Below are 60,948 nucleotides of genomic sequence, written 5' to 3' on the forward strand. Positions count from 1 at the left end.
AATTTATCTGAAGCTATAGACACTCTGCATGCCTTGTTCACCCAAATCCTTTACATTGATTAATAAATCAAACTGTAGCAATGTCTCCAATTCACGTACCTCATGACATGTAACATATCAAAACTCAACATGCTCAATATTCAACCTTGACAACCTTGTATTTACCAAGAAATATCCAGGGAAAATATAAAAGCTAAAATTGTATTTACCTTGCAAAAAAACTTTTTTATCCCCTCACAACAAAGTTGAAAGATATAGTAAGACGCTTGTGTATGTATGGGTGAGTGAGTCCGTGCGTGCGTAACGGAAGTTTTGCAAGTAATAATTGATTATAATTCATATGGATATACTCTTTTGCGAGATGATGCTCTGCTTTGCGGTGCCCTTGTTTTTCAACAAAATTACTGAAACATTTCTACCTAATCACCGATACATTTTATTTATGCATAAAATTATCTTTTCACTCTGGTGACCGACATCAAAAATTCTGTTACAATCCTAGTTCAATGTTCAAACGTCGGTGTATAAACAAAAGTTACATCATTTGGAAAGAAATTCTTCGTCAATAAATTTAACTTCGATAGAAACAGTAAAGATATCGTTTCAATTTGTCAATATTCTTATCGTGTAGTTATACAAAATGTGTGAAACGGCATTTCCAGATTGATAACGTCATTAAGAGCCATATTTACCCTAAATAAAGCACGACAAAACAACCCAATAACACAGATCATGTAGGATTAAACCTGGACCATACATAATATTTGTATGTGATATTATTAGTGATTGTGAAAATGTGATTCCAGGCAACTGATTTATAACCTGTCCCATTGATGACACAGCTACACTCCTTTACAAGTCGGCTCAATTTTTATTATTGCTTATAAATTGAAAAAGTACCAGTATTTAAAAAAAGTTTTTTTTAGGGGGGGGGGGGGGTATTTGAATAAGCTAAATTAGTTTGTGGTGAACTGATTTAAAATTTAAAAAAAAAAAAAATCCAATTTTAACAAATGTTTTCAAAGTGAGGGGATTGAAAGAGGTCTTTTCATTCTTCCCTGTAGAACGAAGAGATTGACCAGAAGTAAAACCCTGTAGAGTGAAGAGATTGATTGGAGGTAAAACCCTGTAGAGTGAAGAGATTGATTGGAGGTAAAACCCTGTAGAGTGAAGAGATTGACCGGAGGTAAAACCCTGTAGAACGAAGAGATTGACCGGAAGTAAAACCCTGTAGAGTAAAGAGATTGATTGGAGGTAAAACCCTGTAGAGTGAAGAGATTGACCGGAGGTAAAACCCTGTAGAACGAAGAGATTGACCAGAAGTAAAACCCTGTAGAGTGAAGAGATTGATTGGAGGTAAAACCCTGTGGAGTGAAGAGATTGATTGGAGGTAAAACCCTGTAGAGTGAAGAGATTGACCGGAGGTAAAACCCTGTAGAACGAAGAGATTGACCGGAAGTAAAAACCTGTAGAGTAAAGAGATTGATTGGAGGCAAATTATATGGAACGCCATAGCTGCCTGAAGGTCATTTTCATATTATATGAGGTGGTATAACCTTTATGTGAAGTGGTGAAGTCATTATATATATAGTAGTAAAATCATTATATTCAATGAAAGCTTTATTATATGCAGTGGTTTTATCATTATATACAGTGATAAAATCATTATATTCATTGAAAACTTTATTATATGCAGTGGTTTTATCATAATATACAGTGATAAAATCATTATTTTCATTGATAACTTTATTGTATGCAGTGGTTTTATCATTATATTCAGTGGCAATGTCATTATATGTAGTGGTTAAATAATGTAATGAAGTGATAATATCGATACATTATGTTGTAAAATCATTATATGCAGTGGTTTTTCCATTTTATACATTGCTGATATCTTTCTGTGATGTGATGAATTCAATATATATACAGTACAAACATAATTTGTGTGATAAAGCAATCATTACATTGTATGAAACCCGCTGCATGTGGAGTGCCAAGTTAATTTCATTCAGTGCGAAACCTTTACATGAAGTGATAAATCTATTATGTGCAGTACTAACATCATTATATTATATAGTAAAATTATTATATATATTCCTTAAATCATGCTTTGCAGTGGTAATATCTTTATATGAGGTGGTTAATTAATTATATGATGTTGTTAATTTGTTATATGATGTGGTCAAATCTTTATATGCATTAGTCGTTTCATGTTATGTAGTGGTAACTTCTTTATCATCATCTAAACTGGTCCTTTTATTTAAAAAAATGCGCGGAGTTCCAGTTTAAAGAGTGTTTGAAAATAGGAAAACCGGGCCGTGGCAAATTAAAAGCCGGGACTATTCGAGATTTTTCTAATTTCTGATTCTATTATACAGCTTCCTGATTTTATCAACTGTGCTGAAAAGACTCATTTTTATAGGTTAATGTGTATTCGCTGTAAAAATTGCATTTAATTTTAAAATACTTAGTAATTTAGATTTTCTTGGCGATTGTTGATTTCCAAGTTCAGTGGTGGATCCAGGAATCTTGAAAAGGGGAGCCCGACAAGTTTTTGGTCAGGGTAGGAAGCCCACAGCCAAACCAAAAAACAATTGATTTATTAAATCTTATGTATATTTTGGACAAAAGGGGGGGGGGTCCCATAGGCCCTCTCTGAATCCGCCCGTCAGGTTGGTAAATCGGGTAGGCAATCAAGTAGACATTTTGCGTGTTTTGTTTGTTTTTTGTTTGTTTGTTTTTTTTTGTTGCCATATTTGACAGAAAGCTAATAAACTTTTAAATTATTCTGATGTTAAAAATTATTCATTCTTTGAAAGGCATTTTTGAGTGAAATGACACGTTTAAGAAAAACCGGTTCACATAGGCGTCGGAACCGGGGGGGGGGGGGGGCTATTGCCCCCCCTTTTTTTTTACAAAGGTAGACATAATATAGGCATTGAAAATTCGGGCGTAGGTCTAGCCTCCCCCCCCCTCCCCACTTTCTACAGACACGATTCATTGTAGTGAAAGAAGGGTAATTGGTAGTGTTTAAAAGAATTTGGTACTGAAAGATGTTCGACCCCCCCCCCCCCCCACTCCCGAAATAGGATTTCCGGGTTTTGAGAAAGAACAATTTTCCTTTTTTTTTTTTTTTTGCTTGTCAAGTTTTTTTCAGGTTTGATTTTTTTTCCTAGTTCAATTAGCCACCCCACTTTCAATGTCCTTCCGACGCCAATGGTTCATTAAAATCGGATTTGATCTCCCGGAAAAACATAAATAATCCGAAATACTTGTTCATTATCTTCATGTCATTTGATAAAATATAAATTAATTAAAGAATTATCACATATACATGTAATTATTGGACTATTAATGCAAAGCCTTGTGTCAACTTTAATCACACGTAAGTTGCTTGGTTTAAGGATATCCTATCCTCAGCCTTGAAGGATAACTCTTAATTTTATCATTTTATTCAGAAAGGCTAAAATGATTTTAATTTGGTTGTTTGTTTGCTGTTTAACGTCCCTCTCGAGAATTTTTCACTCATATGGAGACGCCACAATTTGCCAGTGGAGAGCTGCAAATTCTGCCCTATACTCGGCACTTACGGCCATTGAGCAGTGAGGGGTTTTTTTCGTGCCAACACGTACTGTGGCACGGGACCTCGGTTTATGGCTTTATGCGGTCTCTTACGAAGGATCGGTCTCAACGTCCCACTGTCGGATTCGAACCCGTGACGTAAGGATTGACTCCTTATTCCGCGTCTCTTAGAACAGACACTCTAATCACCGTGCCACGTTGGCGACGGCAAAGATGAAACTTGAAAATTAAATGAAATGTTTTCTTGCAGCAATTTTTATTTTACGCATTTCAGTGTGATTTAAGGTTTTCTGAAGTCTTAGAAACAGTCTTATAAATAGTTGATATTAGTAATTTAACATCTCCCCCCAGAAAAAAGTATTAAACAAATTACATATTTAACGTAATCCAGTTTCCTTCCATCTTCTAGCATATAGATACATGTACCAGTGCACATTTGCATATTATGAAATTAGAAATGAGTTATGGTGTTTTGCACCAGGTTCTTCCCGGATGATCGGATCTGGTTTAATAATCCTTTTTTTTTTAATGAAAATGTGTATTTTGCATAAAAATAGCATTTTCAAATAAAGAAATAACTATCAAAAAGAAATAGTTTTTTTTAGTTAAAATACAGAATAATTTTTAAGGTTATTAGATTTTTATCAAATATGTCAAAAAACACACACACATAAAATATCGCCAACCCAGTCTACCCATTTTACCAACATGGAAATCAACAATAGCCAAAAAAAAATCTAAAATACTAAGTTCTTATAGCACAATAGATAAAATATTAAATCAGAAAATTGAAACTGCCTACCATTTTACTTGAAACCAAAAATCGTCAAGAAAATCTAAAATACCAAGTATTTAAATACAATTTTTACAGCGAAAACACATTAGCCTAAAAAAAGAGTCTGAAAATTTTAAATCAGAAATTTGAAAAATCTCGAATAGTCCCGGCTTTTAAATTGCCACGGCCCGGGTTTCCTATTTTCAAACACTCTTTAAAATGGAACTCCGCGCATTTTTTAAAAATGTTTTTGCAAGAGGACCAGTTTAGATGATGATAAAGAAGTTACCACTGCATAACACGAAACGACTAATGCATATAAAGATTTGACCACATCATATAACAAATTAACAACATCATATAATTAATTAACCACCTCATATAAAGATGTTACCACTGCAAAGTATGATTTTAGGAATATATATAATAATTTTACTATATAATATAATGATGTTAGTACTGCACATAAAAGATTGTTCACTTCATGTAAAGGTGTCGCACTGAATGAAATTAACTTGGCACTCCACATGCAGCGGGTTTCATACAATGTAATGATTGCTTTATCACACAAATTATGTTTGTACTGTATATATTGAATTCATCACATCACAGAAAGATTTCAGTAATGTATAAAATGGAAAAACCACTGCATATATAGAGGATATTCAATGTTTTGTAGATGAATATGGAATTTATTTCACGAGTGGGACAGGATTTTTTGATATTTTCACGAGTGCGAAGCACGAGTGAAAATATAAAAAAAATCCTGTCTCACGAGTGAAATAAATTTCATATTCATCTACAAAACATTGAATTTTCTGTTTATTACATTTTCTTTGATTTTCCCTTTGCCTCTGTCTTTTCTTAACACTGTCATAGGCTTGACGTCATAGTTGAGCGGTTGAGACGTCATAGCTTAGCGATGCAGTTATGTGATTGAAAACATTACATAGCATGGATTTTAGCAACATATTTGGGAAGAAATTTGCAGTTTTAGCTCTATCAAGATGCTTAGTTAATATCTCTATCTTATGACAGGCCAGAGATTACTTATTTTTTACTTACTTTGATTTCCTTTCACACTGTGAGAGAGTATCACTTTGGTATCCTTTCACACTGTGAGAGAATATCACTTTTATTCAATAAATAAATCACAGTATTTCACTGTTGAGAATGTAATAAAATGATTTTACAACATAATGTATCGATATTATCACTTCATTACATTATTTAACCACTACATATAATGACATTGCCACTGAATATAATGATAAAACCACTGCATATAATAAAGTTATCAATGAATATAATGATTTTATCACTGTATATAATGATTTTATCACTGTATATAAAGATAAAACCACTGCATATAATAAAGTTTTCATTGAATATAATGATTTTACCACTATATATAATGACTTCACCACTTCACATAAAGGTTATACCACCTGATATAAAATAAAAATTACCTTCAGGCAGCTATGGCGTTCCATAAAAATAGATTCTCAAAAGGACTAGTTTATATTACTTATGCACAAAAAATCCACGCAGATAAATATACTTGTATACACATAAATAGTTTTTATATCAATAGGAGGAACAGCTAAGATCTGGGCCCTGGCTCTGTCTATTTAAATTGTAAATAAAAATATTTAACATGGCCGTAAGAAGGGGGGGGGGGCGTGCCCCCCACCCAATAATTTTGCCGATGTATAGAATACTATAGAAAACATAGCTACTATATGCTTGTGCCCCCTCAATAAAAACTTTTTTTTTGGCTTGTCAAGGAATTTTTGATAGTTCATAGTGTCCCTCCAACTGGAAATGTTTGGTTTTGCCCCCCCCCCCCCCCAACACACACACACTGATATTGTTTCCTACGGGCCTGTTTAACTAATAAAACAAAAAATAATAATTTATCCCGCGACTAACTGAAGTTTACTCAAAGCATGCCTCTAAAATATATTTACGAGCATATCCCTATTTTGAAGACAAACAGATGCATCCCCCTGTCTGCAATTATATCTTAATTATCACATACAATCTTCGCTTGTCCCAAAATTTAAAAAAATACCATGTTTAACAACATACAAGGATCTGACTATGTTTCGATCATGCAACTGTTAAATCTTGACAAGATATTATTATTACATATACTTCAACATCTCATTATCCAGTCACCTTAAGCTATTGGTATACAACTTCTCGTCATAGTCAAGGCACAGTTTTAGATTATCAGACAACGTCTTACTGATATCTGAATCCGTTGCAATCAAGAACTCAAAAGCTCTGACCCGAGTCCGTTTGAGGTAACCTGTTGGAAATATAATTTGTTGAGAGAAAAAAAAATCGAATAAGATGTAGTTTTTTTTGTTTTATTAAGAGACTCATCTTGATTCGTACTGAATGAATGATTTTTTTTTCTAAAATCAAGTTTTAGGATCGTATTAAACTCTCAATTTAGATGTGAGGCAAACGCAGAAAATTGTCAGATAATGTGCTCTAATTAAGAAAAATGTAAATGTGGGTGAGGTTGAAATCATTTTTCGTTTAGATTTACCACATTAAGCCGAAAATGACAAGATAATCATCTCTTTCTGTAATAAAAAACGGCTTTTAAATGCGTTCTGTGTGAGATGAAATGTAGTTTTATATTGTGTACTTTACATAATTTTAAAAAAAAAACCATTTTAAGAAATATCTTTATGACTAATACCTTTTAGACGTTGAGAATCGTTTATAAACCACTTGCAATAAACAGAAAGGTATGAACATGGCAATATTGATATATCAGTATATATCGGTATATAAACAATTAGTCAAGATAAATGTTCCAACTTACATTATAGAATTAGTTTTGTGCAGTAAATTTCTCTTCAATTAACGGTTTGAAGCTTTTTCATCTGTTAATTTAAAAAGATCCTTTCAGTGGCTTTCAGTTGTTGTAGAAGAGCTGAATTGAATTTAAAAGATTCATAAATACAAGACAAATGGAATTTCGAGAGGAACAAAATGCACAATCCCAGCAAAAGATAAAAATTTAAGATTTTTCCATTTAAAAATATGGCACGCCGGTGTCAGAAGGGGTCACGCTAATGACCCGCCTTAACACCATCAAGGAGAATTAAACTGTCATTATTAGATGGAAAGAGACTACACAGCGGATTATAAGATCACCCGGTGTCTGATCTTCAGAGTTCAAGTATGGACTTCGTGACATACCCACAAGAGCAGCTTCAGGATGTGGAATTGACAATAATTGATGAGAGAGAGAGAGAGAGAGAGGGGGAAAAAATTATGCAATAGGCATGAATTTGATTGTGTATCAATTCCGTTATTTGTATTTATAGAGAAATGTAACTAACAACTGATGAGAGAGATAGTCATTTATCTTGTCTATGCATGATTATAACATTTTCAACAGTGAAATATTGTGATTTATTTATTGAATAAAAGAGATATTCTCTCACAGTGTGAAAGGATACCAAAGTGATATTCTCTCACAGTGAAAGGATATCAAAGTAAGTAAAAAATAATTTCTGTCATAAGATAGAGCGACACTAACTAAACCGTCTTAGACTAAAACTGCCAATTTCTTCCCAACTTTGTTGCTAAATTCCATGTACATGTAACAATGTTTTCATTCTCACAATTGCTAAGCTATGACGTCTCAACCACTCACTTTGACATAACAGCCTATGACACTGTTACAAAAAGACAGAGGCAAAGGGGAAATCAAAAAAAATGTAATGAATAGAAAATTGTACGTTTTGTAATTGGATATGGAATTTATTTCACTCGTGAGACAGGATTTTCTTATATTTTCGCTCGTGCTTCGCACTCGTGAAAATATCAAAAAATCCTGTCCCACTCGTGAAATAAATTCCATATCCAACTACAAAACATTGAATATCCTCTATTTATTTTATCATGGAAAGGGAGGATACTTCTTCAAGTACCAGATTTGGAAAAGAGTTACCTTTCCTAGCTCTTTGTGCATTTTTTTTTATGGAAAGATAACTCTATTATTCTTAATTCTGAATCTAAGATATTTATTAATATTTGATTTATCTTCCAAAGGATTTGAGAAAAGCTTTATGTAAATTTAGATGTATGAATCACAGATTTCCAATTGAGAAAGGTCACTTTTGGGTTGTTGAAAGAGATGATCGTATTTGTGATCTTTGTTCCTCTAACAATTTAGGAGACGAATTCCACTATCTTTTAGAATGTGCTATTTTCAAAGGAGAACGAGAAAACTTTCCCCAAATATTTTTATGCTAACCCTAATGTATCAAATTTCATGACCTGTTAAATTGTAAGAACGCTAAAGTCATTTTTGGACTTGCCAAATTTTGCAAAATTTTATTGTCATTAATAAATTAATAATAACAAAACTACTGTTTAAAAAATGTTGCAATACATATAGATTTATTTAATACTAGCAGAGGCCTTCTATACTTTGATGTTTTGAACTATACTTGTATATAGTAATTAACATTAGTGCCACTCATTCATGCTTGTATGCTATTTTGTTGTATCTTGTGTATTCATATAATCCAGTTGGGGTCTTTGTCTTAAATAAAAACTTGAAACTTGTTAATTCTTCAAAATGTGTACGTTGAGAATACCTCTGATCTTAGATTCTATTTGCGCAATTTCGATGCGTAAGATTGAGTAATAACCTGCCAATTATAGTATTGATTGATGATGGTGATGAATTAATTTATTTATTTAAGTGTCCCTTTTTTAAAGAATGAAAGACAGAAATTCATTCCTAGCAATATTTATGTTATACACAATATTTGTTTGTGATTTAATAAATACTTCTTATGTGTATGAACTTACAGCCTAAGCAAAGTTATATATATATATATAATTATATATATATATGGGACAGCATGAAAGATTGTGCTTCTTGAAATTTCTGATCGCTTTAAATATTGTATATTTAATAATATTTAAACACTTCATAGTTTACATTATAGACAAAATGTTTTATAGAGTTTTAATAATATGATGCGGTGTTCATAAATCAATTTATCATGTCCGTCCCACCAGTGCAGCTGTTTACTCATAATTGCTATGTACTGACAGAACCCGTGGAAATCTTTATCTTATGATCAGTTCAAGTTTATTAGATCTTTACTATATTTTACCTCGTGTACCCAGAATAAGCAACAACCAACTGAGGATAAATACGGCGTAAAGTCTGACTACATATACTGTAAGTGAAAGAAATCTCCATTGCATTTCCTTGAAAAAAAGCTTGATATTCAAACGATCATTTTTAAATGAACAGTGAAAAAAAAATATGTACCAGCTTCAATAATGCAGATGTATACAGTTTCTCTGTTGAAGGTAACAGTAACGTTAACGTTTTTATTGGATGTTCCTTTCAACATCTTGACTAGATCCGTCCGACCTATTCGTAAAATATTATAGAAAAGCGACAGATCATATTTCCTTTTATCTTTTTTTCAAGTTTTTAAAAGTTACAACGACCGTTATTGCCATTTACTTGTATTTTAAATTACTTAAAAATGAAAAAAATGATACAAGAATTGACCATTCCCCACCCCCTAACCCCACTCCAAAATATGAAGAAAAAAATTAGAAACCATTGTAAATATTCATAAGGTATAAAATAGATATACAATCTATATATTGTCAGACAAATATACTATGTGTATGGCAGTAATCTACTACAATAGATAGAATATAAATGAAGAAAAAAAAAAGATGTTATGGAAGATTAAAATATTCATTTCTTTCAAGCCAAGGACAAAACTATTTAGAATAAGATTTAAAAGTTCCAGTTCCACCTATATTACACTATGAAAAAATCTATACATGTTTTGTTTGGCGCAGGAAATCATCGCCGGATTCCATCACATCAGGGGAAAAAAATGATCCTTCGCATTCAAATTAAGACCCATCTGCAATTCTCGTGTCCAGTAGCATCAAGTGACGTATAACTTGTATCAATGTCTGGATCAGCTCGACGTTTTTGTGCTCTTAATTGCATTGGATCAGTCATTAATATCCTAATAAGATATCCTGATGAATGTAAACATGTGCTGTATAGGTTTTTCCATTGACCCGTGTTACTCAACATCTGCTCGTTACAGGTCGTACTCGAATACTGTTTTTCTTTGTTACGAACCGAACAGACAAGATAATGCAAGAGGAGAGTATCGCGGTAATTACTTGTATTCACGTCAATATGGCGGCATTTTTTTGGCTTTTGTTCACTAAGCATCCTTCAGTTGGTAAATTATGTCTACTTATGTGAAATATAAACATACAAGTTTATAATGAAGAGGTGACTATTTCATGTGTGAATCAAGTAATTCTCCAAGAACTCATTGTTTGGTATTCTATATAACCCGCAAGTGTTCCTTCACTTGATTAGAAATCCCCGCCTCCTTTTGAATTTCAAATTGCTATAAATAGTGTGTATTACAAATACACTGGATTCAATGCATTTTGGTATATGAATCACCCGTTAAAAATGATAACTTCCTGTATATTAAATTTTTTAATAATATTTTTATTAATACTTTAGAGCTTTTATATTTATTTATATACGAAATAAGGTTAACAGAGAAAAGAAGAATTTTGCTTGGAACTATATGATGCAGATGAGTAAAATTTGATTACTTAGATTATCATTTTGAAAATCGTATCTTTCCTATTATTGTTCACTTTTCTTAATTTTTGATACTTGGTTTGATTATTTTGATTATATATATATATATATATATGACATATGGCTTTAGGAGACCAAGGAGGATATATTTTCTGGCTTAGGGAGACCACTGGATTAAGGCGACCTTTTTCGGTCTCCCTATTATTTTGACCTCATCAGTATTGCAAATGTCTTTTTATAGATAAATAAACAGTCTGCCATTAAATATTATTAATCTTTAACTCTGTTATTTAACATTCAAAAGTTGTCTAATTTCTATCATCTTCCCTAAAAAAGAAAAGAATTTATAACCTACGTATAATTTCAAAGGATAATTTTTCTGCATTTTGGAGACCATGAAAAACATGCAATTAAACAAAAAATCTAGCGTATATATTTTTTCCGCTTTTGATTTGTTCAAATGAGTGTTTCTTTAACTTAGTTTTCCATGTTTTATGTTAAAAACCTAAAAAGGAAAAATATTGTAAATTTATGAACCATGTTTTGAATTCTTAGCAAGTGCTTTCCGTCATTTGTTCCGAATGCCATCGGAATGCCCCTTCAGTTTTCAGAAAATGACCTCTGAACACCATGGATGTTGAGAAATTTGGGTAAGTAACTAAAATGATACAGTAATAAGTTGTAATTAAGAATACACAAGACAAACATTCGTTTGGTTTTTTGTTTTTTTTTTTTTTTTTTTTTTTTTTTTTTTTTTTTTTTGCCTAGTAATTTAGCTTTCAAGAGAAAAAGTATGATTTTAAATAATCGTTAGACTATAGTTCGGTATATAAAATCCTGAAGGAAATTCGAAATAAAGTTAAATGATACATGATAGGCCCCTATATTTTTTTAATTTTTTTATGCAAGTCCACAAACAAATTAAATATTTAAAGATTAGGCCGAACGTTGAAAAAATAGTCTCGCAAGTTGACGCAGCTATTTCGAGCTTAAAAATTTAAATTAAACTTTCTGTAAACATCATGCAGGACATGTTCATCATGATATAGTATAAATGAAACAGACCCTGTAAGAAAAAAATAGCTGTAATTTAATAATTGTTTATTAATATAATGTGGTCCTCTGCTAATAGAATATATATGCTGTAAAAAAATCTGAATCAGGGTGAAGCAGATTTGATACAATGCATGGCTGAAGGAACGGGGGGGGGGGGGGGCAGGCCCCCTGTAATTTTGTTGAAATTTAGGTATACTATAGAAAACATTGCTCCTTTATGCTTGGGCCCCCTCAATAATAACCTTTGATAATGTATTTTTCTTTTGCTTATTAAAAATTTTTTTGGTTTGTAGCCTCCCCCAACCTGAAACTGAAAAATGTTGTTTGGTTGTGCTCACCCCCCCCCCCCTCCAACTAAATTACGTACGGGCCTATTCTCCATCCCTGAGTTTTTCTTTCACCAAAGAAAGATGAATTGGTAACAGTTCAGATATATATAGCAATATTTACGGAAGGGAATATTCTCGTTAAATTATGAAGATGTGACAGTAACTCAGTCAAAGCCACAGTGAGTGTAACATTTATTTAATATTATTGTTAATGTTTACAAATAGTGAAATACTGATACTGTGAAATTTTAATGGATATATAGAAAATATAAAAGTACAACCATTTATTGTAAATCACATACATGAAAAGCTTCTTTTTTTTAAGCAATTGGAAATTCTTCATTTTTTCATGAAATTATTTTATTTCGTATGTATGATAATTTATTTCGTATTTTAATTCTGTCAACAAATCATTGTCGCAGCCTTGTTCCCTTCATTATTTTCAGCAGTTCAGTGACAGAGATAAAATAATCATTTGAGGTTTATATCCCCCCCCCTCCCCACCAAATGAAACTGAAAAATGTTTGGTTTTGGTCCCCTTCAACTGAAATTGATTCCTACTTACCATGCTTACAGGCTTAACTATGAAGATGTGACAGGGAGTGTAATAACAATAATTGTTCAGACGGATACATATTAAGCTGATATACGTATCAAATTTTAATGGATAGATAGAAATTAATAAACAATCACAACCCTTTATTATAAACTACATAAAGATAATTTTTCAAGCAATTTGAAATTCTTCGTTTTTTATGATAATATTTTATTTCGTATATATGTTTATAGGTTTATGCGTATCAACAAATCTGTGTACGAGTTAATAACGCAGCCTGGTTCCCTGCATTTTCAGTGAACCTCAGAGAACCAGAATAAGATTGTAGGGAAATAAGCCTTGTTACAAGGTTTGAGGTTTGTTTATTTTATATTTTAATTTACACTTTTAAAAATTATTATTATTATGCAAAAATCTGTGTGCAGATGAATATTTAATGTTATAAGTCGTTTTGTGGTTCATATTTGCGGTGACTGTCCCACGTGTGTTTACCTGTTTACATTCACCTACTGACCTAGAGTCTTCAAAATATACCTTCTGTAATCATGACTGTTGTAATCTTGTTTTTATGTTAGTTTACCATATGTAACTTGACTGTTGTATAGATTTATAGCGATCACTGCAAGCTTTTAATATTTAGGTGAAGAGAAATTTCAGACTATCAATCACAGGCACTTGTTTCATATACGGTGCACCCCTACTTATTTTTACCACAAGGTATCTAACTCAATTTCAGGCACCCCCGCTTCAAGCTCGTATTTTGTTCATGTATCATTATCAATCATTAACCTACTTTAAAATGACATCGTTCGCTTCAAGAGACTTTTTTCTTGTCAAATAAATCGTTTCAGACATCTCTGGTCGAGTCTCTTTATTGTAAAGCACTCATTTATTCCACGAAAATTACCTCGATACATTTTAAGACTTTAGATGGGATACAACTTCCAGTTGGGGGTAGAATAAAACCAGAGACTAATCCGAGTATTCCATTCCGAGGTCTCTGGTTTTATCTTTCATTTATAACCTCAACCACAAATTTGTATCGAAAATTACCTTGATACATTTTAAGACTTTAGATGGGATACAAATTTCATTTTTTTCACAGGTCACGAGGTTTCAACTTAAAAAATAAAAATTCTCACCGTTAAGATATGTTGGAAATTTTCGCTTGATGTGTTGATAATTTGCCAAATTATTATGTAATAAAGGGGACTTTATATGATCACCCGGCGCTGTCGCTTTAGTTCAGTCTTCACAACAATTCTTTTTCAGCACATGCCCTTCGGGCATGTAGACCTATCATTTTTACCCAGCCCATTCAAATTTGTACATGTCCTACTCAAAATTCTTACATTTACCAGTATTGTGCAACAAAAAAAACCCGTTAGGTATAAAGGTTTTATATTAATTTTTTCAGCGTCGTAAACCAACCATGGCCTGTGATTGCCATTTTCTAAAGCGTTTTTGTTCATAAATAACTTTTGAGTTGCATGCTGGTCATTTGTTGGCCGGTTTAGCTGAACTGAATTTCAGAAATGGGATCATGACTGTAGTGCCACAGTATGTGGCATTGATGAACATCTTGTAATTTAGCAAGCAACTTCGAGAAAACAAATAGGTTAAACTAAACACTTCAATGATTAGATTGACAATCATTTGACAGGTCGTATCGAGAATGTAGACAGGCAATCCATCGACATTACATATAGCAACGTTTAAGCGAATAATGGGGGTAGGACAGAGTAAATGGCAAGTAAAGATCGTACAATGAAAGAAGATTCAGATATGCCCTCTTCGGACATGTAATTTGGCAATTTTTACATGCCCGGCTGCAAATTTAACAGGTCCCTGGCATTGGACTCCCGGGTTATTTGGAAGACTGTTAGTTTAGTTTCATGAGGCCCGACAACATTGATTCTCAATGTCTGCTCCCTCTACCCCATACACTTATCTGATAAAATTACATAAATTATATTATTAATTATATAAATTGATATAAATTATATAAACCGGTCTTGTTTATATAATTTTACAATGTCATAAACAGCTGCTTAAGTGCATATAATATTGTACTAAATGGATTTATATATAGGATTAGGGAAAGATCCTCACTTGATTATGGCAGCATATTTAGCCCGTAGGAGTTTATTATCTACCACACATGATCAATGTCACTTTTGGACGTGAATGACTTTTGACACCCTAACTTCAGTTCAAATCAACGTTAACTTTATGTGACGTCTCTCTGAATCTTTTTTGGCATGTAACTTGGGTAAAAACAATTAAGTACTCTTGATGCATTTGATTTCTCTTAGCCCGTTTAAACATTTCCAAGGTCTACACCAGTTTTTGCAGGGGCGAAACTATGTAGAAGTTGGAAAAGAAACCCATCCCCTTTTTGACGTATTTGGTTTTCGAGGGGTGAAAATTTTCAATATTACACTCAACTACATGCAATATTTATTATATTATACTGAATGTTTTATACAAATACAGATAATAGTGAACCTTGAGCGCATAAATCTGCGCAGTCACTATTTTTTGGAATATCACCCGTCGTCAAGCAATGTTGACTGTTGCGACACTGGGCGTGGCTTCATTATTCAGCGGATAATAGTGCTTTTTAACAAATGTTTCTTGACGAATCAGATTAATTCATCTAATATACCTGAAAGTACAATATTAATTAATTGTCATCATTTTCCTATACATGTATTAGCATTTTTACTGGTAATGGTTTTGAAATGATAGGAACATGCACTGTTCAAAAAGTCTTAAAATGTTGTTTTGGCTCAATTTCTTTGTTAGATTACTGTGTTGAACTAAGGCAGGTCAATTAAAGTAACATGATCCTATAGATTCCATGTACATTTAGTACTGTAAAGTAGACAAATTTATTGTTCTCACAAGTAGTTCTCAAACATTGATTTAAGTTGGTCTCCTGAAGGATGTAATAATGCAATTGGTCTGCTTAAGGTACAGTGTATAATATAGACATGCATATTTTATTTTGAATTTGTATTATGTCAATCATTAGAAATATATGGATCTTAATTAAAAAACATTGTTTTCATTAGAATTTAAGATATGTATAATAGGCATATATTCTTCATGCTTTTCCATAGTTAAGTCCTTTTTTACAGGGTCTCTGCTAGAATCATGTGGACCCCAGTGTAACAAATCTATGGAAAGAGAGAAAATCTCAGCTCAAGGGTCAACATGTCTTTATTCCAAGAAAGGTAAATTGATAATTTTTTCTGCTAAAATACTCTTTTATAAAATTATAATATCAATGCAAAAGAGTGAACAAACAATGTACCTAGCAACATTTTGAAAATGAAAGTGCAATAACAGTTAGTAATTATGATCAATCGAATGAATGTTAATAATCCAATCAAAGTCCTTGTTGTATATCATTTTTGCTAGGGCTGTGTATTGAGCAAAAAAAAAAAAAAAAAAAAAAAGACATTTTTTAATGTGATATGCAATATATTGAATTCTTTAACAATTCTATCAAAAAAGTCTTATAAATCATTATGCATGAATTTTATAAAAATAATAATTTTTTTTTCTCATTTTTTATTTTTTGTCTCACCGTCTTTAAAAATTACACTTCAAATTCAAACTTTTCTTGACTGTAAAATCAACATGTTAAGTAAAGTTGTCTATGTATTTTTATGATTTTGTAATAATCATTTAAGATGTGCTACCTCCTTAATGATTATATCATTTTTGATCAGTTTTAATTCAAAACAATTACCGGTAAATATAATCTTTGGTGATTGAAATTCCCAAGTTTTTCACAGAATTACATAAAAAAAACTGCCTGCCCAAAATGTATTGGAATTAAGTTATTTTTAGCTCACCTGAGCCAAAGGCTCAAGTGAGCTTTTCTGATCAAAATTTGTCCGTTGTCTGTCGTCGTTGTCGTAAACTTTTCACATTTTCATCTTCTTCTCAAGAACCACTGGGCCAATTTCAACCAAACTTGTCACAAAGCATCCTTGGGTAAAGGGGATTCAAGTTTGTTCAAATGAAGGGCCACACCCTCTTTCAAGGGGAGATAATTAAGAATTAGTGAAAATTTAGTGGTATCTTTTAAAAATCTTCTTCTCAAGAACCACTGGGCTGTAAAAGTTGAAACTTAGGTGAGACCTTCATTACATAGTGTAGATTCAAGTTTGTTCAAATCATGACCCCCTGGGGTAGGGTGGAGCCACAATGGGGGATCAAAGTTTTACATAGGAATATATAGGAATAAATCTTTAAAAATCTTCTCCTCAAGAACAACAAAGCCACGATTAGTCATATTGATATGGAATCATCCTCAGGTAGTGTAGATTCAAGTTTGTTCAAATCATGACCCCCAGGGGTAGGATGGGGCCACAAGGGGGGATCAAAGTTTTACATAGGAATATATAGAAAAAATCTTAAAAAATCTTTTTCTCAAGAACAACAAAGCCACAATTAGGCATATTGATATGGAATTATCCTCAGGTAGTGCAGATTCAAGTTTGTTCAAATCATGACCCCCAGGGGTAGGGTGGGGCCACAATGGGGGATCAAAGTTTTACATAGAAATATGTAGGACAAATCTTGAAATTGTTTTTCTTAAAAACAACAAAGCCACAATTAGTCATAATTTATATGGAAGCATCCTCAGGTAGTGTAGATTCAAGTTTGTACAAAATCATGACCCCCGGGCGGGGGGGGGGGGGGCACAATGGGGGATCAAAATTTTACATAGGAATTTATAGAAAAAAAATCTTTAAAAACCTTTCTCTCAAGAACAACAAAGCCACAATTAGTCATTTTGATATGGAATCATTCTCAGGTAGTGTAGATTAAATTTTGTACAAATCATGACCCCAGGGGTAGGGTGGGGCCACAATGGGGGATCACAATTTTACATAGAAATATGTAGAAAAAAATCTTGAAAAATCTTCTTCTCAAGAACAACAAAGTCACAATTAGTCATATTGATGTGGATTAATTCATCCTCAGGTAGTGAAGATTCAAGTTTGTATCAAATCATGACCCCTCGGGGTAGGGTGGGGCCACAAGGGGCGATCAAAGTTTTACATAGGAATATACAGAAAAAAAAATTGAAAAATCTTCTTCTCAAGAACAGCAAAGCCTTGTTAAGTCATATTGATATGGAAGCATTCTCAGATAGTGTAGATTTAACTTTGTTCAAATCATGACCCCAGGGTTAGGGTGGTGCCACAATTGAGGATCAAAGTTTTACATAGGAATACATAGGAAAAAACTTCAAAAATCTTCTTCTTAAGAACAGCAAAGCCATGTTTTGTCATATTGATATGGAAGCTTCCCCAGGTAGTGTAGATTCAAGTTTGTTCAAATCATGACCCCTGGGGGTAGGGTGGGACCACAATGGGGGATCATAGTTTTCCATAGGAATACATAGGAAAAAACTTCAAAAATCTTCTTCTCAAGAACAGCAAAGTCATGTTTTGTCATACTGATATGGAAGCATCTTCTGGTAGTGTAGATTCAAGTTTGTTCAAATCATAAACCCCAGGGGTAGGGTGGGGCCACAATGTGGGATCAAATTTTTACATAGGAATATATAGGAAAAAATCTTTTCATCAACAGAAAAGCCATGTTTAGTCATATTGATATGAAAGCATCCTCAGGTAGTGTAGATTCAAGTTTGTTCAAATGATGGAGGGGGGGGGGGGGTTAGGGAGGGTCCACAATGGGGGATCAAATTTTTAACAAGGGAATATATAGGAAAAAAATCTTTAAAAATCTTCTGCTCAAGAACAGTAAAGCCATTTGTTATATTGATATGGAAGCATCCTCAGGTAGTTCAAAATCCAAGCCCCCTCCCCTTTAAACTTTTCAGTACTGAAGTGATTTGTGCTTTTTCCTAGCCAATGTGCTCAGGTGAGCGTTGTGGCCCATGGGCCTCTTGTTTTGATACGATATATTCATTAATCTAGATATGTATCGATATACAGGTAAACTTCGGTATCTCGAACACCGGTATGTCGAATACCACGGATATCTTGAAGTGAATCAACGGTCCCAGCCGTTTTTGTTATATTTATGATTTTTAAAAACCCCGGTATCTCGAACAGGGAAATCTCGAATACCTCGCTTATCTCGAAGTAGATTTATGGTCCCAAGTGCTATAAACACATGTGTTATCTCGAAGTCCAACAAATTCTTGCTCCACTGAATTCACACCTTAGTACACAATAATCCCATTATGCTAATTTTACGGTCTGTTGAACGTTTCCGTTAGGTCTAGCACAGGCTTCATGGGACCATTGCTGATAATCACACCTTATTAGTCCCAAGCTGTTGTTTTTGGTAGTTAAATTTAATTACGCAGGCCAGGTGATTTGGAGGTGTTAACAAAATGCACTCTCAGAGATACTATGACACGATAATGAAACAGCAGCTTGGGGACGATTACTGTACTAGAAATTTAAATTATCGAAAATACACGCTTATACACATCATTACATATCAAAGTAAACACTGAACACATCAAAGTGATATTGGCCTCAAGAAATTAAACAATTAAAGACATTATTTTGAGTATAAAAGTCAGTACCAAAAATCAAATCTTCAGTAAATTTCATGTCCGATAAGGCAGTCTAACGAAGGACCCGGTAGCCAACCAGGGGGGATAGTTAGATTATCTGACCGTAGTGGAAAAAGAAAACTTAAAGTTCATACAATCGAAACAAAGTTTGCTTTTGTTTATTCATATTGGCAATTTCAATAAATTATTGTAGAACGATAATTCCTGTTGTTACATTTAGGCATGTGGGTATATGTACATATCCTGTTAAAGTCTTTGCAGTGATTTTTCTACATTTTTAAAAGGGGCCCGGGCCTTTACAATTGGGAAAAATTATTGACATTTGTATCAACTTGGGAAAAATCAATAACAAGATTGAAATTAACCTTAATTGACAGGTAAAATAAAATTTATAAGTAATGTATATAATGTAACATCTTTTATTCAAAATATTTACTACAAAATAACAAATAAGACACAGTTGTACATTTTTAACTTTTTTTTATCTTTGAAAGTTGTCATTAATTGAGACCTTCCTAAATTTCCATTCCTTTTTTTGCCGTAATGGTAAACATAAGAGAAAATCCTACTGACATAATAGCCATTGAAGATGATATAACCTGACATGATTATAACAAATCATTTTTTCTACTAGTTATTAATGCTTTTTAGACGGGGTCACGTGACCACGTCAATTAGTTTACCGTCAGTTGACACCTCAAAATGGAAGCCGTGCGAAGAACATATGAATTAAATCTATGCTAAATGAAAGAGTGCAGAAATTGTTTTGATTAAAACACAAACACGCTGAATCAAACTAAAGAGAGTGATATGAAGATTTTCTTACTCAAATTAAAGAAGGCTTAGCGTTCTGAAAATTATAAACGTGAAAAACATAATACTGAACCACTCTAGATAAATTATCCTAATCATATTGCTGCAGTTACCCTGCAATATTAGTTGCATCTGCCGGGTGCAGAAACAGTTTGATTTTCATGGTATCAGGCTTGTTGTAGAACTATTAGTACTTGGATTTACAAATAAAGCTATGTTTTGCCGGTTCACATGCATCTCACAATTTCTTAGGTATTTAGTTTGACATTTGACATGATCCATGTGTTTTTCTATGTCTTGTGACATGCAAAATAATCAGCTATTCTTCACTATTATTTTGAGAGTTTTAATGACCGAGAACAATAGTGTTCTATTTTAGATATGTCGTACTTAAAAAAATATTCAATATAACAAAAACAAGAACAGTTTTTTGGGGGGAAAAAGTGACTGAAATTGGGAAAAAAATTGGTTATTTTTGCTAGGGGAAAGGGCTGATATTCGGACCTAAATTGGGTGTAGAAAAATCATTGCTTTGTGTATCACATTATATCATGATATACTTCAGACAAATTAGTACACCCGTAGTTTTGAATACAATTCATACATTGATTTCATTTACCACAATGCATGGTCTCTTTAATATTGCAATAATGCATTTGGTCTTCCTAATGCATGTATAATGCAGGTACTGTATATAAATCTATGTCCAGCTTATAGGTGAGTCATAAAAAGATTAGTATTTTGAAACCAGGTTAAAACATCAGAGCATTGATTTGAAATTGTCAATTGATTCTGGCAAAAAGTTGTACTAATTTATAAGCGGGTCAATAGCAAATCCCTCCAAAATAACCTCAAAAAATACAACTGACTTATAGGTGGACCACCTTATAGGCAAGTATATATATGGTATAGTTTTTGTTGAATTTTGCTAACAGCAAAACACTATGAATAATGAATTTTGGAAAAAAAAGATTATTAAGTTTAATGATGCATGTATGTAGTATAGAAATATTGTTCATATGCCTGTACATGGTACAAATGTGCATTTTACAGAGTGTACATATGCCAGAATCATATGGACCGCAGACTGGCCCTGGTGATTCCGTTAAGAAAAAAGAGGAAAAATCAGTGCTTGTGCTCATTGGTCATTGGACAAAGGTAACTAGATTTATTTCATGAAACTAAACATGTAAATTACTAGGATATTAAAATATCACAATTAAAATACATGTACTGATTTATATATATATATGGTTATCAGTTGGTCTCCTTGATGGAGTTAAATGCATTTGTTATCCCTTTTAAGTGGATCATTTAAATATTATGCAGTTTATTTAGAAGCTCTTTATTATCTGCACTGTTCACTTTTACAGGGTGAATGCCAGAATATTTTCAAGAACAGTCTGAATCTGACATGGAAAAAATGAAGAAAAACAGCCTTCCTGTTTATAAATCTACATTCTGACAAAGGGTAATTTTGTTTAGTTCAATTAGAAGTGCACATTTAATTTCAGTTGCTTTCCTTAATGATATATTATAGCATTTTTATTCCCTTATGAACAATATGTATACTTGTAAAGCATGTATCACAAAATCTTCTGCAAACAAAGTTTTGGGTGTAGAGTGTTTGTTGTTTAACGTCCCTCTTGAGAATTTTTCACTCATATGGAGACGCCACCACTTGTCAGTGGAGAGCTGCAAATTTTTGTCCTATACTCAGCACTTACGGCCATTGAGCATTGAGGGATCTTTATCGAGCCAGCACCTACTGTGACATGGGACCTCGGTTAATACCTCTGTCTCATCTGAAGAACGGGTCTCCACATCCCACAGTGGGATTCAAACTCGCGATGTAAGGATCAGCTTCTTTCTCTGCAACTCTAGAGTAGACGCTCTAACCACTGCATCTGCTCTACTTTGGCAACTTTGGGAGTATATAAGCATAGGAATCATCATGTCCATCTGTCTGTTCATGTGTTTGGCCACTTTTATGATTAGTTTTTTTGTTCCAATTCTGGCTGAGATAAATTGATTTAAGTCATCTAAATACAAACAAATTAAGGGAAATTACTATGGTATTGGAATGAACTTTTTGGAATACTGTCTAATTGTTCCATTGTAGTTGGTTTCTTTAATGTTGAAGTAATGCATCTCGTCTTCCTAATGCATGGCATACACTGTATGCATGTGTAATGTTAAAGTTGGCTGAATGTAAAACAGTTCTTGCGTTATGACAAAGGTAAATAGATTTAGTTCATGTAACTAAACATGTAAATTATTAGGGTATTAAAATCTCAAGTTTTGAATACTGATTTACATGTGGAGAGTAGTTGGTCTCCTTAATGCAGTAATAATACATTTGGTCTCCCTTATGCATACTGTATATTATATAAAGAAGAAAGTACGTTACGGACCAAAATCGGCCCTGTCCCCAAATCTGATGAAGATATTTTTGAAACATGCCTAAGATGTCATCTTTTTAATTCAGCTTAATTTTTGTAATTATCTCAACTCAATTTTCCTACAACGCTATCTGAATATAGATAGTTTCTTTGGAAAATAACACTGACGTTATGACGTCAACCTAGCGACACTACGCAAATACGAGGGTTGTTTTAATTAAATCAAATGAAATTTAGCTGATCCCGCCCACAATTTTAACGTAAGCGGTCCAATTTCTCATCAACAGGTCAAATATCTTACTCCGCGGCCAAACTTCGATTTTTTTTATGACCGCTCAGTACAACATTAGGAATGTGTAAAGATTTATATAGAAACCCGTTTTTAAAGGTATATATAACAAAATTTTGTGTTGTACTCTGAAAATCTTCAGAATAAACTCTGAAATATTGTAGGAAGCAAATGTCAAAAGCGATTTGTGCATATGTGTATAAATGATAGAGGCTGTATTTGAATGATTACAATTCTGTATTAGAGAAGGGCGGTCTGTGAGAAAATGGATTTCCTGTAAAAATCTAAACAGAAACTTTGAGTTGCTAAAGTCATGGAAAAAGAAAGGCGCTTCACAGTTGCTGATCTTGTAAATGCATAGTTACGCAGTAAGATAAAAAAGAAATAAAACATGGACAAACAAAATTAAATTATACTGGTACGATTGTTAGCAATATAAAATAAAATTGATGGAGAAAAGTTTTTTAATAAGTGGCTATTGGACCAAACTGTGTGAAATGTAAAGGGAGATTTTTTTTTTTGAAAACACCATGACGCAACGTTTTTTGACATTATAATGTAGCTCCAGGGATACCAAACGTTGATTTTAAAAATGAAGTAAATTGATTTCTGTTAAATTTTAATTAATAGATTACATTGAAAGGGCAAAGTTCCCAGCCCATTCTCGCGACGTCATTCACGAATTTATTTAAACAAAATGTGTTTTAAACGTTTCTGTCTTGTCATCTGAAAAAGTTTCAAAAAAAAAAAAAAAAACTGAAAAAGTACTGTCATTCGATTAATAATTTTATATGTCACCAGATGGTCCTTCTCAAATGCACAAATCAAGTATCCCCCCCCCCCAAACAAGCTGTAGCACTTCTCTTGGATAGTTGGCATGGGCAACCTTCTATCGAATTTTCTTTAGCAACTTACTGAGGCTTTTTTCACCAACTTAGTATAGCTTCTCAAAAAAAAAATAAATAAATAAATAAATAAATAAAAAAATAACTAAATAAATAAATAAATAAAATAAAAATAAACATGTATAAACATTTACTTTTTTGAAGAGCACTTTTACGATCTTTTTTTTTAAATACGTAAATATAATTATAAATAACTACTGTTGCTTGAAGTTTCGACTTTGTTGCTTGAAGTTTCGCTCAATATGAGAGCCTGTCTTTAAGTAAGTATTGTGAGCCTTTGATACTAAACCTATGGAGAGAATGTTTATAGGCACTTACGCCTGCTTTTCAATCCATTTCAGGTAGAGCTCTCGCGCCGTGATCGGAAGGTCGTGTGTTCAAATCACGGCCACGACCGACCTAAGTTGATAAAAAAAATAGGTAGCAACTGTTCCTTCGTCAAGCGCTGGCACTTTGAAGTGAAAGTTGCGGGTCTTTCGGATGAGACCTTAAAAACCGAGGCCCCGTGTCACTGTAGGTTCAAACTTTTTTTTTTTTTCACAACCAATTTTCCCCCAATACACTAAATTCCTAAACTTTACCTATGCCACAGCAAATGGGGGGGGGGGGGGTAGTCTTTCAATGAACATTTTCAAAGTTCGGAAAAAAGTGGGAAGGGGCCCTGCATCCCTGATTCTTCGTGCCTGATAAATAAATAACTTGTTTTCAGACTTGTCCACACTGACAGATAATTTTGTTCCACAGTACTTATATTAGATTGTGTGATACACTTACACTGCCGTAATGGGGTTTAAGAATTTTCTAGACAGGTAACCTTGTGAAAAGTGAACCCATCATCCGATACAGCTTTTTATTTATTTATTTTTTTGTCTGAAATTCCTTTTTGGAACTTTCTGTCGCTTTCTCATTCCAGTCTTCTTTTAACTTTACTGGATCTTCGACAGATAAGAAATTACATCTCTGGTATATGTGGAATGATCTTAAGTAGAATATACGGGTAAAAAATAAAGAGTCATAGCTGCCTCTCCGACGACACGACTGACTCAAGAATTTAAAAGGAAATCACCTGATTCTATTTATAGATATACCTATTCAATTCAAGATCAAACTATGTAATATGATTTGAGGACGAGTGTTATATTTTCATAGTTGCAAGTATGTCAAATGACAATCATTTAATTTGTTCAATACTCAAATTCTGAGACAAAAGATTTATAAAATCAATAAAAATAAAACAAATAGCTATGAATTTGCAAACTTTAATAAAATAGCTTAGGACTGTTTTTTCCCAAGATACTTTCAAAGTGTAATGTGTATATTATAACTTTCTGAAATTATGTATATCATAAAACGTAATAAAGAAAAACGTAGAAAAGATACACAAAGAAAAACAAATTTAAGATCATTCAAAAGTTGTTTTTTCTGGTTATGGGTAGTCTTTGGCAACTGAGTTTGTCATCTTTAGGTGGATACCTCAATATTTACTATATACTCAATACAAACTAGATAATTTTCATATTTTATTATCATATGAGGAAACTATTAATATTGAAATATCATTATTGTGTGGTATGGTTTTACGCATGTACAAACTAAGAATGATAGTATGACAAAATTTTTGTTAAACAATGAATTTAAGAAATCACTAGTAGAGTAGGCGAAAATGCCTATCAAATGCGCTGTGGCTCTTTTACTGGGTGAAATATGAGCCTTTGTTTTTATAGGGCTTTGCATAATATTAACGGCAATGTCTACAATATGCAGATGCAACACGCTTATATTGTGCATGTATAATAAATCTAAAAATATATTAAACATCAACCGTGCACTTGTATAAATGACTGAAAATACAAGACTTCAGAATATTAATGAATCTGATCTGTCCTGACCAACAGCATCCAAAAGATTGGGAATTTATCCCCCCCCCCCCCTTTCCAAAAAAATGTGTTGCAAGGGGACCTATTGTGACGTCATCTTTGAGTTTATTGCGTAACTTATTTACATACATGCAGACGTCAACTATGCCGTTTCAGTAGCAAGATAAATAAAGGCTAGGATTTAAGGTCAAGATCTAGTAAATGACTTTAGACTGTGTTTTTGGTGCTAGATCCATTATGACGTCATAAACAATTTAAACTTTCCATTTCCCGTACTTTACAGCTCAAATAGAATAATGAAGAAAATAAAGTATTTTAATGGAATTCAATTTGAAATAATGTGAAAAGTAATCCCGATACCTATATTCAATTTTACATTATTTTAAAGAAGAGGCTAAGAACATACAAATTACCGTTTTCTGAGAGACTGTAGGCAATCTGGATACATTTCCTTTGTCTGATATGGAAAAAACTCCCATATTCATGACTGGCTTTCTTAATTTTTCATTGAAAATTACGGTTTACAAAATGATTTTTCGTCTTGTTTTTCTACAAATTATGCCCCGATACACCTTATTTGACCGAGCTTTAGTTATAAAGCATCATAAAAGGAATTTATTTCTCAAGTTTGAGAAATCTGTAGGCTCTTTTCATTTACTAGATCTTGACCTTAAGCATTTTCTTTTCTGCAATTATACTTTTAGTGATTTCATTTGTCAGCTGAACATTTTTATTTTATTGCTTTAGTATATTGAATTGATCTCTTCCCTTCTTGCTGGCAACATTTATCAAGTGTAAGGCTTAGTTGTATAAAAAAAAATCATAATTTGTCATTTCTATAAAACATTTTTTTATATAGTTTTTATGCTATTTTCATGACAAATATATTTGTATGAGCAATATAACTATGGCCAATCAATGATAAATCTAGTTCTTTAACATTACATGTATTACACGAAATACACCATTATAATTGCTCCTAGATAAGAACTCGCCTCTCGACTAACTTGGTATCCGCCACCGGAAATAGTCATGAAATGTCAAAATTAACATACTGCACATTCCTCGAGCAAATTCTTACCATTATTTTTGCTTGTCTTTTATCAAATTATTTTCAAATATATATGTTTTATTTTGCTCGAGGGGTGTGCACTACTTCAATTTTGGGAATTTGTTGTAAAAATAGTGGAAAAAATAGCAATTTCCAGAAAGAACGGGTGTTTAAATCCTGTGAATACCTCTAATCAACGTACTTGCAAAATTTTGTTATGCATATATCAAAACTACCAATCTTCTTCTACATGTACATAGTAGTTATATTTTTGCAAACGTGTATATCAAAATACGAAAAATCGTGGGCCTTCGAATAATACGTAATGTACTTAGTTCTTTAATGACTGACATGTACCAGGGTTGATCCAAAAGTTCATGGAATTTCTTCATATTTTGTTTATTTATTAGTGAAAGTGGTTGAATACTGATTAACATGTGGATAGTAGTTGGTCTCCTTAATGCAGTAATAATACATTTGGCCTCCCTTATGCATACTGTATATTATATAAATTTAATGACTGACATGTACGAGGGTTGATCCAAAAGTTCGTGGAATTTCTTCTAGTGTTGTACCGATAATCAGAAAACATCGATTGTCGACAAAAAAAATGCTACTGATTTCGATGATCGATTATAGTTTTTCATAATCGATCATCAGAAACATACTTCTAATACAATACATTCCGGAATTATCCATTTCTGGTTTAAAATTTATTTCTTCTTAATGAAAGAAAATGGCATCTGCATCTGATACTAGCCAACTAGCACGAAGCAGAGGTGATTAAGAACCGAAGATGCATATATAGGGCCTAAAAAAAATTATTTTTGTTTCCTGTAATAACCCGACCGACCCATTCAATTTACCCCCGGGTGAATTTTTTTTCTGCCAAATCTGTGTTTGCTCTTTGGTTTGATCAATCAGCTGATTCTTTTTATTCAAAAAATATTAATTGTATCTTTTATTTGAGATATAAAATATGCAACTTAGTCAACATTTACCTTAAATATAGAGTGATCAATTCCCCCCACAACTTTTTGAAGTTCGTTTTCTGCCGCTAGGCAGCCATGTTGGGTGTCCAATGTAAATATTTTTAGGTCTAGAAAGTGTAAAAGAAGCAAAACAACAAAGAAAATAATATATTATGTATTTTATATATTCATGTTAAAGAAATAAATGAAATTATTGTAATAGTCTGCTTTTTGTATACAAAACTATGAAGAAATCCGATTATAATCGGTGAAATCGCATCAGAAGCAGTAACCAATTCCAACCAATGATCGATTATGAAAATTAACCGATGTCTCATCACTAATTTCTTCATATTTTTTTTATTTATTAGTGAAAGCGGTTGAATACTGATTTACATGTGGAGAGTAGTTGGTCACCTTAATGCAGTAATAATACATTTGGTCTCCCTTATGCGTACTGTATATTATAACACAATCCAAATCAAAAAAGGAAAATCAAAATTCCTTTTTTTTAACCCCACATTTCAAATCTGAAGCCATTTAGGCCACAATATCATATAATGCAGCTCCTCCAGTCATTTTTACAACACAAAAAACCAATGAAATTTAAACTTGTGCATCTTTTATTCTACAAAGTCAACGTTTATAAAACATGTTTCATGTTAAAAGAAAACTGTTTGAGGAACGTTCCTCTTTCTCTTAAATTTCTCTGTATTATAAACATGAATCTTAATACCTTGTATTTGGAGGAACGTTCCTCTCTTCAATTCAAATGTATGTAAAGTACATGAATCCTATCCAACAGTGATTTGAAGAATGTTCCTCTCTTTGATAGAGTTGTGAAGTCCATTACATGATTCTTATAACCCAGTGTTTTGAGGAACGTTCCTCTCCCAATTTCAAATGAACTCAATATATACATGAATCTTTAACAAGGAGCCCTGCGAGGAACGTTCCTCTACCAATTTCAAACGAACTCAATATATACATGAATCTTTAACAAGGAGCCCTGCAAGGAACGTTCCTCTTCCAATTTCAAACGAACTCAATATATACATGATCAGAATCTTTAACATGGAGCCCTGCGAGGAACGTTCCTCTCCCAATTTCAAACGAACTCAAAATATAGATGAATCTTTAACAAGGAGCCCTGCGAGGAACGTTCCTCTCCCAATTTCAAACGAACTCAATATATATATACATGAATCTTTAACAAGGAGCCCTGCGAGGAACGTTCCTCTCCCAATTTCAAATAAACTCAATCTACATGAATCTTTAACAAGGAGCCCTGCGAGGAACGTTCCTCTCCCAATTTCAAATGAACCCAATATATACATGAATCTTTAACATGGAGCCCTGCGAGGAACGTTCCTCTCCCAGTTTCAAATGAACTCAATATATACATGAATCTTTAACAGGGAGCCCTGCGAGGAACGTTCCTCTCCCAGTTTCAAATGAACTCAATATATACATGAATCTTTAACAAGGAGCCCTGCGAGGAACGTTCCTCTCCCAATTTCAAACAAACTAGGTATATACATGAATCTTTAACAAGGAGCCATGCGAGGAACATTCTTCTCTCAATTTCAAATGAACTCAATATATACCTGAATCTTTAACACAATGAGCTGTAAGGAATGTTCCCCTACTTTACAGTTTTTTACTTAATACATGAATCAAAGGATATCTTTATCTCCATATTCCACTTAGTGTAATTTACATAATGAAGCATAAACTGTTTGTATATTTCTAGCTTTGATTTGTCCAATTATTTAAATTTAATTGACAGGTGTTGCAGATGCATAAACAATGTTATGCTGAAGGATTTTTTACATTTACACATGTACTTTAGTGTTCCTTCTTTCACAGCATTCATGTAACATGTTTCACTCTTGGTTGGAAGGTGAACCAGATAAGTATGCTATGCAATGCAGAGGATTTTACACAAGTATCCTATTCGCAATGTTGAAGGTGTCCATACATTTCTTTCCATTTACTCACACAAGAGAACCTGAAAAATGAATTTACAAGTATTATATAAAATCATAGATAACAGTATACAGTTAAAGTATATCATTGAGGGAGTCAAGAAGATTCCAGTCCCCCAAGAGCAAGTGCATTTCCTGAAGCACAGTCATTTTTATTATAACAAAACCAAAATTAGACTATTTTAAAATCCGTAACTGCAATCCTATTTTATTCACATACAATTTTGAGGTGCGCTATGGAAACATTGATTACTCATAATATAGAAAAAAATAAATATAGTCTTTGCATTTGAATCTACTGTCTATAAACTATGTATCTGCAAGAAACTTTATTTATTTTATAAACAATTTACACCATGGTGTAACTTCAATTTCTTCATTGATTTTACAAGATTCAGGTGTTACCCCAGTGATGTCATTTCATTCACTTGTACACTGTGACAAAATTACATGGTCCGTCTAGATCTCACAGTGCACATTAGTTTACCATGTTGATGACACAATAACAAATTACTCTTTCCCAAAAATTAGGCCCCGCCTCCTTATATATATCTTTAACTAAGCTTCATTATGAATATTCACGATTTTATTTGGAACATATCAGTACTTTTCATATGATTAAAAGAAATTGCTAGATGTTCCAAATAGGTGTGTATCAGTTCATCAAACTGATGCACCTTTTTGCAGGGAATCAGTCTGTTATACAGTGATTTTCAGGGAATCAGCAAAATATATGGATTAACTCATATAGTGAACAAGAGGCCCAGGGCCACATCGCTCACCTGAGCAATTTGGCTAGGAAAAAGCAGAAATCAGTTCAGTATTGAAAAGATTACCGGGGGAGGGGGGTCTTGAATTTTCAACTACTTGAAGATGCTTCCATGTCAATATAACAAATGGCTTTGTTGTACTTGAGAAGATTTTTTAAAAAAATTTCCCATATATTCCTTTGTAAAAATTTGATCCCCCATTGTGGCTCCTCCCTATCCCACAGGTCATCATTTGAACAAACTTGAATCTACACTACCTGAGGATGCTTCCATATCAATATGACTAAACAAAGCTTTTCTGTTCAGAATTCTTGAGAAGAAATATTTTTTCTATAAGTTCTTATGTAAAACTTTCCACACACCCCCCCATTGGGCTCCACCCTACCCCCGGGGGTGTTCATTTGAACAAAATTGAATTTAAACTACCTGAGGATGCTTTCATATCAAAATGACTACCGGTAAACATGATTTTCAGTTCTTGAGAAGAAGATATTTTCCTATATGTTCCTATGTAAAATTTTTGATCCCCCGTTGTGGCCCAGCCCTATCCCCAAGGGTCATCATTTTAACAAACTCGAATCTACACTATCTACACTACCTGAGGATGCTTCCATATCAAAATGACTAATCATGGCTTTGCAGTTCTTCAGAAGTAGATATTTTCCTATATATTTCTATTTAAGACTTTGATCCTCCATTGTGGCCCCACCCTATCCCTGGGGGTCATGATTTGAACAAAATAGAATCTACACTACGAGAGGATGCTTCCACATAAATATGACTAATCATGACTTTGCTGTTCTTGAAAAGAAGATCTTTCCTATATATTTCTATGTAAAACTTTGATCCTCCATTGTGGGCCTGCCCTACCCCCAGAGGTCATGATTTGGACAAACTTGAATCTACACTACCTGAGGATGCTTCCATATAAATATGACTCATCATGGCTTTGCTGTTCTCGAGAGGAATATTTTAAAGGTTTTTCCTATGTATTTCTATGTAAAACTTTGATCCTCCATTGTGGCCCTGTCCTACCCCCAGGGTCATGATTTAAGGATACACCAAAGGTTTCCAAAAGCCAGAGTTTAATTTGCATGTAATTCTTTCATTATCTAAGATAACATAATAAAAGTATATATATCATTTGAAAGCTTGTTAAATTTACTATCTAATTATCCTAATTTAAACTTTAATTAATAACTTATTTAAAAGTTATTTGAATATTAATGTAAATTTAAGTGCATAAATATTTTATAAATCAACTTTTTTGTATTTAACCCCTCAAAGTGGTCATTTTGCCTCAAGGTAGATTAAAGATTGAACTTTAAAACTGTATCTCAGATTTTTGATAAATATTCTAATTCAAAAGTTACAGCCATTTGCCCTTCAATATCACCAATTTATTAGCCTGATTTAACATTTCCCTCAATAATTCCAAAACTAAGCTAGATATCAAAAATCTGAGATACGGTTTTGTGAACACGCATTTGAGAAGCAACCCATCCAATTTTCAGAGAAATTGGTCAATAAATAAGGGAGCTGAATCCTTTGAAATAATACCACAAACTGTCTGATCTTACTTTACAGTAGAGGGCAAAAACCCATTACACAACAAAATCTGCCAAAGCTAGGAATATATGACACCTTGGAGATTCAGCTTTGGATACCTGTCACTTAGCCATATTTCCTATGCATATTCACAAGAATGGGAGGTTCCTTTCTGTATTTAGATGCTTTTAATTAAGTAAAATAGGTTCAATTCTGAATCAGAAAGATTTCCCGGCAAATTGGCAAGAGCTAAGCTCCACCTCCTATTTTATGGTCATTAGTAATCTGTTAGATCTCCTTCTCTAAATCTAGAGTCCCTGTAGTTTAATTACTGATAACCTCTGTGTGGCTAGTGAAGAATTCCCCAAGTGGTCACAGTGATTTATTGCGTCTTTCATGAGCTAGCAGTCACAGATCAAATCAGAAGCTTCAATAAGGGAACATTCACATGTGGTAGTCTTTATGTTTCATTATTGTTAAATAATTAGAAAACCATTTCATAATTACCAAGAATTTTACATGCATTATAAAGCAGTAATTAACTTCTTTTTCTTAACCAAAAATCTCAAAATTGTTGAAAATCTTGAAAAAAGCCTTTGGTGTATCCTTAAACAAACTTGAATCAACACTACCTGAGGATGCTTCCACATGAGTTTCATCTTTCCTGGCCCTGTGGTTTTGAGAAGAAGATTTTTTAAAGATGCTATTAATTTTTCACTAATTCTTTATTATCTCCCCTTGAAAGAGGGCGTGGCCATTCATTTGAAAAAACTTGAATTCCCTTCACCCAAGGATACTTTGTGGCAAGTTTGGTTGAAATTGGCCCAGTGGTTCTTGAGAAGAAGTCGAAAATGTTAAAAGTTTACAGACAGACAGACAAACAGGTGGACAGACAGACGGACGCCGGACAAAAAGTGATCAGAAAAGCTCACTTGAGCCTTTGGCTCAGGTGAGCTAAAAACTAAAATTGTCTTAAATTAATATATGCCTAAGGTTGTACAACAGTATTAAATTTTCTTACCAAAAATGCACAACTTTGAGTAGGTGGTATTAATTGAAAACAAACTTTGAGAAGTTTCCTTTTCAGATCTTGTAAAACAATTCTTATAAAGATTTTAGTACCAAATAATACATAGCCATCCCTCAAGGCACGCAAGTTTCTTTCGGTCGAAGTCGAGCAGGTGCTTGAAAATCAAGTCCAGGACCTAATCACTCCCCACTCAAATACAGTATATAGAAAAATCAGCACGCCCTAAATTATAATGAATCTAGTCAATACAGGAGGTTAACATATTGTTTTTCATCTCATGAAAAAAATCAGCTCCAGTCTTGTGTTGAAATGCCCGAATTGGAAGGGAAGATTCAGGAATTATTTTGCGTCAGCCATGATTTGACATGAACCTCAAGTGAACTACTGTTATGACACCTGCATAATACACTTTGCACAACAACTTAAATTAACCTTTAAAAAATCTGCCAACTTGGTAAAAATATATGTTGTGTATTTCCATGGCCTAAATCTAAGATTCAATTATCAAGGTGTATTTGGTTGAAGGTGATTCCATATATATATATATATATATATATACATGATATATATATATATATATATAAATATATATATATATATATATATATATATATATATATATATATATATATATATATATATATATATATATATATATTCACACACACACACACACACATATATATCTATACAGCTAAACTTTGAAATCTTGAACACGGATATCTCGAATACCCCGGATATGTCGAAGTAAGGCCGCGGTCCCTATGAAATTTGCTTTATATAAAATGATTAAAATAAACCCCTCTATGTCGAACAAGGTAATGTTGAATACCCCGGTTATCTCAAAGTAAAATTGTGTACCCATTTATTAAAATCACATGCGTTATCTCGAAGTCAGGATAATATTCCGCTCTGATGATCAAGTCCGTTAGGTAAACTGACCGCTCTACTGTCTGTCATGCACGGGTTACCTGTGTTCCTTTGATCAACAAATAAAAGCGCGATAATTATACGAGGTGTATGTATGGCTTACCTTGATTTTAATTATGCAAGCCAAAGGTTGTGTGTATTAGTTTATGCATATGCGTGGATGACATGTTAATTGTTTCATGGCTGGGGTACGTTTATCTTGATAATCGCTATTTAATGCTATGCGTTATATGCGCCCTTGCATAGTTTATGCATATGAACGCGAAAATTATAAACATCAAAGTGAAACAAAATTCTGTATTTTAATGCAATTAGAATTTATTTTTCTTACATGTGTATATGAGCGCGCAGAATTTACAACCGTCAGTAGACACCATCATGTGAGCAAGTGTGGTAGTGAAAACTTCTGCTATAGTGCCCTGTGATTCAGTGTTCTTCTGTAATTAAACAAAAGTGCATGTTTCGTCTTTTGCATTTGATTTTATTATGGTAAAATATTTTATTTAAATGATTGCACATGTATGAACATGTTTTTCCAATAAAAAAAAATTGTATATTTGCGTTATTCTGACAGCGACTGGTTTTAAATTTATAATGCATAGACGATATCCGATTATGTATACATGGGAAACGATGCTAGCGGTTGATTTGCCGGGTTGGTAGAGGGATTATACGTCTGTGCATATTATACAAAGTTTCTATTTTTTGAATAATAAAGAGGATGTAAAAATCTTTTTAATGCTAATTACGTGTATATTAAAGAAAACATATACAGAATTTCAAAAAAGAATGAATTTGACATGTTTCTACTATTAAGTGCATGTTCACTGCACTAAGTTTATTTGAAGTTCATTAGAATTATAACCCTCGATATGTCGAACCCCCGGATATCTTGAAGTTCATCAACGGTCCCGTCAACTTCGAGATAACGAAGTGTAACTGTATATATATATATATATATTAGGGATGTCAAATCGGTCAATTTTTGATAATCGGTAACTCAGACGTTTTTCTGATCGACTACCCGGGTACTTGGTAAATATAAAAAAGATGTAAATACAAGTGCGTTAATTTTCTTGAGCAAAGTTAAGCTCTGTTAAACCCCAAAACTGTTTTTATCTCGTTTATAAATGTATATAAACATGGACTCCAATGGAATTGATTATTTGGTACTAAATTTATTCATCAAATAAACACAAAAGACACAATTAATACACCAAAATTCAAATGGCTTACAGTTCTTGTTTAGGATCTTTCTCATCAATGCAATAGGAGAACAGTTTGTTACACAAGTTTGTGATGATTAGACTAGCGAAAGGGAAGGAACGGACGTTGTTGGGATCACTAGTCTAAGTTGGTTTGTTACCCCCGTATAAACTTACTACACAAACTGACTTTCAACATTATTTTGAATCTTTTGATATTTCTAAATGTTTCACTTTTGAAGTGGGTAGCGGCATTTCTATGCATGTCCGATTTCACTGCCATATATTACTTAAATAATTTAAAAATGATTTGAAGATAATAGCTCATACTTAATCGAATCAATGTTCACTGTAAGCATTCATTGAAGCCATCCAAAAATTAAGGACCACAATAGGTGAGAACAGCTGTGTACCAGGAGATTGGTCACTAATTACTGTATATACACAGCCACAGGCGATAACAGGTTTTTTACAGGTGTAGATGACAACACGCTAATAACTGTGTGCAGTTTTAAGTTATTTTTTGATAATTTTTTATAAAAATATGTACTTTGAAATAAGAAAAAATACTCTTCCGAGTAACTGAGTACCATTTTTAGTATTGGATACTCGGACGTTGGATCGAGTACCCAGTTAATTGGGTACTCGTTGACATCCCTAATATATATATGATAATAAAGATAGTCCATGAAAGCTTGAAAGATATTTCCAATGAGCAGGCGACCACGATACCCTTTCACATACAACCTCTGCCAATTACAGGAATTGAACTCAGTTTACACGGTGAGAAGTTAGCGCACTACCAGTGCACTACCCAGACACCTCTGATCATGAATACAAATCATAAATTCATACAAAAGTAAAGTTACCTCTGGATTTTCATCTTCATTTGTAAGCATTCTCTGCAAATCTTCAGGCACTGCTGGATGTTCCCTGCTGTTGTCAGAGTCCTGAATGGAGTGTGGGTTGTATTCTGGTATCTTTGGAAGATACCATATTGCCCCTTTTCTTGAATACCTACTGGCATTGGTTTTGGTTTCCTGCAAGAATGTTACAAATTTTTCCCACCATGTACTTTCTGCTGTTGTCATCATCTTTGTCCAAATTGTCAAACTCTTCTTGATATTTGCTACATCAACCTTCTCCAATGATGCTGTCAATATATTTGGTACATTTGTTGGCAGCGTTAGGGTTCCATTTTCCCTTTGCTTGAAGAAACTTCCCTGCAAAGACTTCCAGGAATGGTCCACATTTTTTCTGTAGCAGATGTGCACATCCCCTGTCAACTCATTGAGTCTATACCTTAATAAATATGAAGGAGATATCCATTAGCTCATTTTGTCTCATTCTACTTCTGTTATGATTTTTTTCTTCTTTCCATATTGTATCTAGCAGACAACCGTAAACATTTTCACTCCATAATAACCTCTTATTATTAAAATATAAGACAAAGGCTCAACCAACTACATTTTGTAAATCTTTTTGTGAATGTCAAGCTGAATCTTCTCACAGTGAATGACTCTTAAAGATGTATAACTAGTATCATTTATTATATGATTGAATAATTCCTAATACTCTGATTGTGCTACACTCCTCCCCACACCTTTTTTCTTAACATAATTTTTTACTATTAGTTTAGTACGAAAATTTTTTTTGACAGGTTGGATGTCTTTTCTTACTTTCTGATACAAGACACCACCAATCATCTTTCAAAAGATGTTTAGTCTACTGCACAAAATGTAGGAGGAGTTCGGGGAAGCAGGCTTTTGGAGAAAAAACATCATTTTTTTCAATCCCTTCCTTAAAGACTAGTGTCTATAAATATGTTCATATAATTTACTATCTAAAATATAACACACCTAAAGGTGTTTGTCCTTGTGTGGTATTTTACACCTTTTAAGCAAGGAGATAACCATCCAGATATATCAAGACATCCTCTTAGTTCTTCTGCATTGTAGAGTATGTCACTCATCTCAGGGAGTGTTGCTGCATCTCTGTGTCTGAGATTATCAGCAATGACACTGAACATTTGATCTATATCCTCATGTGTGTGCCCCACATGAAGAAAGGAAAGTTGGACCTGAAATATCAAGATTTTGATTTTAAAAAATATAAGCACTTAAATCCTAGGATGGGCTTTGAAACCCCCCCCCCTTTTAAATCCCCCCCCCCCCTTAAATCCCTTTTTAGCTCACCTCGACGAAGTCGAGATGAGCTTATGCTATACCCCCGGCGTCGGCGTCGGCGTCGGTGTCGGCGTCGGCGTTAGCGTCGGCGTCCCAGGTTAAAGTTTTAGGAGCAAGTCCCATTCCCAAGTAACTATAAGCCCTACCTGGACCAAACTTGCATGGATGATGCATCTAGGGATGGACACTACCAAACTTGCTTCGGATGCTGGATCTGACCTAGATTTTCCAGATGAGTGACCAGGTTAAAGTTTTAGGAGCAGGTCCATTCCTTAGTAACTATAAGCCCTACCTGGATCAAACTTGCATTGATGATGCATCTAGGGATGGACACTACCACACTTGCTTCAGATGCTGGATCTGACCTAGATTTTCCGGATGAGTGACCAGGTTAAAGTTTTAGGAGCAGGTCCATTCCCAAGTAACTATAAGCCCTACCTTGACCAAACTTGCATGGATGATGCATCTAGGGATGGACATGGCCACACTTACTTCGGATGCTGGATCTGACCTAGATTTTCCAGATGAGTGACCAGGTTAAAGTTTTAGGAGCAGGTCCATTCCCAAGTAACTATAAGCCCTACCTTGACCAAACTTGCATGGATGATGCATCTAGGGATGGACACTACCAAACTTGCTTCGGATGCTGGATCTGACCTAGATTTTCCAGATGAGTGACCAGGTTAAAGTTTTAGGAGCAGGTCCATTCCCAAGTTACTATAAACCCTACCCGGACCAAACTTGCATGGATGATGCATCCAGGGATGGACACTACCACACTTGTTCAGATGCTGGATCTGATCTAGATTTTCCACATGTGAGACCAGGTTTAGATTTAGGAGTAGTCTCATTCCCAAGTAACTATAAGCCCTACCTGGACCAAACTTTCATGGATGATGCATCTAGGGATGTACACTAACCAACCTGCTTCGAATGCTGGATCTGACCTAGATTTTCCACATGAGTGAATTTTAGCCATATTTTAACCAAATTAGCATGGATGATGTATCTAGGGATGGATACTTCCAGACTTGCCTTGGATTCTGAATCTGATGTACATTTTCCAGAAGAGTGACCAGGGTAATTTTTTTGGAGTAGCTATATAATATTATGGCCTGTTATGATTTAACTTGCATAGATGGTGCATCTAAGGATGAAAACTTCCAGACTTGCTTTGGATGTTGGAACTGACCAAAATTTTCTTGATTACTAAACAGGTCAAAAGTTTTTTTGAGCAGGTCTATAATTAAATCAAACTTGCATGGATATTGATCTTGGGATGTACCCTAACTAGAAAAAAAATATGATGTGAAATTTGCCTTACATGTAGATAACATTCGTCAAGGTGAGCTTCGTAATCTTTGATTACCTATGTTTATATCCTCTAAATGCTTTATCAAATCAGACAGCTTACCTAAAAAAAAAACTAAGTTGTATTTATTCATAGCATTTTTCTGTATCTATCCTTTGCCAGTACTGTAAATTTATAAAACTTATCTTAATACAGAGTCTGCAAAATGCTTATTAACATGTACCTCATAAAAAATCCGACGCCTGACTAAAAGCTCCAAGAAAGACAGGACAAACTTGTTCTTATTTTCTCTGAAGCAGTTGTCTGCCTGTAGGTAAAGGACAGGAGGCAATGATTTTCCCTGTCAGTGTAAGAAACACATTTTTTCAAATTTCTCATAGCTGATTGATACACAGTAGATAATTGTAATCAATATTTCTGTTTGCTACCTTTGAGTGGTTCCATAGCACTTTCATCAAAACATTCAATGTAAGATTGGAATCATGTTTGTACTGGTGCAGGTCTGTAAACAGATATTTTCTATTCAGGCCATGGCTCAAAACTCCAGTAACATGCACATTCAGTTGCCTTGTTGCTGCAAATTCCTATAATGAGAATCAAATATAAAAGAGGGAAGGGCAGTGAGGCATAAAAAAGTAAACATTTGCTTTTATCTTCTGTATTTCTTAAAATTTTATCTCCTTCACTTCCCAATAATATCCCTGCTCATCGCAATACAAGACCTTGACAATCAACATATTACCTTGATAAATAATATAAGAAGAATCGAACCATTCAAAGTTATTGATTTGAAGCATTTATTTTGTATCATTATTTCAAAATCTTACAATAACAGCACGTTGACCTTTGTAACCAAGGGTTTCTGATGTACTACTCTTTTCACAAACCCTTGGCTATGGTATTATTAAAAGTTGGAATTGTCTACATAATGTGATGTCAAATTTGTTTGTTGTTTAACGTCCATCTCAAGAATTTTTTACTCATATGGAGATGCTACCACTTGTTGGTGAAGAGCTGTAAATTTTGCCCTATGCTTGGCACTCAGAGCCATTGAGAAGTTAGGGATCTTTTTCGTGCCAGCATCTTCTGTGACACGGGACCTCGGTTTATACGGTCTCAACTGAATGACTGGTCTCTAAGTCCCACAGTGGGATTCGAACCCACAACATAAGGATCAACTCCTTAATCCATGACTCTAGTACTTTCAGTCTAGAGCAGATGCTCTACTAGTCTGCTCTAGCTACCACTGTGTCACATGGGCAAAAATGATACAAGTCATACCACATACATATATGTATAGACAATGCTTGCATTTTTTTTTTAAAATGTTTTTGAAAAATAATTAAAAAGCAGATCTTGTGCGGTCTTTTTTTAGGGTGCAAATGTGTATGATTAGTTGTATCTGCAATAAAGAATCCTGATCACACTATGTGCACTGTGAGTGCTATATTATAGAAAATGGCATACTATTTTGCAGATCATTGTTTTAATACCTGACCATAGAGTAAAGAATAAGAGATACAATGTATTGTTACAAAAATAAATGCTTATTTCAAGTCAAATATACTTATATAATTTATTAACAAACTCTAATCAACAAACTTGATGGGAAAATTCTGACAGGGTGGGGGGGGGGGGGGGGGTGCATGATCGAAAACACGTACTTGGCTAAAAAAGATGAATTACTTAATTGAAAATCCTAGATTCTCATTCAATTCTTTTGAGGTGGGGGATTTTATTTCATATTGTTCAGTTTGTTCTTCCAGACTTTCTTGTTAACTTGATCTATCGGTGCAAAGTAAATATAAATAATAATGCCCAAATAAAATTCACATTGCTCCATTTAAATGTTCATGTCTCTTACTATACATCCTTACCAATCTTTCACAACCAATGATCCTTGTTACTTACGATCTATTACCATCTTGTCAGACGGTCAGTTGTCAAATTTTCAGACCGACCTTTGTGGGATTATTTGAATACCGATCCCGATCAGAATCAAGACAAAGAAAAACTAGGGGTGGACAAATAGGGGAGGGTGGGAATGACAATTTAGAAATATTTTCATTATGGCCTAATATCTTTCATTTATTTTTTGTATTCACTTGTTAGAGGTAGATACTTAGTAACAACGTTTTCTCTTTAATAATATGTACTATTTGTACCTTGCTTGGTCTTCCCTTAAAATGGGGAATGTTTGTTTTGGACTGATCCATTCCATCAATTATGAGGCTTATGTACCTATCTGGTCTTCTTCTGCTTACTGTTTTTCGTCTGTAATATGCACTTTTCTCTTTCCTAAAAAATAATTATTCGATAGAAAAGTTTTAACTTGCAGATTAAATCAATATTTCTTCGATCAGCATATTTTATGTGCGCGTATTTTGAATTTTGCTATATCAATTATGAATTATGCATACATCACAAACAACAACATCATTGTTGCATTGTTATAGTATGAATGGAAAACTGTGAATAACATTAAGCAATTTATTTATTTTTAGTGTTACTAAGTCTGTTCGATAAGTTCCTTATTAAATTCTGTTATGAAAAATTCAAAAACATACTGTACATCAATTCATGTATTAAAGCTCAGAGATTAACTTGAATTACACTTTGAGTTGATGACAGATTTTTTCATTGTTACGCAGTACTACATATACTTGCGATTTATGCTACATTGTAAATAAGAAGTTGATACATTATGTATTTACATTTGTCTGTGAAGATGTTCTTGCTTCTTTATAAAAATTTCCTTTTTTTTCTCTGGGTTCAATTGCTTGTGCAGTTCTCTGTCAAGCTTGTCACATGTAGTGCATCGAGTAAACAAGTTGCTCTGTAATACATAGAGGTATCCAATGATATGAATTGATCAAACAAAAGATTTATATAATACTACTTAGAAATGATGAACTTGTAGTCTGTGATTACACAATTGTTAAAATAGGAAAATTGCTCACCTGTTTAATTTTCACATGTGGAAAGTGTTCATTCCATATGTTGAGGAAAGTCTGAAGAGATACACAAGCTCTGTTCTCTTCCTCTGTATCCACTTTATACCCAGCATAAATTTCATTTTTTCTTAAACCAAAGGGCAGCCAAATTTCTTGGATGTGAGGTGGATTTTCTCCTCTCATCGCTATATATTCTCCAAACCAATTGATAACATGAAGTCTTTTTTCTGATGTTAGCCTTCTTTCGTTAGAGGGTGGCACTTCTTTCCTCAACCATGTTCTTCGTTCCTTGTAATAGATTGATTGCTTAATCCCATAAGCAATCAACCAACTCTTCAAGCAAACCCTGTGGCCTTTAAGAATGAATTTAAAGGTTCCCTTTTTTACACATTGAAAGTCATCAAACTTTCTTTGAAACCATTTTGGCCTATCTGTGGTATTCAATCTCCATAATGTCGAATGGCAATTTTCAATTAATTCTTTTGTGAAAAAGCTCTGCCTAGTACATTTCTTTGGACAAGAACACTGATCTAGAGAGGCCTTTTTAATAGTGCTTTTGGAGATCTTTTTTTCTTGAAGTCGAGATCTTGATGACAGAGCAACTGAAATATAATTATTAATAATTTGATTGCATAATACAAGAAGTTATTGATTTATACTATGTTCAGAGTTGAGAGATCTTGAACAAGAGGTACATGGGCCATAGTGCTCACATGATTTCCTATGGCCATTGTGGATTTTCTCTATACACATGTATATTCCTACATCGAGCTTTGATTGCCCATTGTGGCCCCAACCTATCCCCAAGGGCATGATTTGAACAAAATTAAATCCACACTACTGGAGGATGTTTATATGTATTAATAAATACAACAAATCATAAGAATCTAGAGAAGAAGATTTTCCTTATGTACATGATGTATAAATTTCTATGTTGACAAGCTTGGATCACCTATCCAGTCCCAACCTACCTCCGGGGGTCATAATTTGTACACTACCTGAGGATGCTTCCAAACAAAATGAAAATATAACCTTGCTTTTGCTCTTCTTGAGAAGATTTTTAAAGATAGAAAGAAGATTAATTGGCCCATCCTATAGCTGAGGGTCATGATTTGAACAAATTTGAATGCACTATAGCACAATATAGCTTGCACTCTGGCAAAATGGGTCTTGAGAAGAAGATTAGAAATATGTCATTGATTTATCTTCAGTATCTCACTATGAAAGAGGGTGTGGCCCTTCATTTCACAAACTTGAAAAGAGAGAGTGTAAGTAAGAGGATACAAAAATTTTAAAATAAAAGTTTTGAATTATATGATTTATTAAATAAACATTGAGAAAGCATATAACATAATTGTAAATAACTTTTGTTAAATCTGTGAAGCACATAAATTAACTTCTTAATAGCATGATTTCTAATTTAATTTATTTAGCACAAAATACGTATGTTTTCATTTGAGACCTTGAGAGAATTACCTCGGTATACTGATTCAGCAGATATCTTTGATATATGTAAACTGTCTTTTTCTTTTCATTTATGTACATTTTACGGGTAGCTTTATTCATATAATTTATTCATTTTAAACTTTACAAACAGGATTGTGTGTGTGTGTGGGGGGGGGGGGGTAAAATCTTCATTCAAAAGAAAGTCATCAGGTAATATTAATTAGAATTTTTAATTATTAATGGCACATCTTTATTGTTTTTCTTTTGCTTTTTTCCCTGCCCCAGGTTCCCTTGGACCTGACAAATTCTGTAACTTTCTATTGCAGTCCATGTTTTTCTGTATTTCCAATTATAAGTCTAGTTTACTGCTGTTAAAAAATACTAATTTACCTCATCAGTACTACACTTGGACTGGATGAGTGTGAAAATTCTACTTGAAAATTCTGTCATAAACTTTGAATTAACACCAAGTCTCAGAGATCCATTCTCTCCCTTCCAAATAATACATAAAATTTCATTATCTTCCTTAATAGATTTCTACCCTTGTTAAAAAAAATCTGAACTTAAAAAAAAATAAAATGTACACTATTGATCATTTTTCTGAATCCAGAACTCAGACTGTCTTTCTTAAACAGTTAACTTGTAAAATGAATTTACACTTCTTTCAATGATGAAGGCATGTTCATTATAAATAAATAGTCTTCATTTCTTATATTTCTGCAAGGCAGAAGCTCCCATTTGGTTTACACGTCTTTGATTCTATAGACCTTATACATGTCATTTGAAATTTTATTATTTTCCATCATTTTTAATGAGGAAAAAATAACAAATTTTATCTTAACTTAAAAATGACTTATTTTTTTCCTAACAAGATCTCTGGAATTCAGGACCTCCAGATCCCTCCCCAATCAGCTTGTACTCTTATAACTTTAAATCTTGGATAGCCCCTTCTCAAAATCATATGCTACATATGTGTACTGCTGTGTTTGCAAATTTTGGGGCTTGTTAAAATTCCCATCTTCAATGATTTTTTGGCATTAAATCAGATAATGATTTAGTTCTGCAATCATTTATAAACTTGTATACCTATCATATAATTAGCCATATTATCTAACCATAGTTTAGATACAAATTTAAAATACATCTACCTTGTATTACTTGAAAAATTATATAAAGGTTCAGTGATGTGTTGATAACAAAAATTATTATAATTTTCTTAAGCAAACTAAGCATATTTATTTGAAGTTTATGATCATATACATGTATGAATGAAGTTAATTTATATTAAGTATACATACCTTTAATATGTTTCTTAGGCGTACTGCTCATTAAAGGCTCAATAAAATGTAAATTTCCAAATGGCTCTGAATCGGTGGAACATCCACTTGTTTGTAAATCGGATGATATAAGAGAAAGTTCTTTACTTATCTCACTTGATTGTTCATACAAATCTTCTTCGCGTATATAAAACGCTTGAACAGGAGGAGGCGTGTCATCACAGAATGAAAATACATCACGGTTAGTATGAGTAGATATTTCATCAGATTCTTCAAATTCGGACAATTCTTGCAGTGATCCTGTTAAACAATCAGTACGAATACCATGACCTAACGATGATTCATATTCCTGTGATTCAATAATAGAATGCTCAGAAAAAATATTGTCATCCATTCCACTAAAAATATCTTGAATGAAATGGCATATTGCAGTTAAATTTTTTTTGGTTCTAATTCATCTCCAATTTTACCACCTTCTGCAGTTACATGCTTTCAGTGGAGAAATGTCAATCAGACTCATATACTGATAAGATTAAGGGGCGTGCTTTCTGTGAGCATGCAATTCCAGACCCGTGTATGCAGCACATGTCATCCATACCTCGATCTGACAAGGTGCAATATGTGGTTCATTTCAAAGTCAGAAAATGCAGTATTTATGAAACAGAAAGGCAGCATAGTTGGAAAAGTATGGGATATTGCAGCTGCCAACAACAAGGGATGCATCAAGGTATAATAGGCTAAAATATATATTTAAAATAAAAAGGATTACATCAAAGACCACAGATGTGTAAAAAAAAAAAAAAAAAAAAAAAAAAAAAAAAAAAAAAAAAAAAAGACTCCGATTTATCAATTATATTTTTATAAATGATTTTAGAAAGAAATGCTTATTTTTTGTAACTGACACAACTCCTTATTAGTTTTTTAATCTACAGGTAAAGCTAATGAGTTCAAGTTTGGTACAAAAAAAAATCAGAGAAATATTAAGGAATTTATTCATTTATTTAGATTATGATGAATGGCCTCGACAAAATTATGCGTCTTGAGGATTTCCATGCAGAAGACAATGAATACTCAAGCTTATTTGCTGGACATCTTAGCAGTAGACATTCATTTGTAGAAAGATGGAGAACCTTTAAAAAATCAGGTATGTTTTCTTATTAAAACTTAACACTGCTTGCATAAAGTTTGCAAATTTAGGAAGTTGATAACTAGAAACTTTTTACATATTACTTGGAGATATATAGGTAGGATGAACATGCATGTCCATGCATATTAATTTAAAGAAAATATTTTTCTTTTCTTGTATGAGAAAAATCAGGAATTTTATTGGAGTTTTCAGTAAAGGGATCAAGATAATCTCCAACTTCACTTATTTTCTAAAATGTTTTTAAATGAAAAAATCTGATTCAGAAGGAATACTAAGTTTTGCGTAATATTAAAATGCAATAAGATTTTTGAAGGGACTTCTAAAAACATTTAATCAATTTTGTAAGCATGGTAACATTCCCATATGAATTTTAAAAATGGGGATGGGGGGACAGTGACTAAAAAAATATGGTAAAATTTTGAACAATTTCATGCAGGGATCACCATCATGCATTAATTCACAATCCCCCACCATGTATCAGCAGTAAAAATAAATGGCTACTAATTAAATTGACAGTACTTCATGACTTGCTTGATTTTAATATCCTGTAAAAAAAAAAATCTTAACTATAACATTCTTAAATGTTTAGATGTATCTGTTTCAAAGCATCTGTTATCTAAGAAACTAAATCAAAGCCACAAGCTGGCCAGTGATTTGTTTACGTCTTTAGGTCAATTACTTTTTGCTGTATTTCATGGAAAACTCTTCTATCAAACCAATAAAACTTTCTAACTGATCAACCTACTTCTGCAGCGATAATAATTATATCTAGTAATTATTAACTCCATTAATAAACTTGGCATTTCCCGACCTCTTAAAACTTCATCAGATTGAATTTAATACAACTCAGTCAAATCAATCTAACAGCTGTGTAAATTACAGCTAAATAGACATACCATTAATTCCCTCAATATTACAGTTAGGCCCTCAATGCATCTAGGAACATTAACTCGCCTTCATCAACTCAGACACAAACAATTCACTGATACGTGTATGATCTCCTTCAATATAAAAACAAGAAACATATTGGCCGCAAACCAATTGTTCCTTTATGAGGCAACAAACTGAATTACGTGATCTGTTATTAATATATCTGATATTAATCTGTTAATTTATCCTGGTGAAATAAAACAGCTAGTGCATGCACATTGCAGGCGCGGAGTTTCAACAACAACCTAATTTTCTTCACAAATATTTGGGACTCCTCTCTCTCTCTGTCTCTCTCTCCCTCACTCTCTCTCTCTCAAGCAAATCCAAAGGAGGGTGTTGAAACCCCCACGACCCCCCTCTAGATCTGCCACCACAGTTTCTTTTGTTTTGGTGTTGAATTGTGGCGGGAAAATGCTTTGAACATTGTAAAACGCCCTGAATCCTCGTCTGCTGGAGCAAAAATTTCGTAATATTCTTTCTTTTAAGAAATGAAAATTTTATTTTTAAAAATTTCAGATAGGAAATGTATATATATACGTCATTTTAAAACAAATACAATTATAAATTCTATTTAAATAAAGAAAAAAATAATCATTGTATATATATATATATATATATATATATATATATATATATATATATATATATATATATATATATATATATATATATATATATCTTTGTCTTTGCTTTAGGTGATGCCCAACACGTGTACTAATATGAGTTCATAATTCAGGATTCGATCAGATAAAACATGTACCCATTTTTTTTTATTCAAGTTAAATTTATGCTTTTTTGTTAAACATTTAGACACTATTTATTAATATTCTATATGATTGTTAATTAAATACTTTTATTTTTTTAACTCCGCAGAAACGCACGACTACTTTAAACTTTCATATCAAATAACCGACCGCCTCCTGGCGGCCGGTAATAATGCACAACCTATCAGTAAGACTACAATTCTAATAAACAAGACCATAAAATTCCATACTTATATTATATAAATGCACCCAGAAAATAAGGAATTTTCACATTATATTATGAAGTGTTTCCTTGATGAATCTGTAACATGGCCGTAGGAACCGGGAAAAGGGGGGGGCATGGGGAGCCCCCCCCCCCCAATAATTTTGCCGATATATAGAACACTATAGAAAATATGGCTTATACCATTCAATTGTGCCCCCTCAATAATAAAGTTTGATGGCCTTTTTCTGTTAAGAATTTTTTGTAGTTGATATAGTGCCCCCAAATCAAATGTGTGCAAAACGCGAACACACCGTGCCCCCAAATAAAAAAAATATGTATATGGCTCTGCCCCCCCCCCCCCCCCAAAAAAAAAACTAAAATTGCTTCCCATGGGCCTTTGTAAGTCCTTTTAAAAGTTTTGAACCACTATTAAACCACCCACTCCCTAAAAAATAAATAAGTTTTACAAATTGCATATAGAATTTTCTAAAAACAGTTAATTAGGAAGGCATGACTGGAACAACCTGCATGTGGTAGAATCACTGCATTTTTTGCCTAAAGCCTAGGCATCAAAGGAAAATTGAACATGTCACAGTTGTAATTTAATTATAATTAAATATATGCTTTGTACAATTTATTAAGTGCCGTAATCGAATTGGCTCACATAGTCAATCAGATACAACCAGTTTGGCTGATATATGTGAGACTTTTTTTTGAGTGTTTTGTTGTGTACAGGTGAATTTCTATTTATGTATGACCATATGCATGATTTTACTAATTTGTGTGCACTATATTATAAAATAAGAAATTAATTCCGCCAAATTCCTCACCCCAAGCTCTTGTGCCTTTTCAGTAGCAAATCACATATTTAATTAACTTGGATTGATTCAATCGATGCATGTTTTAATTGCAGAAGGAACAAGAGCGTGACCCTGTGACAAACAGAAACTTAAGGGAAAAATCAATTCTTTCATGATCTGGGTTGTACATTTTGGAAATGCAAGCATGAAAACTAAAAAAAAAAAAAAAAAAACGCATTTTATTAAATTATAATGAGGGGGAGGGGTATCATTAGAAGTCTAATTCTTTATTCTTTAGATCCAGAATATGTATTACTAATTGATGGGGAGTCACTTTGCTTTAATTATAAGCATCATCAAATAACCTAGTGCAGGGAAATGAAAATCACTTTGCTATAAGCATCAATTCATTATACAATGTACAAGCTAGCGTATGTGTTTGCTGTAAGCACGTTTTACTGTTATTTGTTTCAATGCTATATCATTGTCATGCACCCTGAGCCAGAGGGCTCTTGATAAGATGTCATTACCATTTCATTTTATACTTTAATGATGTACACAAATAGTTCTACCTTAAAATAATATAAGATTGCATGAAGTCATTATTTGATGAGTGATTTTCTCTTGCTTTTGAAATGAAATGATCAAATCGAAAGGTGAACTTTCTCTGAGTTAATTAATTTGATAAAACAGAGATTGAAATAGCTCTGCATCACCAAATACTATTCATATATCATCCTTGCTTTACAAGATAGTTGACATTGTAAATTATAGTTTCTTTAAAGACTTGCAGGGCATAACACATTATGCAGTGACTCAGAGGAATACTGGCCTATACAGAGTTCACACTCTGGTAGCTGTAGATAATGGTTCTTGGTTAATATTCCCAATGGTAATCTTAAAATAGATTAGACATTAGTTAAATCATTACATTCTCGGTTCATTATCTCCAGAAAGAGTTTGATCTGGTAGTGCACTGTAGGAGTAATGTACATCATACTTCATGTGCATATTTTTTTTTCATAGATGAAAAGTGAAAAAAAAGTCTTTAAAAAATTATAATAAAAATCTAAAATAATTCAATTTTCTCATTGGGTAGTATTCTTAGTGTATTATTTACTTAATATTTTTTTTGATTTTTACTCTTGCAAAAATAAGTGTAGAAGAAATGTATTAATACAAAAGAATATTTTTTTTTTATTTAGTGTATGCATAATTTTATTTTTAAGAACTTTTATTTATTAATATTATTAAAAGGAAAAGTTCCTGAATTGTTCCTAAGCTTGATTTACATAATGGAGGTTGATTTTATATGGGTCTGTCTACTTTGTAATGAAAATACTATGAATATTTTATATATTGAAAAGCCCTTTAATCAACTCTATGATTTTTATAGATTATTTATATGGGTAAACAATTCAAAATTGGAGATGAATTCAAAGCTGCAAGCTTATAAAAATGGGTGTTAAACATCATATGAGTATTTTTTAGCCTTTCTCTGTTTCAATATTTAAAATACTCCTGAGTATTTAATTGAATTGTAAAATTATAGTTAGGTAATCTTTTTTTAGACTAAAGATTACTGGGTATGTACATGTACGTGCACAATTTTTCTCTTTCAGGGCAAAACAAATCAACATCAACAGTAAAACGGACTTATTCTAAGATTAATCCATTTGAATTCAAAGGTATTTAATCTCTTTTTTCATTTACTTATTTATCATTTTATTCCTGCAGCTTAAAAAACAAGGAATATACATGTATATAATACCAACAAAAGGATCTTAAGGTATCCGATCCATAATAACCTCAGATTCAATGAATCTGAATGCATAACAGATATATATTGGCTGAATACTCAGTATATGTAGACATAATTTTCATGTTTTAGTATCAATATGTAAGAGCAGAATGTGTCCTAATTTTTGACCTTGTCCTGTCTTTCAAGAGTTATCCCCCTTTGCTTTTAATCAATAAAAATTAATTATAAAAAAATCTATGTGGTAAAAAAATAGTTTTCAATCGTTTTTCTATTCCTAATAATTAAATACATCTTTCCACCACAGCATTTTTTTCATATTCTTAGTATCTAAATTTTTATTTTCAAAAATTTGCTTGTTCCCATAGACCTCAATGCATTCTTCATTAATTAATTACTGCTTAGGTAATTATATTTTTGAAAATTCCTCCTGGTAAATCCTTTTCTACTCTAAAATGCTTTGAATTAATTTCCGAGTATTTAATACAGGAATGTTTAAGGTTAGAAAATTAGGTCCTTTTATGGGTCAGATACCTTACTATACTTGTATCTCTTTCCTTTGCTTTTCTGTGTATGACAGAGTCATAAAAACCTTCAATATTTTACTGAATGCAATTGTCAAAAAATAAAATGAACCACATTGGATTTTGTCTTCATAAGGTTTAAAAATTGTAAGTTACATGAAATACTAGATGTAGTCATGTATATATAAACTCAAATGAACAATTTAAGGTCAATGAATATAAATCAAATAAAATTTGAATAAATTTTTTTGTTCAAATAATAACTTGTCCTAATTTGGATCTTAAAACAATGGCTTTGCTGGTAGAGTTGAGAATATGCAGTACATGCATTTACATGTACACTTCTTTGATCATGATGATTTTTTTGCAAACCTTTTAAAGAAAGATTCATTATAACTTGTTTAAATTACTTGTAAAATATGTGTCATAATGTCCTTGAAAATATCACTTAATTACTCCAAATAAACCAGTATATCTCTTTTGAGCAGCTATAATATATATGTCTTGTCATTTATATTTTGTAAATTAAATAGATGATGCAGCATCGGATAAACTAGATGATGTCACAACACAGAAAAAAGTACATGTTGAAGTACACAGACCATCTATCTCAGGTGCTTCTGCCTTTTTGATTTACACAGTAAAGTTTTTAATGATATTAAATTAAAGTACAAAAATATATATTGAATTAATTTTTTTTTTCATTTAGATTGCTCTGAAGTGGGTGATATTTCACCTTTAACAGCAGAACCAGTAGGAGTCTGTGAAGATGACTTAAGTGGTAGGATTGTTTTATTCTTACTGTCTATAATTATACTCACAACACTGCACTTGGTATGTAAATATAAAGTGCCCCAACACAGGTTGATACACCCATCAAATATTGTTCAATTATCATAAACAGTTTAGAGTGCAAGAAAATGACATGTCAACCTTGGTACAAGGATTTCCATGATTTTTCCATTTCTTAAATATTTGTTTATACATCTCCTGTGGTGTATGCATTATTTATAACAAATATTACATTATAGATCCTCAACTGGTTCTGTTAGAGCTTGACAAATGCCAATTTGCAGCCCCCCCCCCAATCTTTCATATTTGTGAGACATGATGCTCTGAAATTTGTTAGTTGATATTTTAAAAAAAAAATAAATAAATAAAAATATCATATTAAACAACATCTATTTAGTCTTAACAACTTAATCTATACCTATTTAATTTTAAAAATAAAAAGCTCATGCCATTAAATGACATATGCTATAATCCATGTAAACTGACCATCAGTTCTTCTGTCTAATTCCCAAAGGAAAAGATAAGTGCTGCTTGATCAGAGATTACTCTAATAGCAGAAATGATTGAGACAGCTAGCCTTTCTATATAACATTGAACTCATTAATCAATCTTTAACTGGATTCATGTCCACTCATTACTCCCAAGGGATGAATGGATCTGCACTATATCTGCTTTGTAGTACAATAAAAATGTGTATATATATATATATATATATATATATATATATATATATATATATATATATATATATATATATATATATATATATATATATATGTTATTCTGAAATTAAATTTGAAAACAAAGATTTTTTTTTTAATTTGTTACAAAGTTTTATAAAAAGAAAAAAAACTTGTGTAATCTTGTTGCAACATTTTTAATAAGGTTCCTGCATGACTCTTAGATTTGTAGGGACTATCTACCATAATTAAAACTTTTTTTTAAATACTTTACAATTTTTTTAGATTTAATGTCAGACTGGTTTTAAGCTGCAATTCACAGGGACAACAGACATGCTGATTCCAATACATGTATCACCCCCCCCCCCTCAGTATAATTAGTTTTAATTAATTAGTTTATTATACAGTATCAAATTAGTTAATTATACAATATCAAGTTAGTTTTAATTACTTTGCACCAAATTCATTTTAAAAGTTAGGCTAGCCAACAATAACTCTTCAATCACAAAGATTTGTAAGATTAAATTAGATTTGTTAATTTCAGTGTCACCAGAAATAAACCATAGTGAAAATGAGAGTAGCAGTATCTCATCTGAGGAAACTCATACTGAAAATGCTAATAAAAGTCTTGTGGAGGCCATTCAAAAGAAACTTAAAGGTAATAATCAGACCAGTTTTACAACAATTTTAATCTTACACAGTGTGTATTGAATCTCTGTGCATACTTTATCACTTTTTTATACAATTTATTATCTTGCAAATAAAATATATATATTAAAAAAATCTCCATGCTTTGTTAAAACTAATATAAAAATATTCTTGTGCTCTGGTGAGCTTTTCTGTTCAAAATATGTCTGTTGTCTGTCGTTAGCATTGTTATTGTCATTCTTGTTGTTGGCATTGATGTTGTAAGCTTTTTACGATTTTATCTTTCCTAGAACCACTGAGCTATTTTGAATTAAACTTGGCACAGTGCATCCTTGGGTAAAGGGGATCCAATTTTGATCAAATCAAGAGCCATGCCCTTTGATAAGGGGAGATAATTAAAAAATAGTAAAAATTAGGTGAGGTTATTTAAAATCTTCTTAACTACACTGGGACAGAAAATGTGAAACAATTATTACATAGGGTAGATTCCAGTTTGTTTAAATCATGATCTCTGTGGACAGGGTGGAACCACACTAAGCTATCAACATTTTACACAGGAATACAGAGTACACAGGAATACAGAGTAAAAAATCTTCTTCTAAAGAACAACAAAGCCATGACGTGTTATTTTTTAATATTAAAAGCATCCTCAGATACTGTAGATTCAAATGTATTGAAATCATGACCCCCGGGGATAGGGTGGGACCACATTGGGCAATCAAAATTCTACATATAAAGAGCAGGAAAAACCTTTTTTTAAAATCTTTGTCTAAAGAACAGACAAGCTATGATTCATCTTATTTATATAGAAGCATTCTCAGATAGTGTAGATTCAATTTTATTGAAATCATTATCATTGGGGGTATGATGGGACCACAATTGGTGATCAAAATTTTACATAGGCACACAAATGTAAAATTCTGAAAAATCTTCTTAAGATCAGAAAAGCCCTGTTAAGTCATATTAATGTAGATCGATCGAAGCATCCTCAGATGATGCAGGTTCAAATTTGTTCAAATCATGACCCACCCCCCTCCCCCCAACCGTTCAAAGCAACAATAAAAGATTAAATGTATTACAAAAATCTTGAGAAATATACTTAAAATCAAAGAAATATGAAAGCATCATCAGGTAGTGTAAATTTAATATGTTTGTTCAAAACACCCCCTCTCCCACCATTTTTATATATAAACTTTTAAATGCTGCATTGTTTCCTGCTTTCTTTTCTAGCAAGAGTGCACAGGTGACCAATGTGGCCCATGGGCCTCTTGTTTTTTTTTTTTCTTACATCAAATCTCACAGCACCTATTTCTAGAATTTGTAATTCCTGACAAAATAAATGAGACTCAAAATCTGTTCTTTTTTGTTTATTTGTTTTTGTATTATTTTGATTGTATGAACTTATTTTTCAATAAGAGGTTAATAAATTGTATTAAAAAAATAATGAAATCAATAAACATGTACTTTTGCTAGGTTACATGGTACTCCCTGTGTCAAAACTTAGACAACCTTCCTTTATCAACCTCCTAAGAGAACCAGATCTTAAGCATGTCAAGGAACTGGAAAGAGAATTCAAAGAAAGACCAGGCAATTACTTTCAGTTGATGGTGGTAAATGTCTGTGGTCAACTGGAGGTAGATAACTTTGAATCCTGCACCCTTGAGGTGATTGGAGGCAATCACTCCAGAGAAGCACTTCAGAACATCATATCTGAAACACCTAATCCATCTCAGTTTGAAAAGAGAATGTGTATTGTGTACACAAATTTAAATCCTGATGAGGCCAAATATGTGGCAAATCAACATAACCAGGTCAGAAAGTTTGGCACTGACCTTGATCTGGTAGATAGAGCAGGTTGTTTTAGGTATGCTCTGTTCGAAAAAGCTGGGTATTCCAATCTCCAAGACACAATTGGTAAAAAGACCCCAACCAACAAAGAAATAATTCATAAATGGAAGGAGGGGCTCCAGTTATGTATGGGAGCTGTCAGTGTAAGTATAATCCTTTCAATATGTTTGGTTGCACAATAATGATATGTACTTATAGCCAACAAAGAGTGAATTAATTTATTGCAGGTTTATTTAATATGTTCACAAATAATTCTATGAAACGTCAATATTCTTTTTTAATAGAGAAAAACTCTCAACAACAGATTTCGGTTTGAGATGAAGTTGGCTCAACTTCAGACTGAAGTTTGGGTCGAATTTCTTGAATTCAAAAAGAAATTGAAAAAAGAAGTGAAGAAAGACAAAATCAGTGGGAGACTGTTGAAACCATTGAATGGTGTGTCATCAGAGAATATGCTGAAATTCTTAAATGATTACAACAGTGAAAAAATTAACTTCAGACAACTGACCTCTCTCTGCAACGAGTCCAAATCGTAAGTACTTGTATTCATTTTGATGAACAAATCAATTTTAATTTGAAATTCATTAATATTTGATTTATAAAATTTTTTAATAGATTTTTTTTATTGTTATCAATTGTATCAATAAAAAATTTTATTTTTTAAATTGTAAACAGCAATGAAGCAAACAAAAAGGATGAAAGTTCTGAATGTGAACCAGGGACATCTGCAATGAACTCTGAAGTAGAGGTATTAAAAATAATAATACACATTATGTAATAAATCATTTTAAAAATTAGATTGGACAACATTGCTTTCTAGATTTTTCATTAATGTAAAGAAGTTTTGTATAGAAAGTTATGAAACATACATGTACATGTGTAGCATTTACACATTTGGTATATCTACAAAATAATTTCAGACATTTGTTGAACCATTGGACGATGAAGTAGAGGAAGAGGAGGCTACGAATGACATTAAACTTGTTGAGGAATTAAAGGTAAAAAAAAAAATCAATGTGCAAATTAAAGATTTGGTCTAAAAAAAATTCCTTTATTTCTGAAATGAAGGTGTGGAAAATGGAAATTTTTTTTCATAAACCATGTGAAATAAGAGGCATTAAAGTGAATTCAAAAGAAATTAAGCCTATATGCTACACAGTGGCATTACATTTTCAAAATGACAAGATTTTTAAAAAAAATACATTTTAATGTTTCAGAGGACAGCAGCTAGAGAGAAAAAAAGGAGTGATGAACTACAGCTGAAGAATGAGGAATTGAAAGAGGCACTGGAAACATCAAATAGGGAGAGAGATGAAATGAAAAAAGAACTTTCACAACGATTGTTGGTTGAGAAGAAAATGCATGATGAAATTCGCCAGTTAAAGGTGATTTTGTTGATGATTCTCTGATGTTATAAATCCACAGTCAGCAGTTGGCAAGCAATAAAGAAGACAAATGTCAATATTTTGTACTTTAAATCTATCTTCAGGAAAAACTAAATCAAGCTACCAAAGAATGCAGGATTTTGAGGGAAAAACAGGGCAAGCTTACAAAAAGGAAAATCACAGCAGGTAAGATTACTGCTTTTCTTATTTTCAGCTTCCCTCATTTATTAGCTCACCTAAGCTGAAAGCTCAACTGAGCTTTTCTGATTACCTGTTGTCTGTCTTCCATCTGTTTGTCTAGTCTCTCTGTATATAAATATTTCACATTTTCCATTCTCAATTAAGAATCATTTGACCAATTTTAACCCAAATTGGTACAGAGGATCCTTGGTTGAAGGGGAGTGTAAATTGTTAAACTGAAAGGCCAAGCCCCCTTACAAAGGGGGATAATCAAGAAAAGACAAAAGTAGGGTTGGGTCATTAAAAATCTTTTTCTCGAGGACCACTTTAAAATATGGACACACTGTAATGTAGTGCATATTCTAAATGATCAAATCATGGCCCCAAGGGTAGGTTTGGGTCACAATAGAGAGAATTCAGGGGAAAAATTGAATTATAAGGGAAGTTTTTTTAGCTCACCTGAGCTGAAAGCTCAAGTGAGCTTTTCTGATCACCAGTTATTCAAGTTTGTTCAAATGAAGGACCACGCCTTTCTCCAAGGGAAGATAATTATGAATTCATGAAAATATAATGGCATCATTAAGAAATCTTCTTCTCAAGAACCACTGTGCTTGAAAGTGTGAAACTTATATGGAAGCATCCTCAGGTAGTGTAGATTCAAGTTTGTTCAAATGATGACTCCCAGGGGTAGGATGGGGCCGCAATGGGCAATCAAAGTTTTACATAGGAATACATAAGAAAAATCTTTAAAAATCTTCTTTTCATGAACAGAAAAGCCATGATTGGTCATAATTATATGGAAGCATCCTCAGGTAGTGTAGATTCAAGTTTGTTCAAATCATGACCCCCCGGGGAAGGGTGGGCCACAATGGGTGATCAAAGTTTATAGGGAACATCTTCAAAAATCTTCTCAAGAACAGCAAAGCCATGATTGGTCATATTTATATGGAAGCATCCTCAGGTAGTGTAGATCGAAGTTTGGTTAAATCATGACTCCCAGGGGTAGGGTGGGGCTGCAATGGGCAATCAAAGTTTTACATAGGAATACATATGAAAAATCTTTAAAAATCTTCTCAAGAACAGCAAAGCCATGATTGGTCATATTTAAATGCAAGCATCACCAGGCAATGTAGATTCAAATTTGTACAAATCATGACTCCCCCCCCCCCAGAGATTACCTTAGTCTGGCGGGACTGCGTAGTGTCATACATTTTGACAAATTGAAAGCATGAAAATGTAAAAACAAGGGACATTGATATGAAAAACAATGAATACTTGTTGTTTATTCCTAAAAACACGGAGTAATAGTAAAGAGGTTGAAATAAATGAAAATACGTTTCATTTGTTTAAATGACAGAAAATTCTCCTTTGTTTTACTTTGATGATATTTTCCCCAGTTGAACCGGTACCGGACCCTTTCCCAATTGGTAGAAAAAAAATTGCTGGTAATAATATCATTAGATGTACTTTTACTGTAATACTAAACTGTATTTTTTTTTAAACAAAAAAAAAACAGTGGATGCCACAGAAGAAGTAAACATTCCAGTGACAAAAAAACCAAGCACTGACAACTGGAATTTCAAGGAGGGGCCGGAGGACTTAGAAATAGGCATGGTTGTGGCCATCACACCAATCCGTCAAAGGGATGTTGTTGATGGAGAGCCATGGCTGGCCATAACCAATGACGTGTCCAAAGCCAGAATCAAAGTATCATGGCTGAAGGGGAGTTACACCACCAATTGGATACCAAATCCAGACTTTGAAGGGTGTGCTCCAGATAGCATCCCTAGAAATAGGGTGGCATGTAGTTTTAAGTTGATTCATGACAAAATCTTGCCAGGCTACATTGTAGATAAACTGAAGAAGATATTTAAAAATTAAGATACAAGAATTCCATGTTATATTATGCCCCCCAAACGTCTTATGGGAACATAATGTTTTTACTGTTTTTTTCTTTTTTTTTAATTCTTCTTCAGAACTTTTTTTGTGCCAGAATGTTCTCATTTAACCTGAGTCATCTGATTTAGATGAACCCTTTTGAGGGTTAATAGGCAAGTAGTGTAGATGTGTGGAATGAAGGTGATTTTATTTGTACATGCATGCACTTGTGTGTGCTTGCAATGAGTTAATTAAATGATTGATTTACTTGATAAAGGAATATAAAGATATATTATTTTGTTGTCTGAATAAGATGACATAATAATCAAATGTTAGCATTTCCTCATGAACATGCATTTACCCTACACTCTGATTGGCTGAAACAAAAATACTAATGTCTGTAATACAAAAAAATTGTCAAATGAACTTAAAGGGAATAGAGCACTAATAAGGAGTAAGGGTAGTATTGGGGATCATCTGTATCAGTCTCCATTACTGTTAGAATTAGTTTCATAATATGACATGCCAGTGCAAGCTCCCGGGCTTGTGTTTTATGAACTTGTATTTTTCATTCTTACAGTTCATGTGCTTGCTCAATTTAAATTACCATTTTGAGTCTTTGAAAAGGAACAATGCCTTCTACTAACAGTTACTGGAATGACATCTGTGCAAAGTATTTTAGGTCAATCTTAAATGAATTGTACTTTGTTTATGTCATGCAAAGAAATGAAGTTTGAAAGATTACACTTTCAATGTCAAGTTTTTTTGCTTATTTTTTCTGTTAGATGTGAAATTCTCAGTACAGGATTTGCTGGAAACAAACTATGAAATCAGAAAATATCTCATAAACATATTCAAAAAGATTTATCAATGTAAAACAAACAAAGAGGAAATGTTCCTCAAATCCAAAAAGCATTTTAATCACACAGCAAGTGGCATAAATTATCTGTTGAGTAGTGTAAATAATCTAGAGATGACACTGAGTGTGGAATGTTCCTCAAATCCAATAAGCTTTAAGCTTATTTATAATACAACATATCGATGAGAGAAGAACATTCCTCAAATATCAATAAAGAAAAAGAAATTGATAGAGGAACTTTTCTCACATGCCGGTTGAGTTACAATCAACAGATACATTTTTATTAGAGGAACATTCCTCTAAATGTCGGTAGCGATCGAGGTATAAAAACCAAACTTCCGCCAGAGTTCATTTGTACTCTGTGCAGAGACACAGAGGACTATGGGTTTTTGTTTGTTTGTATGTTGTTTAACGCCCCTCTCAAGAATTTTTCACTCATATGGAAACGCCATCACTTGCCGGTGGAGAGCTGCAAATTTTGTCCTATACTCGGCATTTACGGCCATTGAGCAGTGAGGGATCTTTTTCGTGCCAGCACCTACTGCAACACGGGACCTCGGTTTATACGGTCTCATCCGAAGGACCGGTCTCCACGTCCCACAGTGGGATTCGAACCCGTGACGTAAGGATCAACTCCTTACTCCGCGACTCTAGAGCAGACACTCTAACCAATGCGCCACATGGGAGACAAGGACTATAGGTAGTTTGGTATAAAAACTATAAAGAAGTGAAACTGAGAGAGAAACGTTCCTCTAATATCAGTGTTGGGGTATAAAAACTATTAGTATTAAGAAGGGAAATTGAGAGAGGAACGTTCCTCTAATATCGGTGGTGAGGTATAAAAACTATTAAGAAGTGAAATTGAGAGAGGAACGTTCCTCAAATATTGGTGGTGACTTATAAAAACTAAGTGAAATTGAGAGAGGAACGTTCCTCTAGTGTCGATGGTGCTGTATAAAAACTATTAAGTGAAATTGAGAGAGGAACGTTCCTCTGATATTGGTGGTGAGGTATAAAAACTATTAAGAAGTGAAATTGAGAGAGGAACGTTCCTCGAATATTGGTGGTGACATAAAAAAACTAAGTGAAATTAAGAGAGGAACGTTCCTCTAGTGTTGATGGTGCTGTATAAAAACTATTAAGAAGTGAAATTGAGAGAGGAACGTTCCTCGAATATTGGTGGTGACATAAAAAACTAAGTGAAATTAAGAGAGGAACGTTCCTCTAGTGTTGATGGTGCTGTATAAAAACTATTAAGAAGTGAAATTGAGAGAGGAACGTTCCTCTAATTTCGGTGGTGAGGTATAAAAACTATTAAGAAGTGAAATAAAGAGAGGAACGTTCCTCTAATACTGGTGGTGATGTATAAAAACTAAGTGAAATTGAGAGAGGAACGTTCCTCTAATGCCAGATGAGTTCTGGCAAACAGATACATGTCTGAAATGGAAAACCTAATTTCTCCAATTTTTAGGCTTATTTTTCCATTTCAGTGTCCATTTTGGCTTAATATTTCAAAAATGGGTTAAAAAAAAAGTAATTTTGATTTTCTCTTTTTGATTTGGATTGTGTTTTATATAAATTTAATGACTGACATGTACGAGGGTTGATCCAAATGCTTATGGAATTTCTTCATATTTTATTTTTTTATTAGTGAAAGTGGTTGAATACTGATTTACATATGGATAGTGGTTGGTCTCCTTAATGCAGTAATAATACATTTGGTCTCCCTTATACATACTGTATATTATATAAATTTAATGACTGACATGTACGAGGATTGATCCGAAAGTTCATGGAATTTCTTCTTATTTTATTTATTTATTAGTGAAAGTGGTTGAAAATTACAAATAAAAATATAGACACTTGTTGAATTTTTTTAATAAAAAAATATTTTAAATATTAATGATAGTAACTCTATGGCAGTTGCCATAGCAAAGGATGTTTTAAAATGCAGGGGAGACATTTACTCGTTCATTATCATTTTAATTCTTAATACATGATATAAGAAAAAACCTGCGCTAAGTGGCAAATAAAATGAGAATTTTGTCATTATTACGATTGCTTGACC

At 33.0% G+C, this 60,948-nt stretch overlaps 2 protein-coding genes and 1 long non-coding RNA gene across 3 annotated transcripts; 2 read left to right on the top strand and 1 right to left on the bottom strand.

Annotated features, from left to right (window-relative positions):
* Positions 1–13,257: 13,257 nt before the first annotated feature.
* Positions 13,258–21,728, top strand: LOC133173178 (uncharacterized). Its single transcript, XR_009719002.1, has 4 exons — positions 13,258–13,306; positions 16,094–16,189; positions 21,394–21,498; positions 21,714–21,728. It is a non-coding gene; the product is annotated as an uncharacterized LOC133173178 (long non-coding RNA).
* Positions 21,729–29,736: 8,008 nt separating this feature from the next.
* On the bottom strand, positions 29,737–44,875 carry LOC133173177 (uncharacterized). Its single transcript, XM_061308129.1, has 9 exons — positions 44,503–44,875; positions 41,765–42,360; positions 41,519–41,640; positions 40,970–41,102; positions 39,233–39,388; positions 39,028–39,144; positions 37,166–37,386; positions 36,176–36,608; positions 29,737–29,846 (listed from the first exon to the last, which is right to left on the bottom strand). Exons 1-9 carry the CDS (start codon positions 44,873–44,875, stop codon positions 29,829–29,831), a joined length of 2,169 nt encoding a protein of 722 aa, XP_061164113.1. The 3' UTR covers positions 29,737–29,828.
* Positions 44,876–45,100: 225 nt separating this feature from the next.
* LOC133173171 (uncharacterized) lies at positions 45,101–58,055 on the top strand. Its single transcript, XM_061308121.1, has 13 exons — positions 45,101–45,208; positions 45,487–45,625; positions 49,950–50,015; positions 51,144–51,224; positions 51,320–51,413; positions 52,649–52,740; positions 54,204–54,721; positions 54,863–55,110; positions 55,254–55,326; positions 55,499–55,576; positions 55,796–55,963; positions 56,068–56,149; positions 57,660–58,055. Exons 1-13 carry the CDS (start codon positions 45,101–45,103, stop codon positions 58,022–58,024), a joined length of 2,112 nt encoding a protein of 703 aa, XP_061164105.1. The 3' UTR covers positions 58,025–58,055.
* Positions 58,056–60,948: the final 2,893 nt, after the last annotated feature.

The sequence above is a fragment of the Saccostrea echinata genome, unplaced genomic scaffold, assembly GCF_033153115.1.
Source record: "Saccostrea echinata isolate AGI-Se365-2 ecotype Australia unplaced genomic scaffold, CSIRO_AGI_Sech_v1 ptg000056l, whole genome shotgun sequence".
Taxonomy (NCBI): Eukaryota; Metazoa; Mollusca; class Bivalvia; order Ostreida; family Ostreidae; genus Saccostrea; species Saccostrea echinata.

Excerpts from the sequence above, each read along its gene's own strand:
- LOC133173171 (XM_061308121.1), top strand. The coding sequence starts at position 45,101 with ATGTGGTTCATTTCAAAGTCAGAAAATGCAGTATTTATGAAACAGAAA. Across the intron at positions 55,964-56,067 it reads ATGAAATTCGCCAGTTAAAG|GAAAAACTAAATCAAGCTAC; the intron begins GTGATTTTGTTG and ends ATCTATCTTCAG. Across the intron at positions 56,150-57,659 it reads AAAAAGGAAAATCACAGCAG|TGGATGCCACAGAAGAAGTA; the intron begins GTAAGATTACTG and ends AAAAAAAAACAG.
- LOC133173177 (XM_061308129.1), bottom strand. The coding sequence starts at position 44,875 with ATGGATGACAATATTTTTTCTGAGCATTCTATTATTGAATCACAGGAA. Across the intron at positions 39,389-40,969 it reads TTAAGGGAAGACCAAGCAAG|GAATTTGCAGCAACAAGGCA; the intron begins GTACAAATAGTA and ends TTCTCATTATAG. Across the intron at positions 37,387-39,027 it reads GGCGTCGGATTTTTTATGAG|GTCCAACTTTCCTTTCTTCA; the intron begins GTACATGTTAAT and ends TTGATATTTCAG.